Genomic DNA, 72,089 nt, shown 5'->3' with positions numbered 1-72,089 from the left:
TCCAGACATCTGAAACAAAGGCTGCAATCGCCTTCACAAGCATGGTCGAGACATCTGAAACAAAGGCTGCAATCGCCTTCCCATTTGTGACCCACCACACTTTGTAGATACAATCACCAAGGAATACAAGCAAAAAGATTGCCAAAAACCCAAGGAACATTCGGTCCAGGTAATGATTAGCTTTCTCCATTCTGGTCCACTGGTTCCAAGGCAGTTTACGCCGTGCTTCTCTGAACTTGCCAAATCTTTCACAAGCCTCGTCCATATCAACGTCGTCTGGAAACTCCACATCTTGGTGGCTTTCGTCTTCGCTGGCCATAGCTTGGTTGCTTTCGTTTTCGTTGGCCATTACAAAAAAGTTTGTGTCTGCAAAACAAATTTGTGTTCAGTCAAGTTTCCATAAGCTTCCTGCAATTAATAGTTTATATTAAAATGCTTGCATATGAGTCAGTGAGAAGTGTGTCATTATTAGGCCTAATCTTTACCACGTGTTGCTGCTGTGTCCGTTCTGTGATACAATGGGCTTAAAGATATTGTCCCTCGGGTGTCCTCTTCTTTCTTCAAAATTCCTTTAAACAATTGTATCCATTTACAAATGTAACTCTCATAGTTAGTCCTCTCATCTACACAATGCTTAAGACAGGTCCACTGGTCGAGACACCACCTTGTAAAGGCAGCAAGTCGGTTGCCAGGTTAATTACAACGCAAACACCTCACTAAGAAGATGGTTGGGGATTAGGGCACACTCAGCAGTTTCAAATCCCTCAGTGAGGATGAAGGTGGTGGCAGATGGACAGTAAACATGAATTTATCTGAGTGTGCAGGGGGAGGGAAAGAAAGAGAAAAAAGAGCGACAGACAGACAGACAGACAGACAGACAGACAGACAGACAGACAGACAGACAGACAGACAGACAGACAGACAGACAGACAGACAGACAGACAGACAGACAGACAGACAGACAGACAGACAGACAGACAGACAGACAGACAGACAGACAGACAGACACACACACACACACACACACACACACACACACACACACACACACACACACACACACACACACACACACACACACACACACGCACGCGCGGTGGGGGCAGGGTGTTCTAATGAAGCTTTCAGGTCAGTTCGTCAGTACACCACAAGAGTGCATAACACACACAAATCAAATATATCTGGACCTAAAAAGGTATGTTACACTGCCAAATTGTTAAAATGCATGCTAGAATTGCATCCATAAATGGCATATTAAGTACAGAAATGCAAAATTCCACAATTGTAGAATTAGTAGAGACTATTGTGGACTGACATGAGACAGGGGTAAAACTGAGGAGAAAGCAAAATGAACGTATATAGCCTTTAAGCTTTAGCAGAAGCTGAGCTAGGTAGATAGATATAAAGCACTTCAACATACGTTGAAGCTCAGCGTGTAATTCACATACAGGCTTGGCAGCCTTTTCAACCCCCTGTCACATCCATCGATATACAGCCCAAACCAGTTCAGCTTGATGAAGAGGTGCCCTACAACCTCTGATAAAGCTTACCCACTGTGATGTAGGAGATGCCAGATGTTTCTTTTATTTGGATGTAGTGATTTGATTTGCTTCCAAGATATGAGTTTTTAAATTCCCAGTAGGCTCCAGTAAACCCTCCCTTTCTCAATCAAAATCTGCTTTATTTTAAAAGTGTGATTTCTCTTAACCACTTAAACCACTTAAATAGCAGGTCGACAAGCTCACAACGTGCGTTGCCGATCATCACGTCGTGAGCTTGTCCATCGGCTATTTTCAGCGAAAGCTTTCCCCACAATACGGATGCTGGGGTTAAAGTGGTTAAACTAATGTAATAGTAATTATGACGAAAGGACATACTAAATTGCACATATAAATAATAAATTGACAAAACACAGAGACCAAAAAGAGTTGAATAGTCATATTACGTAAGAATGTAATGCAAGTTTATTCTTCTGCACTTACCAAGCAAGCTTTGTTCGTGAAATGTTTGTTATACCAATTATGTTCTTGTGCAAGCCACAAATAATTCAATATGAATTGGAACATAGCATAATGTTGCCTTAGTGGTATTCTGTTTCTGAACTGCAAGTCTTTTTCTTTTCTTTTTTTTAAAGATGGACAGGAAACTTGGACTGTTTGAGTCCATTAGTGGATCCATGGTATTAGATTGTCCAATAAGTCTCATCAGTCCACCATCAGACCAACTGGCAGCCATGTGTACATGGACTCCCATTGACAGCTGTTTTCTCTGTCAGGCCCAGTGTGCTGATGGGATAGGTACTCGGCTCAGCAGGTTTACATAACATGCAACGGCGTGCGATCTGAATTAACGTAACCCGGAACCGTTTTATCCTAAAGGCGTAGACCAGCGGGTTGAGAGCAGAGTTCACATGGGACATGAAGATGCCCACGTACACGGCGATCTTTGGCACGTGACATTCCGGGCAGAAGAACATGACGCAGTTCATGATGTGCAGTGGCAGCCAACACAGAGCAAAGAGGAAGACTACCAAGGCTAGTGACTTGGCCAGCTTCAGCTCCTTCTGATAGTAACGGTCTGCGTCACATGTAGCCTCTGCCCGCATGTTGAGTTGCCTCCGGATGACCCTGAAGATCTCCACATACAGGATGATCATTATTGTCAAAGGCAGCACTACCCAGCCAAAGAAATTGAAGTAGACCATGTAGTCCATGCTCATGACAGAGGTGAATTTACAGACAATGTCGCTGGACTTGCTGCTGTTTCCCATCCTGTCGTCGTGGTTGTGCCATCCAAGCAGAGGAACCAGCCCTGTCAGAAAGGCGAGCATCCAGCAAAGGCAAACAGCCACCCATGCCCTGGTTTGGGTCACTATGATGCTATACCTGAATAGTGGAAGAAGAAAAGAGGATCAATGAAACATGATGATATAAGCCTAAAGTGAAGTGAAAACACTGAAAGCAAAGTAGCTAAATCATACACAAGCACAAAGTCAGCTGCAAGTGGAGAGCAACTGAATGACACTCTGTTGCAGCAGTTTAAACATGTGTTTTTTATCAGGCTGTCAGGCGGTAGTCATCAACCATCGTCATTGCAGTAGTGTAGAACACGGTATACTCACTTTAATCTAATTTTACCAAAGAATGTCAAGCTGGCCTATGCCGTAAACTCGTAAAGGAACATCACCCTGTGAAAAAAGTCTCAGAAACAATGATCATAACAGCCTATCATAACAGGAGATAATGTACAAAAAATGACAAATTGTCAACTAGTTTCATATACTGTAAGTACTGTATGGGCCAGAAGTGACTGCAAAGTCACTTGACTACTGCTGTGGCTAATGTTTGCTTCATAAATCCCTGCGCCCTGTATTTCAAGAAAGTATATCATCATCATCATCATCATCATCATCATCATCATCATCATCATCATCATCATCATCATCATTATCATTGTCATAGTTGTTGTCGTCATCATACTCGTGGTTAGTACAGCAGTGCAACAGTGCAGTGTTAACAGCCTTTCTTCTTCATTTATTCGCCTCAAATGGGATGTATTTTTCTGGCTGTTCAGCACTAAACTAGAAAAATTTGCTCCTCGGAGCACAGGTCTCCGCCAGGCCAGGTAGTAGAAGTCAATCTTAGGCAATCAGGATGAAATATGAAAAATCGGACAGGTCCGTCTTAATTTAATGACATGACTAAATAATGTGTACCGATTTGCGTGATGTTTGGACAAAATTTTAGGAGTAATAGCAAAAAATGTCTTTTAGCAAGAATCAGCCTCCTGGTGACTCTATAACAGAAAAGGGTGGCATTTGTTCCTCTGCCTTGTGGGAATGTGCGTGCAAAGTTTCACGGCAGTCGGACGCTGTGTTCATGTTTTGAGGTATTCTTTTCAAAACGGGCCACTCCTGCAAAATTTGGAAGCCAATCTTAGTCAATCAGGTTGGAATATGAAAAATGTGACAGATCCGTCTTGATCTATACAGATAATGTGTACCGGTTTGCATGATGTTTGAGAATCTGCCTCCTGGTGGCGCTATAACAGGCCAATGTGAATATTTTGGGGCAGAGGTTCTGCTCTGGCCTCCAGGGAGTGAGTATGTACAGTTTCACACTGATCGGGCCAACAGTGCCGTTGTGTGCGTGTGTGTCTGGGTCTATTTTCTTTAGATGTATGAGAATGTAGAGAAACAGGAAGCTGAGTGTAGAGAGGGGAAAGAATGAAACTAGAAATGTTATAACCACACACACTAACCATTCACCCACTGGTCCATCTCATATCATATACATGCAGAATGTCATTTGTACATAATTTCCACAACATTAAATTAATGGAAAAGAAGTGGGTACATACATGGCATGTACAGTATATGTATACCCTCCACTGCACCACTGGTAATTTTCCTGAAAAGATCAGTGCCTAATTGGTGAGATATCCAGTTTTGTTGTTGTTACGGTAGGATGTGCTTTCTCTGAAGGGTTGCACATCATTGACTCATCAATGTCCCAATGTTCAGGAGAATGAATCAGTAGTTTTGTTTCACTGAAGAGTGAATCACTTCCTACTCAACTGATTTGAGACTCTAATTTCAGTTTTAGTATTAGGTGGAGCAAATTTATTTGAATAGCACAATTGATTAATTGATTTGATTGATTGATTGATTAATTGATTGATGGACAAAATGCAAATGCATAAACATATTTGTATATATTTATCAAAAGGATAAAACACTTTCCAATGTGGTTGGAAAGTGGTTTGGATGGTGGATATGTGCATGTAACACACTGTTTCTGTCAGTTGGCTTGCGGTAAATTGTGGTATTGAGGTGCCCATCATCACCTACTGATATGCGTAAATCTAAGAAGTCAATCTGTCTTTTGCTGAACTCTATGGAGAATGTCAGGGTGGGATGTGTGTTGTTGATGTAGTGCCTGAATTCAACCAATTCACCTTCTGAACCAACAAATACCATCAGTATGTCATCAATGTATCTCTTCCAAAAAATCACCTTGTCTAAGAGAGGGGAGGCAGTCTTGTCCCGAATAAACTGGGACTCCCAGTAGTCCATAAATAGGTTTGCATAGTTGGGTGCAAAGGTCGAACCCATAGCCGTGCTCTGAGTCTGGATGTAGAACTTATTATCAAACATAAAATAATTCGACTTCATCCATCTGTGGTGCCTCTGGCTGTGTTGTGCTCTATCTGGTGTCCATATGAGCACAACTGGCCATGGGAAGGGAAACCAGGCAGGGAGCAAAGTACTTAAGTAAAGTATTCAAAAGTACAAACTATGCATCTTCTTTTTAATACCAATGCATTGCTGTATTGATAAGGAGAACATTTCTGAAAAATTCCGATATTTTCATACATTTTCAAAAATAGAGAAAATAGCAGATCTACTCGCTTTAAGAAAAAAAAAAATAGCCTATCAATCATAGTGAACATAACAGATCTACAGGCTCACAACACATCACGTGGCGTGTAAGCTTGCAGATTGCTATTTCCACTGTTTGAAATATCAGGGCTTGGTGGTGGTTAAATCATAATATATTTGTGTAAGTTTGGGTCCCAAGAGTCCCTATCTAGAAATGTAGCAGAGAGAAAGTCATGTGCTTGCAAAAAAACAAATACTCCAACGCGAAGTACAGTACTCAAGTGAGTACTCCAGTCTGTGCACCACCGGCAGAGAGGGCAATGTTTGTCGCTGCACCAGTGCACCAGGTACTACTACAGGGTGGGGCGGTGCCTGTCAATAGGGGTATTGAACGGTGAGGAATAGGATGTTTCTCCACACACACAATGTCATGCCAGGAGCTCCTGTTCACTCCGGTGAGCCAGTAGTGGCAGTTACAAGACACACAAAAATGTGGGGGAATTCAGGAATTGGCATAATGACTAAAGGGGGACAATAATTGGCAGCTCAAAATTTTAAAAATAAGTTAAAAAAAGAACAAAAAGTGGTGTTCATCCATTCCAATTGAACATGTTAATCACAGACATACAGTAGGCCTTACTTTAGGTTGGAGTAGAACATGTTCCGTATGTTTCACATCACTACTAAATATAAAAGAAGGATTTTGGAGGACTGCCACAATCCCCTAACAAACTATAGTCTCAAAGTCTGGGAGACATTTTAATCTTCTTAAAAGCTTTCGATGTCCAATCCATCGATTTACATTAAACCTGGCAGAGATATATAGCGAGATGTCAGATATACAATTCAGGAACAGTTGGTTTTGCTCTACTCAGAGCCCTTGCATTGTGATAAAAGAAGGCATTTTAAAACACCACAGTGAAAAGATGTTAGCCATAAATATTTAATTGTTATCATTGTTACACTGGCAGTAAGTGTATTGGTCATGATTTGTTTCCAGAACAGGGATTTTGTGATTTCTGATTCTGAGTAAACCAAATCACACCTGTTAAGAGAAATGGGAATATAAAGGCCTGACCAACTCACCTTGTTGGAATCTTCACCCGCAGGTATCGGTCGATGGCAATGGCCAGCAGGGACAGGATAGAGCTCTGGGTGATGATGAGGAGCAGGCAGGAGAGGAAGAGGCACGTGTAGAACTGAGTGTGCAATCCCAGGCTAATGACAATAGCCAGAGGGATAACCAGAACTCCCACGGCGATGTCGGCCACCGCCAAAGACACGATGAAGCAGAAAGTGGTGTCCCGAAGAGCCCGGTTCACACCCACCACCAGCACCACCAGCACGTTCCCCAACACAGAGGCCAGGGCGATGGCGGTCTCTATGGAGATGTACATCATGTCCACATGCTGCCACGGCACGATACCAGGAGACAAAGACATTCTCATGTTTCACTGATGTCCCTTTCTCTTTTACTCTGGCAGTGAATATCTTTTTAAAAGCTTGTTTTTCTACCTTCTTCCATGATGAATGTTCTTGCCTGAATTGTGCAGAGAGCTGTGGGTTTCCTTCCTTGATGCATTTAAATAGTGAGTGACCCGTGCTGCTGATGAAGAGAGGAGCTGCTGGAGAGAAGAATGAGCAGCATGTTTTAGTGCTGGACTGAGTTCATACAGTACCTCATGGATCTCTCCTCCTCCTTCCACCCCCCCCCCCCCTCTCTCTCTCTCTCTCTCTCTCTCTTTTTACTCTCTCTCTTTCCGTCTATTTATCTCTGTCATTAAATCAAGGGGCGGGACTGTGGTTTCTGCAGCACCCAAAAGTACTCAGTAAGCAAAGTGTGTGTGTGTGTGTGTGTGTGTGTGTGTGTGTGTGTGTGTGTGTGTGTGTGTGTGTGTGTGTGTGTGTGTGTGTGTGTGTGTGTGTGTGTGTGTGTGTGCGCTCTTGTGCTTTCTTATTAGTCTTGCAGACTCTGGTAATAAACACAGAATAAGTAGTATTGCAGGATTTGCAATTAAAAAAAAGCATTGCATTGGGAATGTGATACACTTCTATAGAATTCAGCTAATAAGCTGTCAATTGAAAATGGGAATGCACAAGTGTGTGTGAAGGTTTATTGGCCAGCAAGTCACTTAAGACTTATTGCGTTTGGAAACCGACCCAAGAAGACTACAAAGAAACCAAATCAGCATTTGGCCTCCTGCAGCTTTGCATTTCACAAGATATAACTGTCAATTACACTCTACAAATCAAGGTTTGGCGCATGCACGTACAGTAGGGATTATGAAAAGTACCTGAGCACAATCTCAGGATATTCAAGAGTTAGGGGTTCAATGCATTATCTGTGGAGAGGAGCGACCAACGCTTTCCCCACCGTGGCAGGTTCAATTTAGCTGCTGCCGAGGTGTGGTGAGACAGAGCGGCAGCCAACCAGAAGTGCACTACGGTCTGAAGTAGGTGTGGACTAGGCGTACATACTCCACACCACTTGCGATGGACAGAAACAGACTACTGTATGGAAGTACCGAATATTGATAACAAGGTTTTAAACTAGCAGTTGTAGATATGAAATGAATAGAGAGTCCATTTCCTGCCTAAAATGTATATGTAATTTACAAAAAAGCTGCCAGAGATGAGCATCGAGTGGCTGCACTTTTCCTGCCTGCCTGTGCCTGGGAGCTCTCCTGACAGGCACAGCCGTTGGCTTCGAGCCACCCAGAGCAGCAGAGCCATGCTGGCCCACAACTCACTTATCTACGGGAGTGTATGTCATTCATACCTCAGACACGCCCATTTAGCGGAATGAATCCTACAATGCAGAAATTCGGTGTGAATTCAGCGTCAAGGCTCACCTACACTGTCCTTATTGATTTATCTTCTAATTATGCAGCATCAATACCTAAAGTAGGAAACATGGTGCCTAATTTTGTTTGTTCAATTTTGTGGGAGATTTATATTGTCCCATGTCGATATGGCGTCCATCTTGGACCGTTGGTACCTAAGATTATGTATTGTTTACTTACTTTGCTGTTGATTTGAAGTAGATCACAAGAGATGATGAAGACAGTGTGGCGAAACGTTGGTAATTAAAATAAGCTAAATGTAGCTACATTATTCTTTATTTGAAAGTAGAACACAAGCACAAAAAGGTAGATTTTTGTTGAACATGTCTGGAAAATCTTTAAATGTTGGGGGAAACTGTCCCAGCATGCATGTGTGTGTGTGCTTGCGCGTCTACTTGTTGTATTTGTCATGTTTTTATGTCAGGACCACAATGGAAATGCGTGTGTGTGTGTGTGTGTGTGTGTGTGTGTGTGTGTGTGTGTGTGTGTGTGTGTGTGTGTGTTTGTTTTGATACGTCCCTCGTTTTTTTCGGGTCAGTGCGATACGATTCAAATTGTTAATAACCAAATATACAGTAGATACAATTTGATGCTTCCAATTTGGACAAGTGGCCTATCTTTCAGTGTACAGTAGTTTATTATGCCACGTATTACAGCTAATTTATTTTATCATTATTTCTCTGCATCTCCCACCAATGTAGGCCTATGTCTTATAAGGTGGTCTGTTGCGGAGTTCCAGTAAAATATATTTTACTATCAATTTAATAAATTAGCCTTATATGTGTTCTGGCCTGCCATCTAATAATAAATTGGCCAAAGGCCAAGCTTAGTTGCGGACGCCTGGTTTAAGGGTTCCTTCCTCCTGCCCCGGGAGCTGGCGTAGTCAGGGATATTCAGCACCAGGTAGTACATTTTTGGCATAGTCGGCAGGATTCTCAAAGAGGCATCACTTTTTGTAAATATTTTGGGTTTATTTTATTTTGTTGAAATAGAAACCGTGGCTGGAGCTGGACTCCCTTTTGTTTTCTATTGTATTCTACTTTTTTGTCTAACTGTAGCAAAGTCATAAACCGTGCCGCTGAGCTGACTGTGTGGATCAGGATATGGAGGAACTTTTGGCTCTGCACGAGGAGGTTTAAATACAGGTACTAATACTCTTGTTACCACTACTAATGCTGGGGTTATCTAGCCTGGTTCCAGACCATAGACCCCGCCCACTCTCTGAGTGGACTGCCCCTCTTGGGATGGTGTTGAAATGTGAACCTAGGATTTATTCTGTACAAAAAGTACCGTCCAATGAGAGTCGGAGGTGGGGGTGGGTCTAACGACAAGCCAATCAGCGAATATCTGCTAAAGCAAGCTGTGCGATGACGTCAGGTGTAGGCGGATCCTTGGATCTCTTGTGATTGGTTTAAGGAAATTTCGAATCCCCTCCCCCTTGTAATCACCAATACTGGAGCCAATTTCAGACTGAAGCTCCACGCAGCTTCAGGCTGATAATCAGGCTAGGGGTTACCCCCAGTAGCAATTTGGCTTCACCAAACTTGCTTGCGCCACAAGTCTACATTCAAAGGGAGAGGAAGTGCCCCCACTTCTAGGTTCTTGAGCTATTAGTCTTGCGTAGCCAGACAACTATTCTACAATCTCCGAATGCTATATAGAGTCTGGAACTACACATCCGAGAGAGGAAGCTGGCACTTCCGTTCACGAAAAATTCTGCTTAGCATCAAGCTATATATGCTAAAATATTTTATTTATATTAGGATAAATTTGCACGACTGTAAAGACGAAACGGAAGTGTGGAGGAGGCTTCACATCCGCTTTATATTTTAAACATGATCAGAGCTTCCGAGTCCCAGACTGTATGACCAGAAACATTTGAAAATTGTGGGAGGCATCAGTCTGGCCATGCGAGACTATTGAGCTATCAATTCATGATTGGATAGAGAATGTAGTCATGTCTGAGAGATAACAATATGACTGCCAAAGAGAAGGCCCTCTTACTTTATGACCATTTGGAGGGGGAAGCAAAAACCGAGATTAGATTTCATTCAATGGCAGAGCAGGAGCAGTCAGATACCATCTTAACCATCTTGAAAGAGCTGCATGGTTCCTCCTCTTCCTATGTTAGCCTGCAATAACATCATTGCAGCAGGAGTGAAAGATTATTGACAGGCAACATCCCACACTGCCACAGGAAGCCGGATGAGGGTGAGACACCTTCGGCGCAAACTCAGGCTGAGCTTCAACACTGTGGGGCTGATGTTGATGTACGTGGCCTGTCACACAATGGGGGTTAGGAAGGGATAAGAACTCTCATAACCATAATCCATAAACTTCGATCATGTGGGTGGTTGGCTTTGAAGGCAGCTAATAAACATTCCTTGAGTAACATAAATGTAAATGATTTCAAGGTTCGAGTTGATGACACAGTAATCTCTATCAAAGAAGAGATTGGGCTGTATTCTTGACAAAAACAAATAGACAGGTGAAAGCATGGCAACAAAGGTGATCAAAAAAGTACATCAAAGAACAAGACTTTTGGGCAGAATTTCCTCTTTTGTCAACAAAAGTGCTCTCAGGACTCTAGCCGGAGCCCTCATTCAATGCCACTTTGACTATGTTTCCACCTCCTGGTACTCCAACATCTCAATGTCACCAAGCTTCAAACCTCCCAAAACAAACTGATTTGACTTCTTCTCGGCCTGGGGCCCACAACCTACTTTTTCCCCACACATTTTGCTAGCCTAGGATGGCTCAGGGTAGAGGGCAGGATTAAACAAGGAAAAATGGGATTGGCTTTCAAAATAGTCAATGCGACTTTGCCCTCAATGCCCTCAATATCAATACCCACATATCTGACTAAATACCTCCAAACAATTAGCGACAGCCACAATAGTAGAGGGAGCGTAAACAACGATCTGGTAACACCCACCTATAGAACAAACACAGGTAAATGTTCTCCTTCTACAGCACGAGGTCACTCAGTATATTTTGTCAAAGTTACCTGCCCAAAAGTTCCCCATGCCCATGGAGCCTGGTTGCTCAGATCTTAATTTATTATTATATAAGTTATTATAAGAGGTAATCATATAGTCACATCTTTGCTAAACAGGAGGGAGGTTTAGGGTTTACAGAGACGATTAAAAAATTAGATACCCCTTTTTGATGAGGCGCCCATCCATCAAACATAGCTATAACCATCTCTTTGTAAAGGGTTTTGCACAGTTACTGTAGCTGCACCCCACCAACTTGTGGTTGTTATTAAAATCGCCAAAGAAAGCAGAGCAAGGCGAGCTGCAGTACTGCCCAATATGCGAACTGAGGAGGGCGAGCAAAGCTTCAATGACTTGAAAAGGATGTCCACAAGTGCACTTTAGCTTTCACTGACTTCACCAAGCCCTTTGTCTTAGCGGTCGATGCTAAGCGTTAGGGCCTATCCTTTCATAAGAACAAAAAGGGTTAAAGTCAGTGGCCTATGCCAGTTGTTCAGTACGTAGTTCTGAGACCAACATGGAGAATTACAGCTCTATGAAATTCCTTGATAAATTCCGAGAATTTGTTGAAGGCTGTAAGTGCATTTATATCGACAATAACACTTACTTTCAAACCCTCAAGTTAGATGCCACTGAACAACTGTGGGTAGCCCATTGGCAGCCTTTGATTTCACTTACCGGCACTACCGACCAGGAAGGAATACTGGTAATGTTGACTCTCCCACCAGTACAGTGATCATCTAGTACAACAGGAAGAGCGTCCAGCGGTCCAGAAGTACTACGGACACTCAGCATGACCTTGGTGTCACAGAAGCAAACTGGAGTCACACAAAGGCTAAACTAGTGGTAACCTAGAGATCTGACCGGATTCTAATAGTTGTTCTTTCTTTCTGGAGGATGAGAAGGCCACCAGAAAAAGAACAGCGGTTACAACTCTGCGTCTACTCCAGCAGTGGGATTGCATTATGGTCTGGAACGTGCCTGCTTTCCAGGCGGATCGCCGTACCACAAGGGTGTTTTCCAGCGAAGATCCAATTCCAAAGAAAATAGTCAATTCCCACACGCAAGCAATTTCTTAAGACGAAAAAGATCTTCTGATCGAAACGAGTGTGATAAGTGTATGCGGGAATTGCCTTTTTTATTTTAAATTTATGAAAGGAAGAAATGAATCAATATAGATAGTTTCTAATTATTGACTTATAGTTTAATCAGTTCGGAAATTGCTGGTCCACCGGAAGGGGAGAGACTTAGGCTATATTGGAATCAGAATCTAATTTCATAGAATATGAGAGATTTTAAAATACACATTTCCATAGATCTTTTCACATTTGACAACATAAACATTCTAAATGGGTCCAAGTTATTTATTTTCCTGTTGCAGTGATTGTGAATATCAGTAGCTGACAGATAATACACTTGGACACAAGCTGTTCCCAAACAATGCAATTCCACTGACAAGGTCTAGTCTCTGCCTTTCAAAATTAAAGATGGCTGCCACCATGACTTTAATCATCTATGCATCTTCTAATTAACACTGTAGGGTTTTTTGGCTTTGGAAGTGTAGCTTTAGCTCCAGAATCACGGCTCTAGGGCAGGCTACAGAAGCGGAGATTAAATCCAACGTGCATTAGTGGGTCAGTGACAAGGCACTAACTCACTTTTATTGTACCTTGTGTCGTAAAGCATGCTGTGCATGCCTTTACCATCATAATATGGTGGTCCACATACACAGTCTATTGTGGGAAAACTAGTCAGTGTTATATAGCTGTTATAGCAACAGCAAAAAAAAAAGAAAACGTCAACACTTCCAGATGGTGCAAGGCAGACTTGTGCAGACAAGACAGAACATACAATTAAAAAGAAATACAGTAGCTACAATAAAGTCAATGTTTCACATCTCTAGACACAATTCTTTCTCATTATCTTTGCATTCATCTAATAGAGCTAATTACTTTGTTAAATGAATTAATAAAAACATATTTATATAGTGCTAATATACAATATAACTATTGATTATATGAGTCATAAGTTAACAAAAATGGCATCAAGGAATTTTGAGGTCAGCTGACCTCAACTTCAAGCTGAGGTCAGCTTGAAGTTTTATGACAAAATCAACATTTGTGAGTGTGGTTGAGGTTTATGCTTCAGTAAATTGTTATTCTTTAAGGTATGTGTGACTGGTGGATTAATCCTCATAAAGACGCCCCGTGACAGCCACATTCAACCACTTATGCCCTATTTTATACTTTGTCGTATGCTGGTGTCGCCCACGGTGACATGAAAGTTAAGTAGGAACAATTGTATTCATAATTCAACTGCATTCAACTTAATGGGGGAAATGAAGAGGGGTGCTCTGCTCACAATCTTCAAAGTTTATAGCACACATATGCACATAAACCCCAATAAACACTACACATAAAGGCATAATAAAATAATTAAAACCGAAAGCCATACAATACCAAGTTCATATTTGTTAAATACATTTAATGAAAGAAAATTGAAGTAGGCTACACTTACTTCCATATGTTTCTGCACCCATCATCATATATTGCTACTCTGCCATGCTGTTGCTGCTTGTGCTTAGTGTAAGTGCATGTGCTTCTAAATAAATACTTGAAAAACACCAACCGACTACACCTGTTTCGTGCAAGGAAGGAAGGATATACTAAAACCACAGGTTTGTTTAACCACAGGAAGAGCAACATTAAATAGATTGTGCATTTATAAATGGTAATGGTACATTTATGTAGCAGCTGTATCCAAAGTGCATTACATTCACCCATTCACACACCGAAGGAGGAGGAAACCATGCAAGGCACCAACCTGCTCATCAGGGAAAGTTTGGGGTTCAGTGTCTTGCTCAAGACACTGAACCAGGGGGAGTCAGGGATCGAACCGGGAACATTCCGTTTCCTAAGGGACCGCTCTACCTCCTGAGCCACTGCCAAATGAAACAGGCAAGACCAAAATAAACTGGAAATGGAAAGGTTAATTAAACCCCTTGTACAGTGGAGATCTAAAACCAAAATGCCACAACAATAAAATAAAACACCATAAGCAGGCACCCAAAACTAAAACTATAATACTAAAAGCAACAATAGAATAAAATATATGGCAGGGGCCAGCTAGTCCAGGCATCGGTCTGGGGAAGTCATCACGAGCCAGATCTCCCATACACACGACCACCAATGCCCATTTGCACGACACTCCAAACTGAGTGCTACGGTGTCCGGCTACTCACCAGCCAGGCAAAGTGTTACTGCTCTACTGCTACAGTTGGTTCATGTGTAGCACTTGGTCAGCATCTCCTTCTCGGGTGGTCCTCCATGACCGCTTCTGGTGTCGCGTTCCCCCACTCCTGTCTCTCTTACCTTGGCGTCTTTCTGTTGGCATCTCTGTCTCTTGTATGACATTGCCGTCTCTCTCCTTTGCAGCCTCCCATAGACTGGGCCCCCAACAGGCGAACAAAGCACTCCCCGCCTATTACCATGCAACATTCTCAAGCCAGTGTCACACGGAATGTCCTTCACGCATGGCCTTTTTCCCCGGCTGTGGTGTCCCCGTCCCCGTCCTCGTCCCCGTCCACCCAGCCTCTGAACTCTTTTAGATGTTCTCTCTCTTGCCAGACCTTGGTCCTCACTCTCCTTGTCTCTGCGCCTCCTTCCCTCTGTTGCTGCCTGCTTCACTCTCCTTTTAACCTTTGCAACACACCCTGGTGCACACCATTTTTGAGAGAAATGCGAGCTCAGAGATGATGAGTGTGATATAATGAGAGTGAATAAAATCCCTACTTGCAGTTTATCGTGCACAGACTTTTGGCCGTCTGTGTGGTTCATAACTTTGCCTGTCAATATTCTACCAGTTTAATCACTAGATACCTTTTCATTTGCTGGAATCGCTACTTATGGTTTATTTTTGGAAAAGGAAATGCTATTATGTGAGTTTCCTTATAAATACCCAACAGATTTTGTCATTGACATTTGGGAGAGTATTCAGAAAGAGATCGGTACTAGCACTAGGAAAGAGTTGTTAATAAAATAAAATATAAATAAAACAAAACAATAAATAAAAATGCTGTTAACTCGAATAGCACAAATAAGAAATATAGAAATAATATTTAAATATTCTTGCTTATTGGATTTCCTAAATGTGCATCTTTTTCATAAAGTGTTAAAGCAACATTTGTTCATTTTCTCATTCACAGCTTGAAAAAAACAGAAATGTTTTATGATGATTCTAACTAATGCAAATACTTAACTGTGATAAACAAAACAAAATTCACGTGCAGTCCAACACATCTCAAAATAATACACATTTCCATATCAACGCCTGCACACAAATGAGCAATGTGAGCTCAGAATGAACGAAAAGGCAAAGCAGTGAGACTTAACTTACTCATAAGTTGCACAAGAGTGACAAGACGATAAGAGGCACTGCACTGCACTGCACTACTCTGCTTATTCACTTCTCAGGATGGCCATCATGCCAGTGATCAACAACACTGTTGGTGGTCCTAACAGTGTGATAGGTGACACAGTGGATGTGGGAACAGTGCTCTACATAGCACTGGAAGTGTTGATAGCCATTGGCTGCTGTCTGGGTAACATGTTGGTGATCTGGGCAGTGGGTTCCAGTGAACACCTACGACAGCCCACCTTCTTCTTTATAGCCTCTTTGGCTGTGGCTGACTTCATGGTGGGCTGTGTGACCATACCGATCGCTGTGGTGGTGAATGGACGGCCACAGACCTCGTTCTTCTCATGTCTTTTCATCAACTGTGTGGTGATCCTGCTGACAGTGGCATCAGTTTTGTCTCTACTGGCAATCGCTGTGGATCGCTACCTCCGTGTTTTCATGCCTCTCAGGTGAGCTGTCTCTGATCTGCACAGCATAACCAGTTTTACCCATGAAAACAGTAGATGTTGTACACTTTTTTTTCTTTTTTTTTACTTATAGCACTGCAAGTTTATTTGGTTTACTAACACACACACACACACACACACACACACACACACACACACACACACACACACACACACACACACACACTTAAATGTTTTATTTGAATCCACAAATTAATATTAATTTACAGGGAAACAAATGTAACAGGGCTAGACAGTTCATGGCCACCTAAGGGTACCTATACTGTAGCATCTTCTCCTCCACACAGACAAACTGCCTAACAGCTGCTTAATTGTTTTCATGACCGTGTGGACAGCATATTATCATACCAACAATTCTCTTCTGTAGGTACAGAAATACTGTAACACAAAGACGGTCTTGGCTGGTGGTGGCTGTGTGCTGGCTTGTGGCCATACTGCTGAGTTTCACCCCGATGTTTGGGTGGTACAATCATCTCTCCAAGCCTTTATCTGTAAACTCATCTACTATTGTCTGCGAGTTCACAGCCGTTATTCCATACTCATATCTGGTTTACTTCAACTTCTTCCTCTGCACACTGACACCCTTACTGGTTATGACCATAATGTACTGCTACATCTTCTGTACCATCCGGAGGCATCTCCGAGAAGGACCAGGAAGCGGTTCCCCGTCTCATGCCTACCTACAGAAAGAGAGACGCCTAGCAGGATCTCTGTCTCTAGTCTTGGCCATTTTCGCCCTTGGTTGGCTCCCTCTACACATCATGAACTGTATGACCTACTTTTCTAAGACAACAAACATACCCAACGCAGCATTCTACATCGGCATCCTGCTGTCCCATGCTAACTCAGCTGTCAACCCAGTGGTGTATCCATTGAAAATCAAAAAGATCCAGTTGGCCTACCAGAAGATATGGAAACTATATTTTGTATGTGGAGAAGACCAGCAAGGAAGTCAGAGCAGTCAGACTACAGACAACAGCCCGGTCAACAAGGTCTGAAGCCAACAACATTCTTGACAAACCTACTTGCAATATAAGCTTAATGGTCTCCTTTGTTCTGAAGGGCCAATTGGATTGAAGATTTTCACAATGAAATTCATTCTCTGTGCTTTACAAACACTTGTACAGTACAAGACAGTATACATTCATAGAGCAACCTTGAAGGTAATATTTGACGGTGAAATTAATGGAAGATTTGGCATTATGTGTAATGATTTCATATTACAAAATCACCACAATGTCAATTTTAAGAAAAGCTGGACTCATGAACAGTATTCATTCAGGAAATGGTTTTGCTGACAGGAAAAGGAGCTTCCACTTAGCTTTAAAATCTTCGACGGTAAACAAGTTTCATTTCCATTTCATGTATCTGTGACCTAGTTCCAGCTCTGCAAGTTTTATGACCCGACTATCTTGGCAATTATTTTGATTTGTGTAGGAATAAACCACAAATATTATCAAATAAAGCATTATAATAGTGGTTTATAACTGCGTTATGAATTATAATTTCAGAATTCATCCATCTGTTAAGTGGCTGTGAAAATCTTTAAAGGATTATTTTGTATTGTTTGACCATTTCAACAAAATATTCTTTATTTCTTGTCATTCCATTTAGCATCTTTTGTCATTCCATAAGACATTAATATACTGTACATCTGAGAAGTGGGTTAGTAATGTTTCACATTTAATACAGTATCTCCCTCAAACTATTTTATGGGTAGTTCACTTACAAATTACCTGCACTCCTACTGACTAGTTCAGTTGTAAGCCAACGTCTGTGATTGTGTCACAGCTATAGTTTAAAATATGCTTAAGTCCGGCATGCGTTTTGCATTGACGCTTTAGTTTGATCATTTTTGGCAATCCAGTATAGCTACCACAATTCGTTTTGTGGGTGGTTTACTCTACCTGAACTCCAGTAATTTATTTTTAATAGAATAAAAAGATTTTATCAAAACATTAATTTTCATCTGCTTGTGTTTTGTGTCTTTAATACAATGCCTTAGGATTTTATGACTTGTAAATATTGTTGCTCAGCTTAAACAAACGCAGTTCGTTGATCACAATAAGTTACAAAATCAACTTCAAAGTCATTAAAAATGCAGATAAATTAAGAGTGATTGGCAAAATTCTATTAAAGAACCAAATAACTGAATGTGACAATTAAATACTGGCTCAATAAAGTGCTTTTACAGGCAAAAGGATGACAGACAGAAAAGCAATGACAATTAGCAAATAAATTTGACAAAATGTATAGGCTGAGAGAGGCACCCAACTTTGAAATAACTGAGATCCCCTTAAAAGCTATGGCACTAGCACAGCCAATCATAGCTGAAAGGAACATGAATTCAACTGCTGACAAACCACACCATTAACACACACAAAAAAAACATGTTCATCTCGTTAACTTTAAACCTGACATATTGTGAAACAGGTATTTGCATGAGCAGTGCCACAATGTCATATGAGAAATTTTCCAATGTAGAATTTATTTTGTGCACTTCCAGACCACAGATGACTTATTTTCCCACTCTTCTCAATGGGACACAAAGGCCACCTGTTCCACGATACAAATGCATCATAAATCATCCCAGCCATCTCCAAAAGAAAGTACAATATACCCAAATGTGAGACAACAAGACATTCCATTACCTAGATCAGTAATGCTCAACTGGTTTCAAAATGGGATCTCAGTTTTGCACAGACCATGAAGGCAGAATCAAATACAGTCTATTAAATAATAAAATATAATCCTCTATTAAAGTTATTTGTCCGTGGCCCTGTGAGAACAGCTCAAGACCGACTTTTGGGTCCTGATCCAACTTGCTGAGAAACAGTGAACTATATCCTGTCAGACTTGAAATAGTTAAGGAAATATTCAACCAGAAGTGTTTAGTATTACAGAATTGATTTTGGTAATAGGAATTAAGTTACCAGAAAGAGCAGATTTTAAAGACATGGGCTTTTAAGACTTGGGCTTTTAGAGACACAAGTGGGGAAACCTTTCGTTCTTAAGTTTTCACATTTTGTGTCCAGTCCCATAACGGTCAAACAACTCTAATTAGTCACAATACACCTGAACAAAAAATTACACATCTTTTAGCCAACTGGCAGCAGTGTGGATAAGAGAGAGAGGTCTTCCATCCAAGTAAAGAATGTCCAAGTCCTTGCTCTCTCCCCCCCCTTTTCCCTTTTAACTTTACTGTCCACATTGTAAGAGGACTCCTCTTCAAATGGCTGAACCGTCACAGATTATGTTTTGGCCCCTCCCAGGGAAGAGCTCCATCTGCCAGTAGCGGGAATCAGCATACACTAGTCAGGTCAAAGAAGAAAAGGTCAAAACGGTTAGCTTGCAATAGTGTGGGTAAGTGAGGTTAAGTCCACTTACCTAACTGCCATTGTATTTTACTAGAGCCCCAACGATATATATAAAGTATACAGTATGTCACTTCTATTGCACAAGGTGCAGTGACAACGTGTATGTGTATACAGTATGTGAAGTATTACCCATGTCTCCAGGTCCTAGCCAGAGATTGAAGGAGCTGCAGTGTTTCTGACACCGGTGGACAGGGAGCACACGGACTGTGGGCAGCCCCTCTCCAACCACCAACCAGCCCAGCACACCAACCCCCTGGAACACACACAACATGACAGCCTACTTCAGACCAAAGATTCACCATGAGACAAAACAAGTTTAGAATGTTGCACAGAAAAATTGTGGCAGTCCGATTCTGAATCACGCCATCGGAGGTCTGCTGGTGCCGGCTGGCTTATTGAGTCTCATGAGATGTGCCAAATACCAAGCAACACGTTTCAGAATGTATCATAGGTCATGGTCAGTATTATGATTTCTGTGTTTATCTTCGCAAGGATGCCAAATCAGAGCAATGAGGTCGCACATTAGCAACACATTTATACAAAACACAATGATCACTTATCAGGAAATACTGTTTCACCCACAAGTTTTCATTCCCATAATCGGGAAGGACAGACCCCTCGGCTGCAGAAATTCTATAGCCTGGAGTTGCTAGTAGTATTGGTAGATGGTTGTCTACAATATAATATGGAAATTGTGCTGTCATGTACTGGAGTCTGTGCATCAAGGAAGTAGCCTGGATGTGGACTGTCCAGTTTTAGAATGTTGCAAACCACCGTTGCAAGTGGTCAGAAGTTTCACTTTCAACACTGCAGCAGACACAGACACATAAGCTTACTTTGTACTTCCGCATCACACATATTAAAATCTTAAAACGCTCTCAGACACAAAAACGTGCATGCAGAGTGAACCCCAAAGTAAGCAAACACATACTAAACTCACCGTGCTCTGTGTGTTTGTGCTGTGGGTGACCAAGCAGCGCTGTAGTGTAGTACCAGCACTGTCCAGCAGGGGACATAGCTCTGCTTTAGGGAACAGCCACCGCAGTACCTTTTCTCTGGTAGCAAAGCTAAATCTCCTAGTTAAAGAAAGACACAGAATGTAAAAGGATTTCATTCCTGACTGTGTGAGTCGCATAAAACAATAGCCACTTTTTGCAAGCCTGCTAAGGAATTCATTACTGGAAGACAACATGAATCTCATTCTCTCTTAAAACGTAAAAACAATATGTGTCAATAGAGAACAAAATACAGGGTGAGCTGCCTACTCTCCTTTAAAAACATAATCACAGCATGCTTGGAGACTCACAGAAATGAGTCTGAAAATGAATAAGTGAAGGACATTTACCAGAGCAGGGTGAAGTTGGCAGGCCCTTGGGGGAAGCCTTGTTCATAGGCCAGTAAGCTGTCCTCCTCCTCCAGTAGAATGGACATGGAGCCTGAATGGGCTGAGTAGAGTTCCTCCAGCTGCTGTCTCTGCAGGCAAAAAGACTTCCCTCCCTGGGCAGACCGACAGGATGGCGTACAGGAGCAGAGAGGGATGAAAGAATGCATAAAGGAGAAAGAAAGAACATTGTTTTTTTGGCTACTTAATTAGGGTGCCCAGACGCCTTGGTTGGTTTCAAGCATAAATATCTCTAAAACACACAAATACACAGTTTTTCAAAATTCACTACCAAATTGTCCCAGTTTTCAGCATAATTAAAATAATAATAGCCATTTTCAGTGATAGCATAGACGTTTATCATGTACATGATCAACTAACCAATCAGAATACGTGACATGTGTGTCAATCAGTTGTTGCCTGTATGCAACGATTATGGTGCGTATACATGTACGCAACTACGCATGATGGGTGAGCATGAACATGCGCATTCATGTAAGGGTCTCGGTTTGGGGGGTTGAAAATATGGTCACCCTATACTTACTATAAGGCTGGACACTGGACTAAACTTTCATGGGACTCCCTCTTTCTTTGGTGTTTCGCCTTGATTGCGTCTAAACCCTGACATTTAACTTCACTAAAACTATGCCTAAAGCCAACCCTAACCTCACAAACACTATAACTAACCCTTACCTTAACCTCACAGAAATTATGCCTAAACCTAACCTCAAAACCCTGTCTATGTCTGTCGCCCATGGGCGAAACACCAAAGAAAGAGACTCTCCCAAAGTTTCATGTTAACTTCCCTTTCTGGCATGGATGTCTTTTCGTTCCTCAATTTGCATCATTGGTTGAATCAAGTTCCCCACATGCTAAATTACAATGTTTTCCCTCAAAGGGATACCTTGAACAGTGATTTTTGAACACAACACTTATGTCAAAACGACTTTGACAGTGGTATTAATGAGATGAGGAAACCCTTCTATTTTATTTTCATACATTTTATTACCCTATCGTGGCTCAAGAAGGAGACGTTTAAAATCAGAAACAAAATAGAGAAGCAATGAATAGTTCATATTAAGGCATTTAGGATTTTCATTTTTCAAAATTAATGCTGTTGAAGCAGTCCTTTTCTTGTACAACCTTGCTAGTCATTGGAAGATAGAACACAGACTTCTAGATATTGTACTATTGATAGGATTATGTCAGAAACAGCAGAATGTGTTACTTTGTTAGTAAAGTAAAAAAAACAAAAACAGGGCGGTGTCACTGTGTCAATGTAAATCCGTGTCAATGTGCCATTTTAAAGTACATCAAAAAACAAATGTACTTGGTTAACATAACTGCATCATGGCTATGCATTGTGTTGTCATTACCTTCAGCAGTACAGGCTGGGGGCCCCTACGTAGGGCCACAGTCTCTCTTAGGGTCTCAGGGACCTCCAGCACAGAAGAGACCTGAGCACAGCCTGAACAGTTCACTAGGTTATGTCGGAGAGCACCTGCACTCCACCACTCATGGAAGCCTGCAGGAGAGAAATGTGATATAATCAGTAAGCGTTAATAAGGAGTCACATTCAAGAACGATAAGTTAGGATGAGATCCTCTCAGATAATTGGGACAGAATGAGACATTTCCATTATGACTCCTGTGTTGATCCTGGTGTTACTAGCACCCTCAAACTGAGAATTAATTACTCCACCTACTCAAGGTGCATGGAATCAAGGTGCACTATTATGGGAATAGGATCCTAGGATTCCAGACATGCTTGCAGTACTAAGTAAGGTAAAATCCTTATCAAATCAAATCATCAGAATCTATAATGTGGCTAATCACTCATTTGGACAATATTGACAAATGATATATTGCGTTGTCCATTCTGAGAACAAAAAACAACCTAGACTTGTAGTGGTGAAGGTTGGTTAGGGAAAGAATGCAGTCAGTCTAACGTCCTCGCAAGGGTAGAAGTACAAGGGCGTGTGAGCACAGTACAAATCCATGTTAGTTTAAATTTCCATTTTTACACTCTTTAAGTTAATTTATTACTGTGAGTGAGTGTGTGTGCGTGCGTGTGTGTGTAACATTTAAACCTTGTAAGTTGTACTTCTTTGCAATAGGCAGAGACAGCAGGCGTATGTGACTGAGAGGCGAGGACCAGTTGTGTCCTCCCAGGTTGACCAGACCCAGATGGGGAGGGTTCTGTGGATAGGTGAAGGCCAGCACCACCACGAGAAGAAAGCCCACAGCTACAACAAACTGTGGAGTAAAGAGTAAGGGGCACTGAATTACAGTGGTAGAGAATGTACTCCACACCATTACTTCAAAGTACACTCCTAGTGAACTATTAATTAACTTGACTACAATTGAAAGTTGCTCTGTCAAATTTGTACTTGAGTTAAAGGAGTTACAGGAGTAGCCAACTTTCTTTTAAAAACACTTAAGTACATGCTTTTAAAAATACTTAAGTGTTCAAAGGTACGAGTTACAAAGTACATTTCTTTTTAATATCAATGTATTGCTGTATTACATTTTTGAGATTTTATAAAAACATTTAAAAGATTTTCAGAAAATATCAATAGTGAAAATAGCAGATCTACAACCTCACAACACGTGACATTGTGACACGTTGTGAGGTTGTAGATCTGCTATTTAAACTACATTTGAAATAACGCTTAAGTGGTTAAAGGTAGGGTAAGTGATTTGCTTTGGTTAAAATAAGTGTTAAATAGCTCGATATTCTGATAGTACTCATTGCTATAGAGTGTTTGTTCAGTATTAGGAGTCTCCTTGTCTCTCCACCTCTTTATTAAACACAAAATGCATTTTCGTTTCAGTTTCAGTTTCATTTCCAATTTTATCCAACCAGGACAGAGAACTCAATCAGGATACAGATTAAACAAGTAAGACGCGCGAACGCGGGAAGCGAACGCCAAAAAAAAAAAAAAAATATGAAATATAAATAAAAAAAAAGTAACCAATAAAATTGTTTTAAAAAAATATTAAAAAAATCTGCGTTAAAAGGAGCATCTTAGAAAAATACAAATTCACCAAAAAAAAGCGTTGAATGTTTTTGAACAATTCAACAAAGTGTTTGAAGTGTCTGTTTCACCCACTTCCGGGGGGCGGAGCCAAAATCGTAGTGGTAGTGGAGTGAAAGTCACAAGTATCCAAAAATACAAATACTCAAGTAAAGTACAGATACGTACTTAAGTACAGTACTCAATTAAATGTACTTTGTTACTGTCTGTGTCCACCACTGGTAAAGAGTAAGGAGCACTAAATCACTATAAGCACGCACATAGACATGTTGATAGATTTGTAGTTGTGTTCAAGTTGTTGGTTTTTTTATGTGACAAATGTGATCAAATTAACGTATACAATTTTATTATTTATCAATCCAATTAGTTCAAAAACATAAAATGCTGACAGTTCTGGTTGGCTAGCCGCCACTGTGCCTAGTAGAAACGAAAGATTTACTAGACGCAGCCTAATAATACAAGAATACGGTTTGTTCCTATAGTGCAGTGGTTCTCAAACTTTTTCATGTCAAGGACCCCCAAATTGATACTTAATAGCCCATGGTCCCCCATTTGAAAAGATATGCCAAGGCCCCCCATAAGAGAAGATTTTTAAGGCACTATAGCAGACAGTGATTTTCAACCATTTTAATACATTTACCTTTACATTTACCCAGTTGAACATGCCATTGATAGAAATGCCATTTCTATCTCTGGGACCCCAATTTATATTGTAAAATCAATGTTGATGTAACTCTCAGAGTGTACACATTTGTACACTCTCAGAGTTACAGATCCATACGGGTCCATTTGGTTCCTAACTATCTATCATTTAGCTGGGGACCCCCTGGAACTCCCTCAAGGACCCCTGGGGGTCCCCGGAACCCACTTTGAGAACCAATGCTATAGTGATCATTTTAAGCCGTTGCCAAAAACTACAGTGACTGCATGAGCATATCGATGGCGCTCTTCTCATCAGAACACATTCTGGACAATCATTCAACACTCTGAAGTGCACCTTGATGGTGGCTCGCAGGATGGGGAACTGAGGAGGGTCTCTTCTCGGTTCGTTGGTCTCTAGCACCTGCTTGATGAACTTCTCGATCTCCCTCTCTGACATGCCATAGCGATAGCCAGACTGGCGCAGGATGTCGATACTCTCTGACAGCTTGTCGTAGATGCAAGGCTCACTCATGGTTGTCCCCATAGCATTTAAGTGTCAGTCAATATGGGCTTGGTGCTCTTCAACCACCATGGACTTCCATGCACATAGTGTCACCTACACACCTACACACACACACACACACACACACACACACACACACACACACACACACACACACACACACACACACACACACACACACACACACACACACACACACACACACACACACACACACACACGTACGTGGTGGAAAAAGTAGTCAATTTTTTTTTACTTAAGTAAAAGTATCAATACTGCAATGTAGAAACACTCTGTTACAATTAAAAGTCTGGTAATCAAAACGTACTTGAGTAAAAGTACAAAAGTAAGTTGAAATAGGGCCGAAGTGGTTAATAATTTGTAATAATAATCAAAATCTACAAAGTAATCTAACTAGTAACTAAAGCTTTCTAATAATTGTAGTGGAGTAAAAAGTACAGTATTTGACTCTGATGTAGTGGAGTAGAAGTAAAAGTACTGAAATAAGGAAGTACTCCAGTACAAGTAAAGTACAAGTACCTCAAAATTGTACTTAAGTAAATGTACACTTTCCACCACTGACACACACACTACGAGGTAAAAAGTCAGGATTTAAAATGTTTCTCTCCAGACAGGCTAATGTTACATAGATTACAGACTGAACGACCCAAAAGCAGTTGAACATTAGATTACATTAAGTTTATGGCGAAGCAGGTGGCTGGCTAACGTTAGCAAGATGGCGAGTCTCCATAAACTTAATGCTATAGTTCATTTGAAGACGCAATTCCAAGGCCAACAGTCATGTTATAGTGTTACATTGTTTTAAAATTTGATTTTGTTTTTTAAAATCAATCAATTGTCACACTGTAAATAAAAGCAAATAGTGTTTTAATCAGGTGTAATGATGTTAAAACCAAGAAACAACCTGGGACGACTAGAAGTCACTAGCTGGTGTTTACATGTAGCATGTTTACTTCTTCCAACGACACAAATAACAGATCAAATCACCAAATCAATCTACCTTAAGTATGCATCCGCTCCACTGCAGTCTTCAATGTTTCTTGCGCCTCATGTTATCTTTGAAAACAAACACAAAACAGCTCTTAATTCGCCATGTATGTCAGATTGTGCCTGTACTTCCTTATTCGCCAATTTTTCGACCGTCTACAGATGAGCAGATTCGTGAAATTCACTTCCAAATAATAATGGGTTTTTTTAAGTCACACTTTAAACACCATAACATCTTAATTGTTTATGGGATTTATTATTATTATATTTTTTTTAAAGAAAAAATAATACGAAATAAACAATACTATCAGGTAGATCGTGTAATCTGCGAGCACTAACGCTAAGTTAGGTCTCTCAAAGTAGGTTACAACATCTTACAGCAGGGGGCGCAGTTATTCAATAAACATTTGACAGCAGTCTCGAATCCCATATTCTGGGGTGTGCTGTCGCACTGTGATTGGCTAGATAGTTGTCTAGGCAACCGGTGACTTCCAACGTTAGGTAGGTAAACATAGCAGCAAGCAAACCGTGACAGAACAATTTGGAAAAATATATATATTTATTTTCTATCAATTACACGCCCCATGAAGCCTTGAATTCATGGAGATATTTTGGTTTTTGTCGCATTCCATCAAATTATTGGCTTAGAAATGCGACAAAAACAACAAAATCTCCATCAATTCATGGCTTCATAGGGTGTGTAATTGATAGAAAATAAGCCACTTTTGGGTGAGCTACTCCTTTAATACAAGGACGTTAATTTATAACATCAAACATTTCAAGGATGAAACATTTACCAATCTATAAATATATAACGTGGACAGCAACTACAGTAGGATTATTTAGACAAGACAGCCCTCCCCCTGTGATAAGTGGGAGCCAGAGCCAGCTATCCATGCAGTTTATGCATGCTAACTCCTGTTTACTTGCGAATACGGATGGATAATGTATGTGTAAACCGGCTGTGAAATAAACCAATTATACCTGTAAAGCCATAGATAAGCTCAAACCAGCAATGTGGAGAGGGGAGGTGTAGTAACACCCACCAGTGGTGTGAAAGTAACTAAGTACATTTACTCAAGTACTGCACTTAAATAAATATTTGAGGAATTTTTACTTTACTGGATTATTTTAAATTTGCTGTACTTTTACTTCTACTCCACTACACCTCAGAGGCAAATAATGTACTTTTTACACCACTACAATTATTTGAAAACTTTACTGGTTACTTTGTAGATTTGTTTTTATTAGTACAAAACATGCATTAACCTAGCCCTAGAATGTCTGTGATCTTACATACATTTCAAGTATTCCAAATTTGGAATACTTGAAATGTATGTAAGATCACAGACATTCTAGGGCTAGCATTAACCCCACTTTATCCCTATATACTTCAGCTATTTGAAAATAGCCGATCTACAAGCTCACAACTAAGATGAGAGAACATATTACTCCAGTTCTAGCTTCACTACCCGGTTGTTTTTAGGATTGATTTTAAAATTATTTTACTAGTTTATAAAGCTCTAAATGGTCTGGCACCTTCCTATGTCTATGACTGCCAGCCTATATATGTTCCAAACCGCCCCCTCAGGTCTTCTAGTGCTGACCTGCTTTAGGTACCTACAATGACATATAAAAAACACGGTTAAGCAGCATTCTGCTTCTACGGGCCGACATCATGGAATAACCTCCCATTACACCTAAGACAGGCAGCCTCTGTGGGTAGCTTAAAGCACAGCTCAAGACCTACTTCTTCACTCTTGCTTTTAGTTGATTTTGGTTGATTTCTAAATCTCTGTGTTGTTATCCATGTCCTCACTGTATTGCCTGATTCACTGCCTTTTGCTATTATTTTAATGTTGTTTTATGCTTTTTCTTTTCTTTTTTGCTTTATTGTTAAATTAGTTGTAATTGTAATTGTATTCTTGCTCTGTAAAGCACTTTGAGCTGCATTTCATGTCATGAAAGGTGCTATACAAATAAAGTTTATTATTATTATTCACCTTATTCCTGATGAAATTCCTTGACCTCCCCTACTCCCCTACCTGGCCAAGCCCACAGTGGGCCCTACTGGACTTGGGAAGCCCCTTTGGTGGGGACGTTGTCACATTGTAATTAACCAAAAGAAAGGCATGGGTTTCCGAGGCTACATTGTAATAGACCCCGAAAAAAACAGTTTCAGCACCTGCCTCAGTGGCTGGCTTGTCTCGCTAATCATTAAACTGCCAACCCCAACCTCCTGGGATCAAATCCTGCTGCAGCCACTGTTTTTCAACAACCTCTGACATTTTTTTCCGCCACCACGAGAGGCACCGCCGAGCGAGCTAAAGCGAGCAAGTTGCCATGCCGAACATTGCAATGTTCGCTTGAGCCTGCCGAGTTATTACAGATAGGCACAGAATCATATATTATGTTTTGGGGTGAGAGTTTGCCCCAACTGCCACTCAAAGTGACTACTGGCTAATCACAGCGCGTCTTTTCCAGGACTTTCCCAACTCCCATGCACTAGTGTTGTGAGCTTGTAGATCTGCTATTTTCAAACACTTGTGAAACGGGACATTCTGCATAATGAGTGCTTTCTACTTTTGGTACTTTTTGAGTACATTTTGATACCAATACTTGTGTACTTTTTCTTTAGTACATTTTTAATTCCAGACTTGTACTTGTAACAGAGTATTTCTATATTGCAGTATTGATACTTTTACTTAAGTAAAATAATTGAGTACTTTTTCCACCACTGTGTAAAGCCATAGAAGTAAGTATAAGCTAAAACCAGTTATGTGGAGAGGAGGTGTAGTGACATCTAGTGGCTGCATGTTGCCTACACAGCACTCCAGCCAAACAGGGGAGAAGGGCTCCTTCCGAGCTATGGGATGCAGTCCACCACTCTACCTTTGACCGCCGTACGGCTCATGCATTGTTTGTGATCAGCTGTACATGGATGTCAACCCCACCCAATGAAGACCAGTCAACGGACAGCAGCCAACAACCTCGCACTAAAAGGTGTTCAGGTATTTATTTATCAAAGGTTTAAAGAAGATAAACCAGCAGCAGAACCCGCCTGATCAGTGAAAAGCTGAACCTACATCTTCACATTGTCCCCAATATCACCATCATCATCACCATCACGGAGGAGACAGTCAGCTGATCTACGTCCACAACCGGGGTCAGTCAAGATGATCGCCTTGTTTAGCAAGCTGCTGGACTGGTTTAAAGCCCTGTTCTGGAAGGAGGAGATGGAGCTGACGCTGGTCGGGCTGCAGTACTCCGGGAAGACCACCTTTGTCAACGTGATCGCGGTAATTTTCGGTCATTTTCTCTCGGGATCATATTTATTATTATTGCCACACCGACAGACAGGAGCGGTCTTGTGATTCCAGACACAGCGCTCCGCCCCAAAAATAAATGACATTTACACTCAGTAAGCAGTACGATGGTGTCGCTTGCCAATAGTAGTGATCTACAAGCGAACAGTATGTTAGCGACTGAATAGGCTTAAACGACATTGAAGAGCATTCTAGGGTGTTTTAAGGATGTGTGTACCCACTCACACCACATGATCTAGCCCCATTTGGAACCTCCCTAATCCCTACGCTACAGCATCGGGTGCGACACCGGCGAATATTGGCCAACATTGTTGATTCTTACCTTTTTCCGCACATCGTATCCAAAAAGTAAAGGTATTCCCCCCTGCTCTCAGACGTTTGACATTTTAGCGGTAAAGACATTTTAAATGACGGGTTGAAACAAGCGTTTAAATTACCTTTTTAGTCAGCCTGTGGCATGTTTTCCCAATGCAACCTTAACGGGAGCAGTACTGCTTATGCGGACGGGGGTTGACTGGCCACAGGCTGATTAAAAACGCAATTTAAACGCTGGTTTCAACCCGTCGCTTAGATTGTCTTGACCGCTAAAATGTAAAACATCTAAGAGCATGGCGGAATACCTTTACTTTTTAGATACGATGTGCGGAAAAAGGTAAGAATCAACAATATTGGCCACTCTGCCGCCTTACGCAGTGGGACCTAATCTGGAGGGAGAGGTTCCGATTGGAGCTACACATGACTGTGACCAGTGAGTGACTACTTCATAATGACATCACGAATAATGATGACGTCCGTTTTAGACAGATGTCCTGAAGTCAAGTGGTTGCTGTGGAGATTTGATTTTCCATTGTTCTTGTTGGCAGTAGTTAAAAGCATACTTAATAATTAATAAAGACCTACAACTAGAATACATGGATGGCCATGTGGTGGTGGTTTCATGAAAAGTGAAGCTGTGTCCTCATTTGACTTTGCTGGCTCTGATCAGTGATGTGTTTATTAACCACTTCAACCCCATATGGTTGACCGGAGTCCCTATACTACTAGTGTCTTTTCTGTTCCCCACAATAAGGCTGGGGTTTAAGTTTTCATTTTCATTTCAAGGACCCCAGTTTGATATGCATTAGTAAGCCACGAGCCCCCATTTGATACAATTATCTCTAGGACCCCACTGTAAAATCCTCAGTTATTTTAATTCTGAGAGTGTACAAATGGGACCAAATGAGGCCCACTGGCTCGTGGTTCTATTTGTACACTCTCAAAGTTACAGACCTTTTAGGGTCCATTTGGTTTTCTAACTATCAATCATTTAGCAGGGGATGGCCTGGAACCCCCTCAAGGACCCCTGGGGGTCCCTGACCCCACAGTGTAGTACAGTGAGACCACTCTGCATCAAAACAGGCACACACAACAGATTGTCCCACCAAGGTACTGGTACCCTGCTTCAAAATGTGTTTACTAGTTTAGGGGCAGTACGGTGAAGGTGACCAAACGAGAATTCAACATCCATGGACACTGCAATTATGCAAGTTTGTCTTTTCGTCAACTCATGTGACTAAAGATGCCATGTCACGTGATATGTCATGGTGTCATATTTTCTGTGGGATAGCCTACAGTTATGGATGCTATGTTAGTCATGTGACTAGAACGTTCCAGGTGTTAAAAGAAGGCTTTGGCCGCTGGCCAGTAATGAAGCCGCTGATTAAATGAATTATGAGCTATTTGGGCCTGTCATCAACTGTCATCTGGCCTTTTGCTTCAGAAAGAGCAATCTGATTTTAATGTTTGTTTCTTTGTTCTTTTTCCTTTTTAAAGTCAGGTGTAAAATATAATCTGACACACAGTCAGGCGTATTATACACAGGATGTCAGTTGCTAATCTTGGACGCAGTTCAACACTGAGACATGTTGAAGTCAGTATTAAAAAGGGCCTTTTGTAGACAGCCTGTGCTCCCCCCCACTCTTGGCCGTGGATGTGTGTCCTCAAGTGATCTGTGTTGTCATTGTCATGTGAACTCTTGACATCATTGTGTTTTATTTATTATCAATACAGGCTACTATGTATAATTTGTTACTTTTACAGTCATGGGAATTTTGTAGCTTTGTTCTTTCTTTCCCAGTTATGTCGTTATGCCAATGAATTCCTCTCACACACTTTTGTGTTGAACTTGTCACTGCTGTTGTACCCTACCTGCTCACCTGCCAGTAAGGAGCCCCCACCGGGAGGACGTAGCAAGCCCATCACTACTCCTCCTGTCAGGGGTAACCTGAACAGTCGGTACAATAACCTAGTGGAACCCTTTTTTTTTCTTGTTAAATGTTGCTCTATAAAGCCCTTTGAGACTGTAACAGTGATTTATTAATATGGCCAATTGCCAACGTGGTCACTTCCAGACAATGTTTTGGGTTATCTTTAATCTCTGGGTCTTTAAAGCTACACGCCTTAAGTTTTATGTCCTCTCACGACAGAGAGGTAATTGGGGGTTTCTGTGGACAGTTAAGAAACCCGCCTCGCCTACCAGTGACATCATCGATGCGGAATCCAAGCTAATAGAAACTGCAGACTTTATATTCCTGGAAAGTTAGCATGCTATAATAGCAACCATTGTTCTCGCGTTAATACAATTTAAAAAATGAAATCTCGCTGATAGACTGAGTAGATTTTTTTTAACCATATTATCATGAGCATTAGTGAGGGCCAATTATACAAAGATAGGTTGAAAATGGGTGATGGTCGTGGTTAAAAAATTACTTCACCCATTTTCAACTTATCTTCATATAATTGGTCCTCACTAATGCTAATGATAATATGGTACTATCTTTGTCTCGGGGCTAATGACATCATCATTAGGCAGGGGTTTTCTTTTCAAACAAGAAATATATATATATATATATTGTTTTTACTCGAGAACAATGGCTTCTCCATCAATGATGTCACTGGTAGGTGGGTTTCTTTTTTTTTTACAAATCGAACCCTGTATAATTGCAGCTTTAACACCTTGTATATTATTTTGTTGTTGTTATCCAGTCAGGTCAGTTCAGTGAAGACATGATTCCCACGGTGGGTTTCAACATGAGGAAGATCACAAAAGGAAATGTTACCATAAAGGTTAGTTAAAGACGTTAAAGGCACCAGCCTATGTACTGCCACATCCTTAATATATTATTAAGTTTGGAAGTTGCACACTTTTTCCCAACAATATTTCGCTGCTTTTGTTGTTGCAGCTGTGGGATATAGGTGGTCAGCCTCGATTCAGGAGTATGTGGGAGAGATACTGTCGAGGAGTCAGTGCCATTGTGTGAGTGTACACACATACACATACACACACACACACACACACACACACACACACACACACACACACACACACACACACACACACACACACACACACACACACACACACACACACACACACACACACACACACACACACACACCTAATTTATGTTTTGTCTTTAGCAGCTTTTCAACTGTCTGCAACACTTAGTTGAAAATGTGGTCATACAACAACAAAGTATAAATTAGCCACAAGCCAAAGCCCTAAGCCTAAAATAGCACCTTGTGGGTAGGACACATTGCAGCATTTCCCTCATCTTTCTGTTCTTTTAACCCATTTAGACCTGAGGCCGATTCTAAAAACGCCTTCTAAATCCTGACCTAAGTTTTCTGAAAAACATTTTTTTTAAATGATGTTGCTAAATACTGTACATAGCAACAACTACACAAAAAGGGGTTCTCAGATTGAAAGGTATAATAACGAATAGGTGTTCCAGGTCTAAATGGGTTAAGACATTTTGCCTAATAATACCTGCTTTGCAAGACAATTAGATGTGCAAAGTCTGATCATGGACAGTATTCACAACTCACTGCATTTTTTAAATTGTTATGCTGAACACACTCTAATAATAATAATTTAAAACTCACTCTCAAGAAGTCACGTAGCATTGTGTATTGCGTGAGTCCACCTGGATTCTTTCAGAGATTATTGGTAGGCATCTAAAGACTAATGATAATAATAATACTAATAATTGTGTTCCCTTTAGATGTTGTTGGGGTATTTGCCAAAGTACGCAGAATTTGTCCTCCGCATTTACCCATCCTAACTATTAGGAGCAGAGGATGCCATTAATATGGCGCCTGGGGAGCAGTTAGGGGTCAAGTGTCTTGCTCAGGGACACTCAGACACATAGACTGGGTGAGCCGAAGGTCGAACTAGCAACCTTCCAATTCCCAGACAGGAATTACCCTACATTACCCACTAACATGTTTCATGATATTATAACCATGTTAGGAAACATAAAGATGGCATTATGACATCTGTGACATTAAATGATTCCTGGAGGCAGAAGCAAAAACCTGTAACAACTTTATTCAGATTGTCATTTGAGGTTGTCTCTCTCTCTGATTAACTAAGTCTCACTTAATTTCCCAGGTACATGGTAGATGCAGCAGACCCAGAGAAGATTGAGGCCTCCAAGAATGAGCTACACAACCTTCTAGACAAGCCCCAGCTTCAGGGCATTCCAGTAAGTCCTCCTCATTTACGCTTCATTGGTTGTTCCAATAACCTCACCTGAAGTATTACTAAGCATTGGAATTGTAGTTTAGATGTTTTTATGATGCATCTTCTGTTGTATTGGTAGAGGGAGACAGGAAACAGAGACTAGAGAGAAGGGATGACATGCAGCAAAGGTCATGATTCAAGAGTCGGACCCACAATTCACAATTATGTGTTTGCTGTTGATATATTGCATCATAGTAATCATAATACTACAAATTTGCCACTTGAATTATACATTTTCAGGCGGGGGAACCCCCTCTCCTTTAAAAAAATAACCTCTTTCAACCACTCGTCCCTATTTTGGGCATGTCATAGACCATCATCATCATCATCATCATCATCATCAAGAAACAAACATAACATAAAAGACACATAAAAACTCACATTTTCAAAAGTAGCAAAATAGCTCACAACATGTTTTGCAATAACACTGTTAACACGAAACATAAAATAGGGCCCCTGTTCCGGGTAGGTCATAATAAGCAAACGTTCTGTGAAAATAGGCGAGTGTTCATTGAAAATAGTCAATCTACAGGCTCAGAACACAGTAGTAGATTTAGTGTAGAGGGGGGGAAAGGAAGGGGCCAAATATAGACCCCTGGGGGACCAGTTATCCAGTCATCAAAGTATATACTGTAGGGGTTAAGTGGTTAATTTGTCATGGTCACAAGGTGCTGGTGAACAGATGGTTGCTGGTTTGAGTCAGTCAATCCTTACGCTGTGCTGAATGAAGCATGTTATTTCTAAAGCTGAAACAGATCAACATGAGGTTGAATTAGTAAGATATCCTTAGTAAGATATCCTGCTGGAGGCTAGAGCAGTAAATATGAGATTGATCACTGCTCCACCTGCAGAGTGGCGTCTCAAAGCAAGGCAACTTACTTTATATTGGACCTTTCATACTCCATGGAATTCCAAAAGTGCTTCACGGAGCACATTATATTAACTGTTTTCAATTAAAAAGTATACCAGTACAGACCATAACAAAAATGCAAAAGATTAAAGAACACGCACGCTTTGTCATGCAGTCATTCCACAGGCTAAGCCCAGACATGAATAATGAATGTATGTGAGTGAAGACAAGAAGGCTTGCACCTAATGATTTATTGGAGAAAGAGAGACATATGGAGGTGGCGTGTGTGTGTGTGTGTGTGGGGGGGGGGGTTACTAAAGAGATATTCAAGGTTAATGCTTTGCTGGGAGACAGGGTTGTAAAAGTCCGACTGAGAGGGGACAGGCACAGGAGGGTGATGGATTTGTGATGAGATCATCAAATAGAAGTGAAAAAAAATGTTGTGCACGCAAATGCATGTATAGTCAAATTCTCTTTACCTCCAATACAGTTAAACTGACGCTGATGAGTTTTGTAACACGTGGGTCCTCTCCTCACCCCAGGTACTGGTGTTGGGGAACAAGCGAGACATTTCCGGTGCCTTGGATGAGAAGGAACTAATTGAGCGCATGTAAGTACAATGAACATTATTTCAAATGTCCTAGTTATTTATTTTCATTTACAGTGACTTTGAGTAGGGCTTCCTAATCCTGTTCCTTGGGACCATTCATATTGCTGCTTTTTCTATCCTAACAGGTAGGTCATTACATTAAAGGAGAATACCGGACAAATTAAGTGTTGTCTTTGATGTCTCGTTACTCACCTATTGACGTGAAAAGTGGCGTTCTTTTTTTCCATCGATTCCCCTGTCGTCATTTTTTAAACCCCCTCCGTTGTCATAATGGGAGCGCGTGGGTTAGGGAGATTCGTCTATTATAACCGATGCAAAGTTGTTTTTTTCTCTACTGCTAGTCATTGTGGAGTCTCATGATAGTCAAACATGAGAGTAGCTAGCCTGAGAGGCTAGCGCTACTGCCGAACGACTTAACACTGGTTGCTTGTTTCAAGAACCTGGCAACACGAGTTGCCAGGTTCTGGAAAGAAACAAGCATCCAGTGTTAAATCGTTCGGCAGTAGCGCTAGCCTCTCAGGCTAGCTACTCTCATGTTTGACTATCATGAGACTCCACAATGACTAGCAGTAGAGAAAAAAACAACTTTGCATCGGTTATAATAGACGAATCTCCCTAACCCACGCGCTCCCATTATGACAACGGAGGGGGTTTAAAAAATGACGACAGGGGAATCGATGGAAAAAAAGAACGCCACTTTTCACGTCAATAGGTGAGTAACGAGACATCAAAGACAACACTTAATTTGTCCGGTATTCTCCTTTAACTCTATGTCCCGGGTTCAACTAGCCCCTGATTAGACATCTGTATAATACGATTCACTTATTATCTTCTCATCTTATCTTTCTGCCCTTTCCTTCTCTTACTGTATCTCCTCTCCTCTCCTCTCCCCTCCCCTCCCCTCCCCTCCCCTCCCCTCCTCTCCTCTCCTCTCCTCTCCTCTCCTCTCCTCTCCTCTCCTCTCCTCTCCTCTCCTCTCCTCTCCTCTCCTCTCCTCTCCTCTCCTCTCCTCTCCTCCAGGAATTTGTCAGCTATCCAGGACAGAGAGATTTGCTGTTACTCTATCTCCTGTAAGGAGAAAGACAACATTGGTGAGTCCAGCTGTCCACATTAACATGAAGCAATGCCTGCTCAACTTCATTCACAACATTACTTTCAGTTGCTTCCAAAGTTTCTAAAATGATAAAACTCTGTATGGTGTGTTAAGGTTTGCTGACATACGCTACACCTGCAGATTTTATATCTTTAATAGAATGGTGGTAACCACGAATGAACAAATAGTAAACACTTCATGAAGAGGTATAAACTGTGTGTGTGTGTGTGTGTGTGTGTGTGTGTGTGTGTGTTAGACATCACACTACAGTGGCTGATCCAGCATTCTCGGACCAGGAGAACATGAGGACCGATCTCCAGACCCCTGACCACTCCCCAAAGACCATCTGTACCCTTTCTTCTTCCCCTGCGCCCCCTGTTCTCTCTCTTCTCCACCTATCTGTTGCTGCGCTTCCCATAACCCTGATTCCATTCAACCTACAAGCCTTTTTCTGTCAGCCCCAATTTCACCTGATACTAAAGCTGTAATAAGCCATTTCTGGCTGCTAGAGGGCAGTAAGTAAACAACACTATTTCCGTAGGTAGTGAGTCATGTACAGTGAATTGAATTTTCGGGCACTGATTAGGTTACTGAGTCATTGAACTTTGGGATACTGATGAGTCGGTGACGTGTGACAGGATCCCAAGACAGCACCTTATAATGACATCAACAATTGGATAGCTCACCAAGTTAGGTTTAGTGTCAATCCCGAAAAATAAACTACTGTTCATATGTACAGTAGCTATAACAACACCTACATTTGAAAATGTAATTCTGTCTTTCGTTTTCATCTTCCATTTTACTGTGCTCCATAAAATGTGGGTGCACTCGTTGAAGGACTCCCTTCCCGAAGGCCACAATTGCCCATTTTAAATCGAGTGCAAACTCAACTTACGTGGTACATTAACTACCTTCAACCTAGTCATACCTATTTTGGGCATGTCATTTTTTTAAATTGCGTGCTACAAGCTTATAAGCGTTGTGAGCTTGTAGATCTGCTATTTTCTCCACACGACACCATTGTACATCAAAGTATGAAATATGGCTTAAGCGGTTAATGTCTGTCCAGGAGCTCTCAAACGAATGCATCCCATGCAGAAGTGTAGATGTTACTTGGTAGTGAGCAAAGATGCTCAGTGGCTTTTACGGTGCGTTCTGTGAATTTTCTTGGGAGCTGAACTTCCGGTCTACAGGAGTGATTTTGGATTTGAGGCAATCTAGAAGATGTCTTACTCCCTGGGCAGTTTAATACCTAATAGTAGAGACTGGTTTGAGACACAACCAGTCTACTAATGGCTTCCCTGTCCAGTCTTTCAATAGAAAGTTACTACGCATGCCTTCTTTGACAAACTGGCCATGCTGACTAGTGTGATGACTGTTTAAAAAGTTTTTACAGGCATTTCACACTCGCAACAAGCTTCACTTTGACATTTCCTGGTTGTACACCAGGAAAAGCCTACGTGGAACAGAGGGGTACTGTAGCAGTCTTTAATGTTAACAATGAGCTGGTAATAGCAGTAGACTGTGGTGCTGAATGTCAGTGGAATCGCCAGTACTTCTCACTACTTTAATATTACACAGGGTCATTTGATTCAATATTATCAAAACAATATGACTTATTTCAGCTTTAACATGCATCTCATATCCAGATTGTGCCAAGATATTTCTTACAAGTTACATTTCAAATTACATTGCAGATTGCAGATCACATGTACTGTAAAGGCATCCTCGGTCACATCCTCTTGACAGTGTTGGATAAATTGCCTTGTCCCCTTCAGACTATTTACCATTAGCTCATTACTAGCTCACACCTTTTAGTTTATGTACTTTGAGGGGACTGGCTAATTGGACGTGCATGCAAATAAATGTAGCTTTACATTTGTGTAGTGGTTGTAGGCTACTGTATGCGGACGGGAGGTACATCACATTTACACTGACACTGATGTGGCCAAATAAACAACTGTTGGTTTGGGTGGTCAGATGTGTAAAACTGCTTGGATGCATTTACACCTGGACTTGAGGCCTTTTGCTCTATCCAGCTCCAGTCTGATCTTGCAGGATGCATGTTAATGCAAGTTGTACTTGCATTAAAATGTGTCCTCTGATCGCCATAGGTGCAAGTGACCTGGTGGACATTTATGTCTGAATGTATAGCCATATCCCTTCCCTTCAGTTCTGTGAGCCTATACACATAGGGGCTGACAGAAATTGCTTTTTGGGTTGTTTCTGTACCCCCTGCTCTCCCAGCTTTCCTAGTAATACCCCTTTTTAAAGAACTACACATACCTCTTTCCCCTCCTTCAGTCCAGTTCTGTTCTTGTAAAAACAATATGGGAGATACTGTATAATTTGCACTGTTATGAATTATTTTGTTTTCTACCTGTATGTATTTTTTATGCCATGTACTTCAGAACGGATAAAGTTTGACTCTTTGACGGTAAACTTATCGGCTAACTCTCTTCTGACTTACTGTATTCTTACAAGCTATGGTGGAGTGTTTTCGAACTAGCACAGTACATTTATAACTACAACTATTGTACATTTTGTGACTGAACTCACACTAATAAAAGGTGACATTCAGTTGAGCTGTGAAGCAAAGGAAGCACACATTGAGTTTTAATGACCGTGTGATACTTGGCTTGTCTTATTACTTTGTAGAGGTTTTAAGCATTTTTTTTAAGGTTATTTCTGAGGCACTTTTGCTTCATCCTCATGATTAATCATGAACTGTATGATTATGATCATACAGTTGCAGTAGAGGAGAAAGAATGTGTAGAAAGGTGATGGTGTGTGACAGACTTTGAACCAGATTTAAACCTGTGATAATGAAGTATATGTCACTTTTGTTGCTATAGTACAGACATACATATTGTTTGTAACCAGCAGGTCCTGACATCTGTTTTATCAGATGTCAAAGCAGCACAAAAATGACATTTGTCGCTCTGTGAAAATAACTGATTTGATGTGTTTTTCACTTGGAAATCAGTTATTATTACAGTTTACTGCAATACTGTAGTTGTCTTTGTGTTGTTTTGCTCAATTCATGTCAACGAATCATACATTTTAGTAACCACTGAAATAATGCTATAAAGGTGTCTTTTCTTTTAACCTTGGGCAACTCTTTTGTGATACAGCAACTGAATAAAGTCACTGTTAATGACATAGTAGAAAGGTGAGAAATGCACAGAAATATTGTGAGTGTTGGTTTAGTGTAACAATGGTTAGGTCCACTATCAATTACATTACTATTACATTTAACATTCAGGATCTTGCTGTGTTGTGACTGAGTAATCACATTTTTCAGCGATTGGCAAACAAATGAATGAGCAGTGAACAGCGAGCATCTTCATTTACATTTTTGTTTGGCCACACACAGCTATTTTGTTATATGGTTAAAACATAAATTGGTAAGGTTTTCAAAATGTGAGAGACCTAAAATATTTGATCTTCTGTTATCCATGTGGAAACACTTGTGAGCAATTAAACATTTTATTGAAACTCACGATTTGGTCTCATGACCTTTGAGTGTGACAGTCTCAATAACGGGAGAGCCATAGCTGACCACCACTGGGAACTCTAAACTAATTAGGAGAAAGAAGAACTATTATCCACCTACAACAAAATACATAGAAGTGTATTGTAATAGTGCAATATTTAAAGTTTGGTTGTTTGACTGAATAGTACAATGCAAGAGGACCGTCCCATTTTATCGTCAAAGACCATATGAGCAACTCTCAGGAGTACTATTTCCCTATCACATATTAAATCCTGCCTTGTCCTTTGACATACCTAGCCGGGCCTCAGTTCAGCAGAATTGCCCTAAAAGATTTACATAATCATATACATATCCACAATTACACTGTATATTATTCAAAGGTCTTGGTAAGTATGTTGCTACTACAACCAGAAGAGGGCGATATAGATTTTTCATTGAGATGATCTTCAAGGGCCTGGGCCAAGCAAGTGGCTTTTTGTCCTGTTCTTTTCTCACTTTGTGAATTCTGAGCTCCCTCCTCTCTCCTCTTTCTAGTTCTTTAACACTCTCAGACACACAAAAGGGCAGCTCATGAAAGACTGAATGACCCAGACTGAATGAACAAGCCTGCAAGCTTGCGCAGTCTACTGCCTAACCAGGCAGTGGGAGAAAATGACAAAATCCTTTGAGACAGAAGGCTTCGCTGGGCAGTGACACAGAAAAGGTGCTTTTCAAATGGTTCGAACTTCAAACGATTTTCCCACCAAAGATTTTTCTTTCTTTTTACTTAATCTTTAATTACATGTTTGTTTTATCGTCTCTTGAAAGACCCCCATCATATGTTGGTTTTCCTCGCCTTAGCAGTGTCAAGCTTTCAGCCAGTCCCATCAATGAAAGCACTATTTGTTTAGGACTGAAAGAATGAACCCCCTAGTGTTTACTTGTGGGCTTTATTGATGATTCCCATGTCTAGACCAAAATCAACTGCTCTCAGTGAGGAAGTGCCCCTGCAGTCCATCTCTGGTCCGGACACTGACTGCGCAAGGGAGCCAGCTGTCAGAGGTTCCACAACCACCCGCCGACGAGTCCTCTGCTTCGGTTCCACCACCCGCTGTCTTATTGACAGAACTGTGGCTGCCATACTGGACTGCTTCTGTGTTCTGGAGTCACTGGAAGAGGAAGAATCTAGAACCTCTGGCCCCTCTGGGATTAAAGCCCAGTAGTCTCTGCAGGGTTCCAGTCAGAGGCCCACAGAGAATAGGACTTGTAGTCCTTAGTTTGTTAGCATTTCTCACTTGTGAAAGCTAGTCGCTGGGATGTTGTCTTGGGAATGGTTGGCACTACTTGATGGAAGTGTGTGATTTTTAGTCTATATTTCCTGGGCCTGCTGGTACCATTGAAGTCAAAACCTCATCCAATAATTGAAGAGCCTGGACACATGTACAAAACATACAGAACACACAATCAGGCACGCACAGTTATACATGTCTTGTTTTTATCTTGTTTTACATTAGCTGTAGTTGTTTTTTTCTTTGTGAATGCCAATTTGGAAGAACTTTCAATTTCAGCATAGCACTTTCAATTGTGAATGTTGTAGCTGCATCCGTTTGCAGTGAGGTTTGTGCGCTGTGTACTGTATGTAAACAACTCAAGGCCAGGCTCATCACTGTTGTTTAGCAGCTTTGCAATAAAGCAGTTGTCTGTACTCTGTAGAAGTGAGAACATGCTGTGATTAATCTGAACAATGAGTCTATTCTATCTTTCAGTTGGCATCAAGAGCACAGAGATATTTTAAGTATAGTATACTGCAATTTCTTCAGCTTTAAGGCAAAGCAAGGCAAGCACATTTCAAAGGCAATTCAAAGTTGAGGCATAATTTTTTAAGAGAAAGAACAGACGACATAGAATAATGTTTTCTTCAGCCACCACATGTGGAAATTAACATGATGTACAGTTTTTTGGTTTTCAAAACACATGTTCCTGGAACAAATATTTGGGGTCCCAGGCCCCAGGATTTCACAAACCACTCTGAACGGAAGTATTCCCCAAAAGCAGTATATTGTGTTACAAAGATGTTTTAGTGTCCCCCTGAACACTGGACTCTGGACTGTATACATACCCCAAACATATTGGGGTTACAAAGCCTTTTTTACTCTTTCTGTGCACACTTTTCTTCCTATAATACTCCATCAGAATAAATAATGTATAACTTAAAATTCCCCATGTTGTGGTGTTGATTATTAACCCTTGCCACGCAAAAAAAGTGGAGTCCTAGGGTTCCCAGGAAGGCAACAATCCAATGCAAAACAGATGAGGAGGGACACACCACTGTACAATGCAAAAAAGTGTTTTAATGCCTTAATATATGTATACCTTTACAATTTTGTCTAGTAACATGAATACAAAAATGGCTTAAAACATGCAGACTACTTGGGCATGTCCTGTAAAATATAGAGGAGGGGCGGTTCACATCACGAACGCTCGAGTACAGGCAGGTGTGGTAAGAGTATGGTCTGTTACACTCAACCAAGTTCAAATTAACCCAAAGCCAATCAAAAGGGGTGGGGGGATTGCCTATAGAGAATGTGTGTGAGTCAATGCAATGTGAAATACTAATCATTGGTAAATATACACGTACATACATCCAAATGTACATACCAGGTCTGGAGACAGTATCAAAGTTAAGAACTGGGTCTTTCAAAGGTGAGTTTAGTGGAGGTTGGAGGGCCAGAAGACCATATTAGATTGTTATTCAACTGCACTGCTGATCATTTTGTGGCATCCATCATTTTACAGTAGTCAACAGTATTTGTCAATGCTTGCATATTAGCACACCTAAATCTAACACCCATTATTAATTGGATTAGCTGCAACTGCGTTGCTTACATCAGGTCAGCATCTGCTGTGTTTGGACCCTTCTATAGTTTTTAACCTAAACAATCTACAAAATCGATCTAGAGTTTTATTCCCCTTTAATGTCATCCAAACAAGAGTTGTAATGGATGAGTTGCTTTTACTGGTGTATATTTGTGTATCATATCTGCATGAATTATTATGTTTATAATGGCATGTATACAAAATAAGAAATGGCCTAAAATGGACTCTTGTGGCACACACACAATATCAACATATGACAGCATATTGGTTGAACTGTCCAGGGCCAGGAATCAAAACAATGCCTTAGACATAATTTAACATTTTGTGCCACTTTGGAATCCTACTTTATAGATTAGCCCTCTTGAACAATTAATTATAACACATGCCATGTTTAATTCCAAAATTGAAATGATAAAAAACTAGAAAAAGTGCTCCTCGGAGCACAGGTCTCCGCCAGGTCAGGTAGATTATTGTGGCCTCCTGGTGGCGCTATAATAGGCCAATGTGAAAAGGGTGCCATTTCTTATTAGGCCTTGCACGACAATCGGACACTGCATTCATGATTTGAGGCATTTTGTTCCAAAAATGTGGTTTGCTAAATTAGACCTGCTGGTGGCGCTATAACAAGTCAAGTCAAGTCAAGTCACCTTTATTTATATAGCACATTTAAAAACAACAGAAGTTGACCCAAAGTGCTTTACAATCACAATAGTATAACCTAATAAAAATACAGCATAGTTAAAGAAACATAAAGCAATACCTAAACAAAAAACACCAAAGATAGGAGAACATAAAAGAAATACAAAAAAGGTGGAAAAATACATTCAATGGCCATAAGTTAAGAATGCCCTCAGACTGAGCTGAAGGCAATGGAGAAGAGGTGGGTTTTTAGGGTGGATTTAAAACTTTCAATGGTGGCCAATGTGAAAAGGGTGGCATTTCTTCCTGGGCCAAGTGGGAATCTCTGTGGAAAATGTCACGGAAATCGGATGCTGCGTTCATGATTTGAGGCATTTTGTTCAAAATGAACCAATCCTGCAAACTTTGGAAGCCAATCTTAACCAATCAGGATGGAATATGGTAAATCGGACAGATCCGTGATGATCACATGACTATAGAGATACTGTCTACCGATTTGCGTGTTTTTTGGACAAAATCTGTAGGAGTCATATCCAAAAATGTGTTTTGCAAAAGTCGGCCTCATGGTGGCGCTATGACAGCCTGATCTGAAAAATGTGGGGCAGAGGTTCTGCTGTGGCATCCAGGGAGTGTGTGTGTGCAGTTTCACAGCGACCGGGCCAACGGTGGCGGAGATTAGCTGGTCGCAGACAGGACGGACACACACACACGGACGGACGGACGGACGGACGGACGGGGGGAAAAACATACTCTCTCGCCATGCCTTTCGGCCTGGCGGAGACAATGAACAAAGCAAGGTATGATCATTGCAATATTGTACAACTTTAGTCAGTGCACTTATACAGCAAAAAAAATAGGCCAGGCTAGAGGAAAATAATCCTAAATAGGTTGGATCAACAATGCCTCTCTGGCTAGAATACATTTCCCATTGTTGCTAAGTTTTAACATGTTAACCCACTTAAAGGAGTACTTCACACTTTAAAAACTCCCAATTAAGGATTTCTACTTCTTGTGATGAGAAAAACAAGTAGTCTAGTCAAGACTCAAAACCAAGAGCATTAATTAATCCTCATTTTGTTCCCTTTTTTCTTACACCACCATTACGTGTGAATTCATGCGCAACAAGTGTAGTGCATGAAAGCATGAGGGTGGGAGGGCGGCGAATGGCTGGCGGCGTCTTGAGTTTCAGGCCCACACAGAACAACCGAAGCCCACCCTCCCCTCTCTCAGACTCTCCATCGTCGGGGAAACCAAGAGGAACTGTGAGCTTTTGGGAGAGAGCAGTGGGGTTGTTTTGGTCAGTGTGTGATGTGCACTCCTCCTCCGCTGCTTCTACCCTCCCCTTCTTTCTTCTCTCTCTTCAGTCACTGCTAAGGACATTGATTGTGGGGGTAACTTGGCAACTGTCTTGGGGGAGGGGGGCTTGGCGACTGAATGCAGTGACGGGGCTCCGGCTTGGGTAGAAGAGAGGGGGGACATGGGAACAAAGCTGGCCTTATTGGCGCTGCTGTCCCCCTCTGCTTCTTTCTTTGCGCAGCACCAGGCACAACTAAGTGGGAGGACAAATATTTCAGCTCAGAGAGCAGGGACACTGCTTAGAGCGCTTCCATGATGCTCTGTAGAATCCACACCATTCCTGTGTGTGTGCGTGCATGTGCATGAGTGTGTGAGAATGTGTGTGTGGGTGTCCATGGGCAGCTGTGGTGGTCCCCATTGAGTTGTAATGACTTGCTTGTGCATTCAGAGATGCATGTTTTCCATCAACCATGATTTATCTAACAAACCAAGAAGCAAGACTGATATTTTGACTGTTTATTAGCTAAAACTGGATACAAAGCATCACTGGTCCTTATTAAACTTGTATATTTATGCTATGCACCTACATAGACTACATGTTACATCATAACATATTCTCAACATATTCAATGGGAAATTTTCTTTCGTATGTGCCTTGTACACATACAAACATTTCAACAACAAACAAAAACAAAACATGACAAATTTTCTCTGGGAATGTGGTTAATTCACATGATTGATTCACGTGTTAGTTTTTGTCACATGTAAAGAGCAAGCATGTGTCTTTATTTATATGAAACATTTCGTGATTTCAGCGTCAGTGTTTCACATGACATCTGACCTTATATGTGACCACCTTAATTTTCACATTTAAGAAAATTAAATCGACATGAAAATCTTGTGACTATAAGGCTTTTACTTGATGAGAGATTTCACATTTGTCACATGTAAAACAATAGATTTCACATGTGACTTTTTGTAAGGAAAACCATAAAATGCTATAAAACCAACAAGGTCGTATACTGTAGCTGCAAACTGCTTTATGATATTTCAGCGAGTTCAGATAAATATCTGACACCATGGACTGTATTTAATAAAACATTGAATATTTGATATAAAAATTATAAAGAATGCACAGCAAGTGTGTTAATTTAATTCTGAGAGTAAATGGACCCTTACTGGTCCATTTTGTTTCATTTCTACACTCTCAGAGTTAAATGAACACTGACTGTTGCAGTATGGGAATGCAAAATGAGCAGGGATAGCATAGGGGTAGCATAGGGGTGAAAAGTGAGGGACAATTCTAAGTGCCCTGCACTTAGTAGGGGCCCTCACATCATGGTTCATCATGTTGTTTAGTATGTAATATAGAGGATCCAGTTTGATATGTTTCCACATGGATACAAATAACTGATTTCTATGTGAGTACCAAGGACTGATTTCTATTTGTGTACCAAGAACTGGGCAATGAAACAATGTGCTATATCAGATGACAGGAAATACATGGCACATTTTGTAAATCATGACGGAGAAGGAGTTGAGGAATCCTGAAAATACTCGAGAGCAGAAGCGAAGAATTCTTTGACTGTTCACCATGGCAGCTTATACATTGTGTGTTCATGGCGGCTGGGGAAACTCAAAGGCCAATTGTTGTTCTGAGTGACTCTTTCGCCGTGACCTTCAGCCGCTGAATACCAAGTCAAGGAACCTTAACACCAAGTATAAACAACTCAATGGTGGGTGTTATGACAAGGATTGACAGTTACCATTGAATGGCATTCTTTTCATTCCAGATAATTCCAAGACAGAGTTCAAGAGGTTAGCGACAGGACCTAGCTCCCAGGCAGAGTCATCATGCTTTTCATTGGTTAATTCCCACTAAAGAATATAAAAAGACTACACCGGAAGTTAGAAAACACACCAGGACTTCAGAGAATAACTCACAGCTAAAATAACATTATTTTTTGTCTTACTCAAACAGTTACAAAGACTAGTGAAACCGTTTGCACTGAGTTCATTCAGCTTGCTTTTGCCAGCATGTAGCAACAGCAAGAAACCAGACAGGTCATAAACACCAGTCTGTCAGTCTGTGGCCACCAGTCTCTGCAACTTAATGAATCTATTGTGGCCTCCTAGAAAAAAGATTTCAGGATCTGATGAGTTTCTGCTGTTATGATGACTCCACGCCTCCAGTTCATTTAGACTGGAACAATGAAGGCATTGGGAGTTTTGCTGCTGGCTCCTGGCTGTAGCAGAGAGACCTCAACAGGGAGTTCCAATTGCCACTACAGAGGAAGTGTCTTTCGCCTTGTCGTAGAAGATCGCTGGCGTCGTCCCTGAGATGATTTTGAGTTTCTCTTCCTTGCAGGAAGAGGGAGAGAGCGAGGGTGGGGAGAGGGATACGGGAGAGGAGAGAGCGGAAGGAGAGGCGGATGTAGCGGTTGCTGTGGTGGAGGCTGAGGAAGATGAAGACGATGCGCCATCCGGGAGACACTCCTCGCAGCAGCAGCAACAGCAGTCCATGAACGCCTGGCCGAGTGAGCGACACAGACACAGCAGCAACACTGGTGTAGATGAGCTGCGCACGAACAATAAAAACTGACCAATCAGAGCCAGGAGAGCCTCAGTGGATGTGGAGACGGGGATGGAGATGTAAGCCAGGGCGATGTTCCAGGCATTCTCCGGCAGGTTACAAACAGCGTAAATGACAGCCAGCGCCATCACTGTGGAACTGAGCCGCTGCTCCCGCCTCGCTTGCTGCTTCTTTTTAGGGGAGGAGGAAGAGGAGGAAGTGGAGGAGGAAGAGGAGGAAGTTCGTCCTCCTGCTACCTTGACGCTACTTGCTTTCTGCAGAGTCTCTTGGGCGATGACGTGTCGTGTCACTAAGTTGCAGGCTAACGTGAAGAGTAGCGGCAGACAGAAGTAGCAGCCAAAGCACCACCACATGCGTGCCTCGTGGTATGTCAGCACCAGAGAATACACTGTCTCTGGCAGATCCAAAGAGGGCTGGCGCACACACATATCCACTAACAGGCCACCTGTTTGGGCTCCAAAGCTAGCAACCGGTGAACTCCCTGGTTGTGTGGACTGGTAGCTGATGGGAGTAAGAGGAGAACTGCCATCTTGAGTGATCATTGAGGTGCTCACAACTTCCTGAGTGAGTTGCCAGAGTAATAACTCAGGGGCAGCCAGGACCATGGAGCCGATCCAGATGACAGAGAGCTTGGCCAGGATGGACTGGCATGGCTCAACTCTGGGTGTTTGGAGCAACCCTGGGGTGGTTGCAGTATGGAAACGATCTATACTCAGGGCACACAGGCTGAAGGTGGCAACACCCAAGGAGGTCACCTGGTAAAGGAACAAGGGGTGGGGGTTAATAGTATCAATACAATAATAACCACATTTTTCAATACGTTATACTGCTTCTGCTAGCATAATCCTAATCCTAATCCTGCCTAAGGATTTGAAGTAGGATGGAAATATGAAAAAGTGGTAGTGATGATAGGAGAGAAGGAATAATGAAGAGGACAGGACGAGGACAGTCAGAGCAGGAAAATTAGGATAGGGATAGGACTGTAATGAAGTAAAGAAGGAGGGTACAAAAGCAGAGAGACAGAATAATTGTACATGAATTCATCCAAATATTTTCAACAGTACACAAGGCAAACAATTGCTGCCAAGGAATAACTATAAATATACCTCATGGTTACAAATAAGCGACTTCAGGCTCCTGTAGCACTAAGTCTTGACAAAAAGAGCATAGTCTATCTTTATAGTGCCATCTGACCCTCTCCCTCCTCCTTCAGTGCGTGCTTAATGACCTCAATTAGTTGAACCCACGCTTCTAAACAATTAACCGTCCTTCATTAGCATACAAATAGGTTAACTAACCAAACACAGACAGGGCTGGCAGCCAGGCCTGTTTTAAAGGCCTGGCCTATATAGGTTGTGCCTTGGTGCAGACAGTTTAATTATAAACAATCCACACTCACCTAGTGAGTAAGTTGAAACATGGGCAAATAGGGAGCATGTATAAATGTAGAACATTTTTATTTATTTGTAAACTTTTACTTGATGTCATGATACATCAACCTGTTACCCCCCCCTCCTCTCTGCTTTATATGTATATGTATATATATTTATATGTAGGTTATATGTATGTGTGTGTGTGTTAGCCTATATTTATTTACATTTTGTATTATTTGTTCTAATTCCACTGGACCATCCCAGTGTTTTGTATTTGTTGATGACATGTATTTTTGTGTAAATTTTTTATGCTAAGTTGATGAATTGAATACATAGGACCACAATGGAAACAAGTCCTTTTGACTTTTTTGTGTTATCGTTTTGGCCTCAATGTCTGACTGTACCTTATTAGACAGAAATGTAAACAGCATGTGGGATGTTTACATTTCTGACTAATAAAGTATTCAGTCAATCAATCAATCAATCAATCAATCAATCAATCAATCAATCAATCAATCAATCAATCAATCAATCTCACCTCCATGTAGGGTACGATACGACAGGACAGGTCCCCCAGTAGGCGTTTGGAGGTGAGCTCATTGAAGATGACCACAGGCAGACAGAAGAACAGCACCAGGAAATCCCAGAACGCCAGGCTGGCCAGGATGCTGTTCCACGCGCTCTTCAGGTAGTAATTATGCCACACGATGCACATCAGTGCCAGGTTCCCCACGATGCCGACCGCGAAGAGGATGAGGGCGAGCAGCATCACTGCGTAAGCCCCGTACGAGCTGTCGGTCACAGGGTACAGTGGGTTCTGTACGAACACCGTGCCTTTGTCCGAGTAGTTCCCATGGAAGAAGACTCCGGAGACTGAACCTGAGCAGTGTTTCCAGATTTAGAGAGAGAAATAAGCAACCAAGTCTATGAAAACAAGCCCAAAAGAAGCGAGCCCATGGCCCTTTAAACATATACATTGGCTATTTGAAAATAGCCGCTCTACAAGCTCACAACGCGTCGCATCGTAGATCTGCTATTTTCAAAAGAATCTTGAAGAAAATTTGAAAAAATGTGGAATATTAAATGAATTCTGATATAATCAGTAGCAACATGTTTTTTGTTGTTGTAATTTGTCTATTACGAAATGTAAAATGAAAAAAGCTACAACAGTAAACAGTAGACTTATAGACCATCTTGAGAGGACAGGTTTGCATGTGGATGAGCAAAACGGCTTTAGAAAGGGAAGAGCATGTATTGATCACATATATGTAGTCTCTACTATTACACATGCAAGAATTAAGCAGAATAAATCTACCTTTGCTTGTTTTATCGATTTTAATTGTTTGATTGGATTACTAGATATTTTCTACAGTATAGGTTGTTAAAATCTGGTGTCAATGGAAAATGTTATGATGCAATCAAGTCTCTTTACCAAGCACCTGTTGCCTGTGTTCAGATTAATGAATATAGAACTGGATGGTTCCCTCAACAATTTGGGGTGAAGCAAGGAGACATTTTGTCTCCAACATTGTTCTCGATTTATGTGAATGAGTTAATAAAACAATTCAAGCTTCTGGCTTGGGAATTACAGTTGACGATCAAAGTGTAGGCATATTGTTATATTATGTGGATGAAATAGTCTAGACTAGCTGAACATGAGAGCGATCTGCAGTTAATGCTGAATATTGCTGCAGAATGCTGCTGGAAATGGAGATTGGAGGCAAAGCAGGACAAAACCCAAATATCACACTTCAGACAAAAATCACTACATAGAAGTTCAGCTGTGTTTAATTTTGGGTCAATAAGATTGTCATATACCGACCAGTAGTATCTTAGATTGACATTGGATGAGCACATGACATTTAATGATGCTGTTAGTGTCCTAGCTCAGTCAGCGGGCAGGGCACTGGGCTCTGTCATGAACAAAGTTAAACAATGTGGTCATTTAGGATTCAATACCTACACACTACTCTACGAATTAGGTGTATGTCCGGTGTCTAACTATGCTTCTGGTGTTTGGGGTTTCCGGGGAATATACAAGTTGTAACACTGTGCATCATAGAGCTATTAGATCATTTTTGGGAGTCCAGACATTGACTCCAGAGTTGGCAATTAATGGGGATATGGGATGGGAACCTCCAAGCATCACACACAAATTTGAAATGGTTCGGCTATGGAATAGGCTTGTGAAGATGTCTGACCAGAGACTCACAAAAAAGGATTTCTAACTGGAATTTTACATTTTGGTCACCCCTGGACAAATGAATTGAGATCTTTATTTTATTCTATTTTTTCTTATTTTTTTTAAATAAGTTACTATGTGACGTTCATGAAATTAGAAGTATAATGTTTTTCCAGGTATAAGATAAATGGTGTAGTGATATGGTATAAACCTAAGTTGCAAACTTATTGTCTCATAAAGGACAGGTACACTGTAGAACCTTATGTGAAGTATAATTTAAGCAAAAGACTTTAATCTCTCTGTGCATTATGGTCAGGAACATTACCATTACCTCTGGGGACTGGCAGGTTTAATGCCACTCCAGAGGAAGAGAGGGGAAATTGAAAATGAGGTTCACTTTTTGTTTTATTGCCCTAAATATGATGATATAAGAGAGGTATTTGTTAGTAAAATGTCTTTTTTTAGGTGGTTTCATTGAGTTAGATGATTATGAAAAACTTGAGATATGTTTTGTTAAAGGAGCTTTTTCTGTGGCAGATTTGATTTCTCAAGCTTGGGAGAGAAGACAGAACACAATTCTGAGATGTAGGCTAATTGAATGTATTAATATGTGAATATACTGTAAACATGCTGTAAGCGTAAAATGGTGTCATTTTATTTTGGGCACTTTGTATGCAGGACACGAAAATAAAATGATCTATCCATCTATAATAAGCAGACATGGCAACACTGAACCTGAGATGCCCCGGTGCCTGTGTGCGCTCTTCGGCGTGGTGAAGTAACCGTCCGGGTCGTAAGGTGGAGGTCTGGGATGTCGGTGACTGTTCGGAGTATGTTGGTCCCGTTTCTTTGAGCTCCCATCATTCGCTCCGCGTGGGATCCTTCTTCTTAGGTCACCCGAGACTGAGAGGTGCCCAACTTGCTCCTCCGGAGCTCCAGGGGAATCAGTCCCCCAGGTCCCCGGGCCCAGTGCGCCTGCAGCCCGCACAGACTCTGTCTGCGAGGCGCTCCTCTGGTCCCTCGAGGCTGCACCATGGACACCAGGCTGCTGCACATGACGGGGTTCCGTCGCTCTCAGGAAAAGAAACAGCAAAGCCAAAACTGGAACCATAATTGTAGCCTCTATACTGTTAAGATGTAATATCGCCTATTATTTTAAAGAAATAAGTGTAGTAGAATAATGGAAGAAGTGTGTAGGAGTAGGAGGGATTCATCTGTAGCCTGGCTGCTGGTGGGACACTGGACACTATAAACTCAACAGAGCATCTTCTACTCTATGGGTTCTGGTGTAGAACTTTTGAATCTGCCTCAAACTGGAATGAATGTGCATTAGCTATTCAGTGATTCTTTCCTGCTGGGGGAAAGATCCGATATATATTGAGGAGAATAGCGCCACTTGGTGGTTGTTTTGAGAAAAACATGTACCAAGATGGCATCGTATTTGATTTGCTTTAGTTTTAGTCCTAGTCTTATGTCGTCCGTTCTCAAACTGTTGCACAAGCTCGCTTGTATATCTGCTATTTTTGAATAGCCAACGTATAAAATATGGATAAAGGGGTCCTTGAGGGGGCACCAGGGGGTCCCGGACTCCACTTTGAGAACCATTGGACAGACAGAAACAGAATGCACGGACGCCTGTAAACAACACAGTGGTCACTGGTTCTGCTGGACTAGGAGACGTCCAAGAGGAGCAGCTAGAGAATGGCAGGTGCAGAGAAAACATCAATTAAGCTAAAGCGCCTAGCTTGTTGCTACTTGACATTGTTACAATGATAAATAAATTGTGCTCTTTCTTGTCTTCTCTGTAAAGGTGGAGAAGAGCAGGACAACCCCAGCTCATTCTCAGAGAAATGGCCAGGTATGGTAATACACTTTCTTGGAACAAGATCAGCTAATCAATTTAATTTATCAGGTTAAGGTAGGCCTACTGCATATCTGATTGCTGATTCTTTCTATTCAAGCACTTGCAAATCAGGTTTACCCATGGAGACTCATTATTGACTTGAATTATTGACACAATTAGACTACTACCTCTGACTACCATACTAGTTGAATGCTGCAAGATTGCTTGAGGCAATTATCATTCATTTCTTTTTCTTTTCCTTTCTTTTTTTTGCATAATTTTCTCAATTAGATTGGGCTAAAATATGGATTTGGATTAGCTCTTTCCAAAGATTTTATTTTATATATTGTACAAGTTGTAAGCATGGCATTTTTGACTACCCATATCTTGTTAGGTTGTTTGGTGAGGCATATGGATGCATTTTATATATAAACAGAATCAGGTTTATTTGTCACATCACAGGTTTACAGGTGTAAAAGTGGGTCAAATTATTTTTCTCATGCACACTCCATCACTTTGTGGTATTCATGTGAGAAGAGAGAGGATAAAGGTAGAGTGAAAGCAGATGGGAAAGAGATAAATACTAAATAATAGGTTCGGGCTGCTACTTGGCCCTAACACCTACATCATACCACCAATCCGACTGATATGCCCATATATGGAGATCTCTGTATCTGTTCTCCTTGTCCATTTTATGCCCATATATGGAGATCCCTGATGTCATATGCCCATATATGGGCATGCCCCCTTTTGTGCCCAAATATGGAGCTGAGTGATTTGTTTGCACCTGATGCCATATGACACATTGAGATTAGACAACACACTCCATATTTGGGTGTAGCTGCATTGGGAACTCCTTATATGGTTATAGCTGAGTATGGTGACATGGGCATGATGTCAGAGGTCCGCCAGCCCGCCAGCCGGTCCTCCCTTAAGACCATTTTAATATAGGTAGCAGTATATGCACGTGTACATGTTCTCTGGAGTCATTTGCAACCTCTGCAGAATAGAGTGATTTTTAGCCCCGCTAGCAGCATCGCTCTTATGGCCACGCTGGTCGGCCTGTCCATCTGTTCTGTTCACCACTTTGTTCCTATATCTAGAAAACTACAGTTTGGGGTTTCTGTGCACTTTCATGTTCCTCACACGATGCGCAGTATCTGATGTCGGTGACCCAATGGCCTTTTCTAAAAATCAAATGGGCAGATTGCCATGACACAATGCACTCAGTAAAGATGCATTCTGATTTTGGTGACCCATGGCCATTCCATTAGCACAATCCTAAGAAAAGAATCCACTTAAACACAAACTAAACTATTTGAATGACCCCATGGCCTGTTCTCCCTAATCAGCCTAACCACCCTCAGGCCAAAATATCAACTTTTCACATCAAGATATCTATTATCTAATAGGAAGATAACCAGAATGAACATTTCAACCAGTAGACCTTGGCAGTCACCTGTTCTAAGACCGACTTTCAGGAGAGTTTTGCTTATGTGCTCTACTACAGATTTGTACGTTGTTGGTTTAATACGGTCAGAAATGTTATGGGAGCTTATGGATACCTCCGCACTATGGGAGATCGAGCTTTCTGTGCAGCTGCCCCCCGGCTGTGGAACTCACTCCCAGACCATCTCAGAGCTCCTCAATCTGTGAACACTTTTAAGAGAGCACTAAAAACCTACCATTTTAACAAAGCATTTGGTTAGCTTTTTAAGCCGGTTTTATTAACCCTGCCTCTCCTTTTTAAACGTGTTTTTAAACTTGTTTTTAACCTGTTTTATACTTTTTGATTCTTGCAAATGGTTTTCTTTATCTTGTTTTATTATGTACTGTAGCACTTTGAGGTTTGTTTCAAATGTAAAGTGCAATACAAATATTTTTTTTTATTATTATTATTATATTTTAGTAGTTTGTTGGTGAATGTTACGATATAAAACGCATTTTATCCCAAATTTGGTAACAACTTTTACCTTAATTTGTTGTAACAGTAAAATAATGTAATAATTTCTCTCTCTGTCAGAGATTATGAACATACACAATTTAGCTGTTTTGGCTGTAATTACTGATGATTTTACAGTCTTGCATGGGCGTCTGTCTGGTAAAATCACAGTGGAACTATTGGTCTATTTAATTTTGGCTGTAAGGAGCAGCACAGAAATGCTGAATCTGACCATACCTGAAATTATCTGCCATTTTTCTGGAGCTCACAATTAACTTTTACACCACAAGAGGGAGTACTTCATTTGCAACAACAAGCTGTAAACCTTTATGCTCCCTGGATTATGACCTTGGTGACCCCATGGCCTTTCCTCCCAAGCAAATCATCTAATACAGTGACTCTCAAAGTGGGGTCTGTGGACCCCCACGGCCACGGTAACTGTACCCTTCATCCCCCGTGTCAGCAGGCCTGGTCCTCGTGGTCACTAGGAACAGATGGTCTGTGCACTATAGTGCCTGAGCCACTAGGCATATAGTTAACTACTTAATGTATCCTTTAGCTGAAAATATTTACTGCTGCCTTTAGGTAAGCAGTACTGGGTGCTGCAGCTTCACACAAATCATGTTCGGCAATATTGTCCATATAGCACTCGTGAATGTAGTACAGCAGAATTGGGGTAGTAGGAATAGGAATATGATTGTTGTATTATGTGTAGTTGTTGTGTTTTGTAGTTCTGTTGGGACATGGAGTTGTATGTCAGGTTATTGTCGTGTGGCATGGATGATGTGTTGTCTTCCGTAGGTCTGACAGCCTATGGCTCCCAAGGAATTTCACCTTGTGAGACAATGAAGTCATACATTTAACATTTTACACATTTTAGTATTTTAAAGGAGTAGTTCACCCAAAAATGTACTTATTTTCTATCAATTGCACACCCCATGAAGCCTTGAATTCATGGATTAGTTTTAGTTTTAGTCGCATTCCTGAGCCAATAATTTGATGACCAGTGTATTTCCGCTAGGAGACACAAAGAGTCTACTTTGTGTCTCCTACCGGATACATTAGCATCTTTCCGCCTGTAATCAAATTATTGGCTTAGGAATGCGACAAAAACAAAAACAAATGCATGAATTCAAGGCTTCATGGGGTGTGCAATTCATAGAAAATAAGTAATTTTTTTGGGTGAACCACTCCTTTAAACTTGATATGGCATCCTTCATCAGAGGTTGATGAAGATCTGAAGGTTGGGTGGTACATTGCCTAAATGGTTGAGCCATTGGGGCACACCTTTATCACCCTTCACTGATCTTGATAGACAATTTAATGGTTTAAATGGCATTATAAGACTGGCTCACACAGACTGGCAATGTAAGCAATACCACATGCCAGGCTTGATGACAGAAAAAAATGTGGTAAAGGGGAATCCACTTACTTGCCATTCCGGTTATGAAGAACTAATAAATAAACAAACCTACCCAATAAACCAACAGACACCTGGATGGCATCTACACAAGAATGCCACTAATGGCACTTGATGTCACATGGGCCGACCACATCAGAAACGGACCTCTACAGAGGCCCTGCGCGGGTCACGCACAAGGAGAGAATGATTAGGCTGGCTGGGCACTGTGTCAGGCACCCGCGAACTAATGGTGAGCAAACTGACACTGTGGGAGCCAACCCAAAGAACGGCTAGGGGGGGAAAGCTATGCACCACTACGTACACATTGCGGCGCAACAGCAGCGCAAGCAACACTGCAGAGCTCAAGACCCTATAATGCTGGATGTGAGGGAGTGTGATCCAGGAGTTCTGAGTTGGTGTAGGCTAGTCAGCATTCTTGCATTGCACCGCAAATAAACAAACAAGCATGCACACACACACACACACACACACACACACACACACACACACACACACACACACACACACACACACACACACACACACACACACACACACACACACACACACAAAAGCACAGTTATTCATACACGACAGGTGAGAGCATACAGACAAGCTTGTGTACGCATATGTCCAGCCTATATAGGTCCAGTCACTCATTTTATTGGGGTGGCACCTGGCAGATTATGGTAAAAGCTACTTAGAAGATTATGGTAGCCTATATAATAATGACATTTAGGGATGTTAATGATTAATCGATTAATTTACTTAACATTTTAACTGATTTAAAATGTATTCACCCACAATGGACATAGAATTGTAATCTATTAATTACTTGCAAATATATATATATATATATATGTAACAATAAGGAGTGTTGGATCTCTTGTACTGTATATCTTGAACGCTTGCATCTCTTGTCTTGTATGTGTTTTGTGCAAGGGCCTTGCATAGTCCTATAAGTTAGGATGTCTGCCACTTAAACAACTAGGCAAATCTTAATGATTGGGCATGACGGGACACAAGCTCAGGCGTCATCACCCTGTAGCTGGCCACCTTTGATGAGTGTGTATACTCGGCCTAGGCACACTACTTAGGATGTGTCCAAAAATGTACATCCTTCCCATGCAGTCTAAGAGACACACCTCCCATATGCCACTCTTAACATAAAGGAAAAACTCATGTGAGTGCATACCATTCTATTGGCACAATCCAATGTATTATGATTCTGCTTACAATTTTCTCCAGGGCTCACATATATTAATTTACACCACAAGAGGGCGTACTTGACCTTTGCAACTTTAACACTGCGACCATATTAGTCCACATGGGCCAGACGAGAAGTCAGGGACACGTAAGGTGGCAAAATCTCTTTTTAGTTTCAAGAGTTGTGGTTTCCGTTAAAACCAGTTAAATCAGTTAAACTAAGCAGTGCTGTGTAATAGTTTTTTTGCCGATATGGGAATGTTCAAAATGACATTTACATGACAATCTTAAAGTCTTTCCCCCTCACATTTCTAATTAAATTAACAATAAGAAAAGTATGTAGGCTAGGCTTAAAGCTGCACCATTTCCTCTTCTAGCCTGGATTTCAACCGGGTTTCAGTGCTGATATTTTTGGGCGGTGTAGCCGCCCCTATAAGTGGGGTTGGGACACCTCATTAGTATTAGTTTCCTGCACTGTGATTGGCCCATTAGTAGACCCCTAGCTGTACTGTGATTGGCGGACTCTATTGGCTGACTCTATTCAGCACTGTGATTGGCTAGCGAGACACATGATGACATTACTAACCTATAAATAGGATTATGCACTTCCAAAAAATATTTGGAAGTGAGCTTCCATCACTATGATGACCACTGTGATGACCACACCGCCCACTTCACACTGGGTGTGATTTTTTTTTTTACCATTGAGCTAATGGAGCCTGCCTGCCTGCTTGCTCAGGGGATAAATAAAATGTTGACCCTCAGGTAAAAAATTGTGTCAGATCCCCTCTGTCTAGGTGAGACATGACCTTTGACACGATCTAATTGTCTCAATAGAAGAGCAGGGAGACAAAATACAACCGTCCCAAAAGTGATATTGTATTAACATACAGATTGGACAAAATTGGGGGTAGAGTGGCCGGTAGAGCGGCCGGATGGGAACCGTTCGATCCCGGGCTCCCCAGAGTTAGTGTCGAAGTGTCCTTGAGCAAGACGCTGAACCCCTAATTGCTCCCGATGAGCAGGTTGGTGCCTTGCATGGTTCCCTCCGCCATCGGTGTATTTATGTGTGTGTGAATGAGTGAATGTAATGCACAATCTTATGTAAAGCGCTTTGGATAAAGCACTATATAAATGCACCATTTACTATTTACCATTATTAAGTCTGTACTGTACCCATTATCCCAGTATACTAGTCACTGTTAGTCTTGAAGCTCCTCTTTCGGCCTCCCTGAAGTGTCTTGGGGAACAGCTTTAGCTGTGGTTGCACTTCTAGCCCAATCAGGAAAACGTACAGTCTAGCATTGTTAACTAACTGTTCAATAGCGTCTAGCCCTTGGGTATGACCTCTACAACACAGGGTCAATGTTGTTTGTTATGTAAATACAGGGCAAAGTTACATATACCTTTACCTTGGACAGCTTTCTAAAAGAGCATGGAAAGAGAGAGAACTAGAAAAAGTGCTTCTTGGAGCACAGGTCTCCGCCAGGTTAGGTAGGTTATTGTGACACGTTTTCGTTAGAGTTATAATGTATCAGAGTGCAATACACCTCCCAGCCGATAGGGTCAAGTTGAAAGCATATGGAGAAAATACGGGGGAAATGGCCACCAATGCTTTTTATTTAACAATTCAGAATATTCTGGTACTTCTGAGGGAACGTACATAATTGTAAAATCCGTAGCCATTGGGTAAGCACTTTATATTGGGAATATGAACGTTTTACGGACCAAAAAGGGAGAAAGTTTAAGGTTTAAAGTTCATCCATGACGGTCACGATATGACAGTCATGTTTCAGGGCTATAAACTCATACATGATTGGTTTTGCTGTTCTCAAATACAGTAGATTACCCACAATAAATAAAATACTGGAGCACAGCTCGGGTACTTTGACATTGCAGGGGTGATGTTTCAACCAGTGTTTTAATCAAACTACTAAGATAATAACGCCAGTCCATCAACATAATTAAAGGTATTGGCTGTAACATTATGCATTATGATCAGATCAGTCAATCAAATTGGATATTAAAGAAAGGAGGCCCACGTGTATTTTGGCAGATCTGGTAGAGAAGCTGGTCAATGGAAAGGAAAACGAAAAAGGCAGTAAGCTAATCAAATTAGAAAAGATTGTAACTTCCTCTTGCAATGAACAGCCAACTAATTTACAAATGGACGTGCGGGTCATGTAAAAAAAACCTAATACAATTACTAGATCATGACATACCATAGAATGACAAAAGAACAAGCTGACAAAGTGTAAAAATCAATCAAATCAATCTTTATTTTTATTTAATCCTTGCTGTAATCCTTGCTGTTTCGTTCTCCTTCTTCTTCCTCATCTGGGAATGGGGGAGGTGTCTGGGAGTTGGGGGAAATTTAACTGGTCAGTGAAACAGTAAATCCAGGACCGAGATTGGCCGCTGCTCAAGCAGTGAATGACGGGGGCGGGTCCGGGAGTTGGGGGAAAGATTTAACTGGTCAGTGAAACAGTAAATCCAGGACCGTGATTGGCCGCTGCTCAAACAGTGAATGCAGGACCGTGATTGGTTGCCCGAGCAGTGAATGGAGGACCGCGATTCGCCGCCCAAGCAGAGAATTAAGGACCACAAGCAGTGAATGCAGGACAGTGATTGGCTGCCCAGAAGAGACAAAGAAGTTACTGCAGGCGCCACCGTGCCCCGATATAAATGGTCTTTAATGCTCATTATAAGCTGGCACAATTTCCGTCTACTTGCTCATCGTCTCATTGGTGGGTTATGGACAGTTCAGAAACATGCCAACCAGTGACATCATCTATTCTACGCTAATGAAAACTACAGCCTTTCTCTTCCTGGAAAGTTAACATGCTGAAATCAAGCCATGGTTCTTGCATTAATTTTTTTTTTAAGTGTGGAGTGTGAATCTTGTTTGAAATGACTAAACTGATGATCCTACTGATGATGTCACTGATGCACAGGTTTCTGAACTGTCCACAGCCCTGCTCTGAGACACAGAGCGAGTAGACGAGAAATAGTGCCATCTTATAATGAGCATAAGTGACGACCAATTACATGAAGATACGTTGAAAATGGGTGAAGTGGTCCTTTTAAACTACCACTGACAATGATATTGCCATCTTTGCAAAGTTCATTTTCTGCCTCTTTACAATTTGAATCATCCACTCTATTACAAGACTCCATCATCATCCCAGCTAGTCCACAGTCTGTGTCATCTCCATGCTCTTGTAGAGCTGTCCAGGTTCTAGTAACCACCCATTTTAAAAGGAGGAATGTAAGCTCATTATCTTGGTGTGCTGCTCTCCCAGCAGTTGTCATCACCGGTACTTTTCTGTGATCTCCCTGATGACCAGCACTCTTGCCTCCTCTGGTGACCCATTCAGTTTTATGAACACCTTGTAGTTTTTGGTCCACATTGCTTAGATCTTTTACTGCCTTTTCTTTTCTTTTTTTCGGAGCATGCCCCGGCTGAAAAATCTCAGTTCACATACAGGTTGGATCACTTCAGCTTTCTCCCCTGCCGCAGCAGTGCATTTAATTTATTTTTATTTTTTAGTTCACACAATTAGTTCTGGCAGGTTTCTTGCCGTATTTTCAGCGGAGAGGATGACACCAATCAATATCCTTGCTGTCTTATGGACATGCCCTTGTTGCTGTCAAAGAAAGCAATCACATGGCTGTAGAAGCAGACCTTCCCCAGATGACCTGAGAGGTCTGGATGGTTCATGATATCACACAAGATCAGAAATGTATATTTTGTCCCTAAACCATTCATAGCTTTATAGACCAACAGTAGTATTTTGGAATTGATTCTTTGACATACAGGGAGCCAGTGTAAGGATCTAAGAACTGCAGTGATATGCTCCACTTTCTTGGTATTAGTAAGGACTCTAGCAGCAGCGTTCTGAATCAACTGCAATCAAATGCATGGACAAGTGTTGTTGATACATTTTTGGGGTGATAGTAGGCTGACTTTGTGATTGTGTTAATGTGGCTGTTTACATTCAGGTCTGATTCTCATTACTGATTGAAGCTGGGCACTGTTGATTGTTGATTCTATGAGCCTCACGAATACAAGAACGTCGGTACAACAACCTAGTCTGACCCGGTCAAATCCGGCGACTTCGGAGCGGTCGCCACCAGGTATTCCTAAACGTAACCTCAGTAAAACCATGCCTAAACCTAACCTTATTCCTAACCTTAACATCAGTAAAACTATGCCTAAACCTGACCTTATTCCTAAACTTAACCTCAGTAAAGCTATGCTTAAACCTAACCTTATTCCTAAACTTAAAGGTTTCATGACGTTCAGTTTTACCACACATTAAAAGTCTTTGTCATGGTCCTTCAAACGTGTATAGAAAGTTTTAACAAAAAATTCCACTCCATTGATCCATGGCAGGTGTTTTTCTCTCACATTTCTAAAGCCTTTTCAACTGCAATGAAAAAATAAATCTTTGCCTGCTGGTGTCGCTGGTGAGGGATTTTGCATGTCAATCATCGCCTCTGCTCCGCCCCCCCCCCCAAAGGAAAGGATAGGGGAGGGGAGGGGCGAGGAGGAGAGTGGGTGGGATTAATCGGCTGTGACCTCACTGCCGAAGGGCCAAGCTCAGATTACTTTTCTGCCTAATTATTCAGAAAACCCCAGACCACAGAAAATCCACTGAATGTTCAAAGTTCCGATTTTTTGGGTGTAATTGAGGTCATAAACCCCCCAAAAAAACATAAAAAACTAGAAAATGTGCTCCTCGGAGCACAAGTCTCCGCCAACAGACCTGTGCTATTTTAATAGCACAGGTCGTCTTGGTAGAACGGGTCGTCTTGGTAGAATGCGCGTGGTTTTTGGTGTTCTGCAGGGGCGACTGAATATGTAGTGTCTGCATCTAAAAAATGTTCTTCTTGAAGCAATGTGTCATATGGGAGTCGTCGTAATTGACTGGTTTGTTCAAATGCTTGTCTGTCTTCTTCATCTTCATTGTCTTGAACAGTTTCAGCAGTTGATTGGTGTGTTTGATCTATGTCAGTTTTCTCTAGTGCTACATAATGTATTTGATCAAGGTGGCCAATTGTTACAGTATTAAGACTTCAGCCTTGTTGTGGGATCAATTCAACTCTATAGTCCTCTTCTGTGTTACTGTTGTAGATGAGTATGCTTTCTTAGCTTTGGCCTTCTGCGCCTTTGCTTGACCAATGTTAGGTGTTCTCAGAGGGACACACACACGCACGGACGGGTGATTTGTACTGGAAGGTACTGTTCCAATCAAGACTGATTGATCCTGTCTTACCTCACTTCAAAAACATAAATGGCTTTTTGAAGTGACACACCTATTTATAGGATTTTATTTCGTCATGCGTCCCTCTAGCCAATCAAAGGCATTGGTGTCAACATATTGACACGTGTCACGTGGAGCTTGACCAATGTTAGCTTGGCTAGGAGGGAGGTGAACACACGGCGGGACGAAGCGAAAATATACTCTCCACCTCCGGCGGAGACAATAAAAAAAGTGAAAATGAATGTCATATAACCTTTAACCTCAGTAAAACTATGCTTAAACCTAACCTTATTCCAAAGCTTAACCTCAGTAAAACAAATACAAGAATGGGGCCGAGCGTTACGCGAATAGAAAAAGAGGGTCGGACTAGGTTGTTGTACCGACCGTTCCGGTTACCAGCCACAGAACCACTTTTAGTACTATTTAGCACCTTTTTTTTCTTTGAGATATGATCTACTGAACAACAAATATCAAGATGAAGTTGATGATCAAACTGACCACTTCTGCATTTTAGTCACACTTCTCTCTTTTTTTTATCTTTTTGTCATCTGTTTAGTTTCCTCCCAGAGAGTGGAAAAGAAAAAAAAAACGAGTAGTATTCAAATATGAGATATTTTTATACGTCTGTACAATACTGTATGGTTTGTAAAACAGACCATACATGTCTGCTGCTATGGATCAGTGTTTCCCAAACAATGGGTCGGGGACCCATTTTTTGGCTCACCCCCCCCCCAAGGTCGGGGACCACTGGCCTAGTGGCCACTGGCCTGGTAGATGAGTCTCAGGGGGGCTCTTTAGCAGCCACAGTAGTCACAGTACATCCAACCCACTGATGTTATTGCACATCAGTGCTAAACTTGTCTTTAATGGCATCCTGTGTGGCGAGTAGTGTGTAAAAAGGTCAAGTAAAACAGTAATCTGAGTCATTATCAGGCAAAAAGGGGTAAGTAAGTGCCACTGCCAGGTCATCCAAATGTAATCACAACAAGACTATACCAGTCCAACATCAAACGTCAAAGTAGGGTAATTCCATAAAATAGGCGAAATCCAGAGAATCAAACAAGCACAGCTCACAGTTTGGTGCACGGAAAGCCAGTCTATCTCAAATACTGTACATATAATACAGTTAACCCAATTAAAGCCGGGAAAGTATCTGTGTCATACGTTTTCCAGAAAACTCTTAGGATTTAGAACATTGATTTAGAACAGTGGTTCTCAAATATAGCAGATATACAATTGGAAAATATTTGCGCAATTTTTTAACATTTCTTCTCTTCTGGGGGTCCCTGGCATAACATTTTTTTAGATGGGTGGTCCACGGCCATATATATACACACACACACACACACACACACACACACACACACACACACACACACACACACACACATACACACATACACACACACACACACACACACACACACACACACACACACACACACACACACAACTAACGTTAGACAGTACTAGACAATGTACTGTACTTGGCCCATCCCTCCGTCTCCAACAGAGTAGGAATGTAATCTGGACTGGCCAGCCCAGCGCTCAATCACATGGGTTGGCCGCTTGCATTTTCAGAGCATGTTTATGTTAACCCATTCAATATCATAGGATATGAAGCATCAACTGACGGCGAGAAAACGTTAACATTACATTACTTTATCGTCAATTTTAAAATAAATGGGACCATCATTTACCAAAACGCATATCATGATGATTGAAAGAAGACTTTAAACTAGCGACTGGAAGCATAAAGTATTTATGACAATGTTTATTAAGGTAAGAAAATCAAGTCTAAAGTTCGTCAAAAACCCATCCGCTTGCATTGAGAGAAATTATTTCTGACACCAGCAGGGGTAAAATAGCGAAACTACAGGTCGTTCATTTGAACTGTCAATTGAACTCACTTCATATACAGTATGGACTCAATTTCAAAGCAGGAAGCTGCACCCTTAGTCACACCTAACCAAAGCACAGGAGAAAACGAGGTCAACAAAAATCACACACACACACACTTGTGCAGTACCGGTTGACAAGTGCATACTTTGATATCAGTAGTACATACCAGCTGACGCACCAACAGGTGGGTCTTCCCCACAACGGGATGTGGCATTGATGACGCTACACTAACGATCCGGTGACGTAAGGGTCATACGTCACCGTGGCGGCGAAGGCTACTTAAAGCAGGTGTGCACCGATGCTGACGGAGTATATGCACCTTGTGTCACGTGACGTGTCACTGAGCTTGCATCAGAGGAGCGATGGCTAGCACCTATGAGAGGTTCAACCTGTACACTACACCAGAGAGGTTTTATATCGAGGCCTGTGACTATGGCTCCAACAATGTCCTTATCATTGACAGGGTGTCCACAGACATGACCCTCACAGTGAGGAGGGACCTTCCCCGCTTTGCCGCGGTGCGGCCAATATGTGGGATCATGGGGACTATTCGCCTGTTAGCAGGCATGTACCTCATTGTCATCACAAAGAAGAAGAAGGTGGGTGATCTCCTGAGCCGTGCCGTGTGGAAAGCCCTGGACTTCGATGTCATTTCTTATACGAAGACGGTACGACACCTGACAGACAACCAGACGCAAGTCAATAAGTTGTTTCTGACCATGATCAACAACGTCCTTCATACAGACAGCTTCTACTTTGCCACGGACTATGACCTGACCCACACTCTGCAGCGCCAGGTGAACGCCAGGCCAGAGTTCCAGAACATGAGCCTATTGGAGAGGGCAGACCAGCGGTTTGTGTGGAACGGTCATCTCCTGAGAGAGTTTCTTGCACGGCCGGAGCTGCACAGGTTTGCCTATCCAGTTATGCACGGCTTCGTCATCACGAAGTTGTGCTGCATCAATGGGAAGGTCTTCGAATGGAACGTTGTCTCTAGGAGGAGCCGGGGTTCGCTACTTCAGAGCCGGGGTTCGCTACTATGTCCGAGGCATCGATTCAGAGGTCCATGCTGCTAACTTTGTGGAACAGATTGTGCACTACAACGGAAGCAAGGCTTCATTTGTACAGACTCGAGGTTCTATCCCCTTATATTGGTCCCAAAGGCCCAACCTCAAGCACAAGCCAAAACCAGAGATTAGCAACACGGTAAATCATTTGGATGGACTCCAGAAGCATTTTGACTCCCAGATTAGTCTCTATGGAAAACAAGTGATTTTAAATTTGATAGACCAAAACGGCTTAGAGAAGCCGCTGGAGCTGGCCTTTGACAAGATGGTGACCAGTCTGGCCAATGGCATGATCATGATCAAGTACATAGCATTTGACTTCCACAAGGAGTGCAGTCGCATGAGGTGGCACCGCCTGCAGAGCCTGGTGGGTATGGTGGCACCGATGCAGGATGAATTTGGGTACCTCCTGGTTGATGCCAATGGAAATGTGCTGCTTCGGCAGGAAGGAACCTTCCGTAGTAGCTGCATGGACTGTCTGGACAGAACCAACGTCATCCAGAGTCTGCTGGCCCGCCACTCGCTGCAGTCACAGCTGCAGAGGATGGGAGTCCTCCATGTGGGACAGCAGATTGAAGACCAGGCAGACTTTGAAAAGATCTTCAGGAATGCATGGGCGGACAATGCAAATGCGTGTGCCAAGCAGTACGCGGGTACGGGAGCCTTGAAGACGGACTTTACAAGAACAGGGAGGAGGACACAGTGGGGGCTGCTGATGGACGGCTGGACCTCGGTGATGAGATACTGCAAGAACAACTTCTCAGACGGATTCAGACAGGACTCCATGGATCTGTTCCTCGGCAACTACACCGTGGACGAGGCAGATCTGACCACACCACTGAGTGATCCCAAAGGCCGGAAGTTTCTCACGTTGCCTATCCTGGTGGTAGCCTTCTCCATGTTTAACGTCAGCCTGCTTACGGCTGGCGACACGTGGACCGAGACCCTGCCCCACGCGTTGTTCTGGGGCACGGCCAGCGTGCTGACTGCCGGGAACATCCTGAGCGACGGAGTCGTAGACGTGCCCAGGTTGGTGCAGAACGAGAAGGAGGACTGAAATGTGTGCGTATGGAAAGCAGCTGGGTCCTAAGGACCGATGTTGCCAGATTTTGCGAGAGAAATGAGCAACCAGGTCTTATGAAAACAAACCCAAAAGAAATGACTAGGCTACGGCTATTTGAAAATAGCTGATCTACAAGCTCACAACGTGTCGCGATGCGACATGTTGTGAGCTTGTAGAAACAAGACCAGGAGACCTGGTTCTGCCAGACCCAGAATAAGTACTTTATAAGATCAGAGCACTACGTCACGGCTAAGCCGGACTTCACATGACGTGTCAGCATGTGTCCCTTTCCAGAGGTCCCTTCTATGCCCATGTATGGACGAAAGGGGGACAGACTTTTATGGCTGAGGCCTGAGGGAAAAGGGGACATGCCCATGTATGGACGAAAGAGGGGCAAAGCCTCATGTAGGCCGACCCTCTGGGTCTGGCAAAATAATTTGGGGCAGAGGTTCTGAATTGGCATCTAGGGAGTGTGCACAGTTTCACTGCGATCAAGCCAACGGAGCCAGAGATTAGCTGGTCACGGACGGACGGACAGGGCGCAAAACATACTCTCTCGCCATGCCTTACGGCCTGGTGGAGACAATAAATGTCTGAAAATACATGTTAACATGAATCCAACATATTAGCAAAGATATGTTTAAACAAACTACAGTTAATTTACACAACACTAATGGTTGTGAACACAAATCTGTGAAGCTTAGACAACTTGCACCATCACTTGCAGACTGGGAACCCATCGTCAAAAAAAAGGAAAAAACAGCGCTGCAGCTCTTAAAGGTAGGGTAAGTGATTTTCTTTGGTTAAAATAAGTGTTAAATAGCTCTATATTCTGATAGTACTCATTGCTATAGAGTGTTTGTTCAGTAACAGGAGTCTCCTTGTCTCTCCACCTCTTTATTAAACAGAAAATGCATTTTTGTTTCAGTTTCAGTTTCATTTCCAATTTTATCCAACCAGGATAGAGAACTCAATCAGGATACAGATTAAACAAGTTAAATTGGAAGTGATGACACTAAGAAATGAGCAGACAAAATTGGAACTGGAACATACATACTATACAAATTAAGCTTAAAAATTGGTACTTTCTCCTGATTGGCTGAGATTTTGACACCTACCGAAAAATGTATTTTCTGTTTATTAAAGAGCTGGAGAGACAGGGAGACATCGGTTACTGAAAAAACACTCTATAGCAATGATTACTATCAGAATATAGTATTTTAACCTTTTAACAAAATACTTTTTGTTTTAACCAAAAAATATCACTTACCCTACCTTTAATCTGTTCTTGAGAGATTACTTGCAGACAGATAAAAACCTACAAGCTAGTCTCCAATCTCTCAACAGTCAACACACATTGATGAGACGATCAGCTCAATATGAGCTAGATTTGAAAGACTCCTATCAAGTAGCATAGAAGCTTTCTCAAAATAAATAATTGTCTCCGCCAGGTCGAAGGCATGGCGAGAGAGTATGTTTTACCCTCCGTCCGTCCGTGTGTGTGTCCTGTCCGTCCGTTACCACCAAATCTTTGGCACCGTTGGCCCGGTCGCTGCGAAACTGTGCACACACACTCCTTGGATGCCAATTCAGAACCTCTGCCACAATTTTTTCACATCGGCCTGTTATAGCGCCACCTGGAGGCCGATTTGTGCAATATCCATTTTTTGGGCGGTGAAACCGCCCCTATATGTGTGGTTTGGATATTTGCACCCCCCAATCCTGCGCTGTGATTGGCCACCAGTGTACCCCCCTAACCCTGCACCGTGATTGGCCAATCACAGTCTATTCAGGACTGTGATTGGCTAGTGAAACATGACACATGTGCATTGCCCTATAAATAGGACTATGCACTTAAAAAAAAACACATTTATGTTTTTTTTTTAAGTTAGGGGTGTACAATGGTTGGTCCACAATATTACAATATTACTTTTCTTTAAGTGAACTTCCATCACTGTGATGACCACTGTGACCACACCGCCCACTTCACACTGGGTGTGATTTTTTACATTACTCGTACAGATTTTATCCAAACATCGTGCAAATCGGTACACAGTATCTCTATAGTCATGTGATCAACACGGATCTGTCCGATTTCCCATATTCCATCCTCATTGCCTGAGGTTGGCTTCCAAAATTTGCAGGATTGGTCCGTTTTGAACAAAATGCCTCAAATCATGAACGCAGCTTGCGATTTCCGTGAAATTTCACAAACACATTCTCACTAGGCCAAGGAAGAAATGCCACCCTTTTTCACATTGGCCTGTTATGGCGCCACCAGCAGGTATAATTTAGCAAAACACATATTTGGAACAAAATGCCTCAAATCATGAATGCAGTGTCCGATTACCGTGAACGACCTAAGAATAAATGCACCCTTTTCACATTGGCCTATTATAGCTCCACCAGGAGGCCACAATAAAGTACCTGACCTGGCGGAGACCTGTGCTCCGAGGAGCACTTTTTCTAGTTGTTTTTGAATTAGAGCTGTTGACAAAGTCCTGAAAAGTGTCCTTTTATTTCACATATTTAAGTTTACAATCTATTAAATGAGCTAGATTTGAAAGACTCCTATCAAGTAGCATAGAAGCTTTCTCAAAATAAATAATTGTCTCCGCCAGGCCGAAGGCATGGCGAGAGAGTATGTTTTACCCTCCGTCCGTCCGTGTGTGTGTCCTGTCCGTCCGTTACCACCAAATCTTTGGCACCGTTGGCCCGGTCGCTGCGAAACTGTGCACACACACTCCTTGGATGCCAATTCAGAACCTCTGCCACAATTTTTTCACATCGGCCTGTTATAGCGCCACCTGGAGGCCGATTTGTGCAATATCCATTTTTTTGGGCGGTGAAACCGCCCCTATATGTGAGGTTTGGATATTTGCACCCCCCAATCCTGCGCTGTGATTGGCCACCAGTGTACCCCCCTAACCCTGCACCGTGATTGGCCAATCACAGTCTATTCAGGACTGTGATTGGCTAGTGAAACATGACACATGTGCATTGCCCTATAAATAGGACTATGCACTTTAAAAAAAACACATTTATGGTTTTTTTTAAGTTAGGGGTGTACAATGGTTGGTCCACAATATTACTTTTCTTTAAGTGAACTTCCATCACTGTGATGACCACTGTGACCACTGTGACCACACCGCCCACTTCACACTGGGTGTGACTTTTTACATTACTCGTACAGATTTTATCCAAACATCGTGCAAATCGGTACACAGTATCTCTATAGTCATGTGATCAACACGGATCTGTCCGATTTCCCATATTCCATCCTCATTGCCTGAGGTTGGCTTCCAAAATTTGCAGGATTGGTCCGTTTTGAACAAAATGCCTCAAATCATGAACGCAGCTTGCGATTTCCGTGAAATTTCACAAACACATTCCCACTAGGCCAAGGAAGAAATGCCACCCTTTTTCACATTGGCCTGTTATGGCGCCACCAGCAGGTATAATTTAGTAAAACACATATTTGGAACAAAATGCCTCAAATCATGAATGCAGTGTCCGATTACCGTGAACGACCTAAGAATAAATGCACCCTTTTCACATTGGCCTATTATAGCTCCACCAGGAGGCCACAATAAAGTACCTGACCTGGCGGAGACCTGTGCTCCGAGGAGCACTTTTTCTAGTTGTTTTTGAATTAGAGCTGTTGACAAAGTCCTGAAAAGTGTCCTTTTATTTCACATATTTAAGTTTACAATCTATTAATTAATCATCAAGGGAGGATAAATTAACGGCCAACAGTTGGTAAGTGTGCGTGTTAAACTCTGTAAGTTTTTCTGATATTTTTTTAAGTAATGTGAGCACCTTCTAATCTAGAAGCTAAGCTGACCACAGTGCCTGGGTAGAGGCACTGTGGTCGTTTCGCTTTGTCTGTTCGAACAACACAAAACCACTCGGCTCTACAAAACACGAACCTTTCACACAAGTTTCCTCCACGTCACACACATCTTTCCGACCACAAATGCAGATGCCTAGACGTTACTGGCATGCACTTCGAGACCTGAGTCACAATGGTATGATGAAGATGTTTAATGTAGCACATTAATATATGAAACATAAGACATCATCATCATCATCATCATCATCATCAAACACCACCTAGACTCCACATGGCCTCAGATACCCTGTGTGGCATAAAGCCCACAATGCAAAACAAATCTACCCAGACGTTACATGTGCACTGTGCAATTTAAATTGATGTCAGATTAACGGTAAGCGGTACAACCAGCCCCTGAGACTTAATCCAATCCAATCCACTTTATTTATATAGCACGTTTTACAACTTGTTCAGGGTTACCAAAGTGCTGTACAGAAAAGAAAAGAAAAATACACTGGGAAAGTTAAAAAACACAGAAACAAAGCAAAACACAGAAGCAAAACATACAACAAAAGAAGCAAAATAAACAACAGAAAGAGACACATCACTGAAAATATGACGCAGCCGCGTCAGCAGACAGTGAAAACAAAACATAGACCACAGAAACACTCAAACAGGGTCAAACGCCAAGGCATAAAGGTGGGACTTAAGGCGAGATTTAAAAGTATCGATGGTGGGGGCCAGTTTAATATGGGAGGGGAGCGCATTCCATACTGCTATAAGAAGGCTCGGTCACCTCTGGTTTTCAAACTTGAATTTGGGACCTCAAGTTTCAACTGGCCCGCAGACCGCATACACCTCTAGGAGTTCAGATAAATACTGAGGTGCCAGGCCATTCAGTGATTTAAAAACAAACAATAAAATCTTAAAATCAATTCTGAAGAGAACTGGGAGCCAGTGAAGTGAAGCCAGAATCTACTTAAAACAAATAAAAAAAATCATTACTATTATATATTTCATTTTAAATTCACATGTATTTTATAAATGGTGGCCAAATACATATAATCAGTTTTTTATTACATTAAAGGCGTACTATTTGTACAATTGCTACAAATTGCTACAAACCCTGTGGATAGCCAGTCATTCTGGGCGTAAAGAAATAAGGGTAAACTAGAAAAAGTTACAGGTCTCCGCCAGGTCAGGTAGGTTGTTGTGGCCTCCTGGTGGCGCTACATTCCGAACATTGTAGGCCCACACTAACCTACATGACCTGGCGGAGACCTGTGCTCCGCGGAGCACTTTTTCTAGTTCATAATGATTTGCACCAGCAGGGGAAATGTGTGCTGAACCTAAGAGATATTTTTACTCCACTTAAAGGTAGGGTAAGTGATATTTTTTGGTTAAAACAAAAAGTATTTTGTTAAAAGGTTAAAATACTATATTCTGATAGTAATCATTGCTATAGAGTGTTTTTTCAGTAACAGATGTCTCCCTGTCTCTCCAGCTCTTTAATAAACAGAAAATACATTTTTCGGTAGGTGTCAAAATCTCAGCCAATCAGGAGAAAGTACCCATTTTTAAGCTTAATTTGTATAGTGTTCCAGTTCCAATTTTGTC

At 41.7% G+C, this 72,089-nt stretch overlaps 5 protein-coding genes and 1 pseudogene across 8 annotated transcripts; 3 read left to right on the top strand and 3 right to left on the bottom strand.

Moving 5' to 3' along the window:
- Positions 1–2,215: 2,215 nt before the first annotated feature.
- LOC308081885 (adenosine receptor A1) lies at positions 2,216–6,822 on the bottom strand (the record flags this gene model as incomplete). The annotated part of the gene is made up of 2 exons (XM_080423503.1): positions 2,216–2,885; positions 6,467–6,822. 2 exons carry the CDS (start codon positions 6,820–6,822, stop codon positions 2,216–2,218), a joined length of 1,026 nt encoding a protein of 341 aa, XP_080279629.1.
- Positions 6,823–15,692: 8,870 nt separating this feature from the next.
- On the top strand, positions 15,693–18,129 carry LOC308081884 (adenosine receptor A1-like; the record flags this gene model as incomplete). Its single annotated transcript, XM_080423502.1, has 2 exons — positions 15,693–16,084; positions 16,470–18,129. The coding sequence occupies 2 exons, from the start codon at positions 15,693–15,695 to the stop codon at positions 17,098–17,100; spliced, it is 1,023 nt and encodes a 340-aa protein (XP_080279628.1). The 3' UTR covers positions 17,101–18,129.
- A 140-nt stretch (positions 18,130–18,269) lies between these two features.
- Positions 18,270–26,378, bottom strand: cUnh6orf89 (chromosome Un C6orf89 homolog). 2 transcript variants are annotated; one of them, XM_080423138.1, is made up of 8 exons: positions 26,084–26,378; positions 24,895–25,163; positions 22,950–23,115; positions 22,237–22,385; positions 20,825–20,976; positions 20,420–20,555; positions 19,609–19,732; positions 18,270–19,413 (listed from the first exon to the last, which is right to left on the bottom strand). In XM_080423138.1, exons 2-8 carry the CDS (start codon positions 25,081–25,083, stop codon positions 19,331–19,333), a joined length of 999 nt encoding a protein of 332 aa, XP_080279264.1. In that variant the 5' UTR covers positions 25,084–25,163; positions 26,084–26,378; the 3' UTR covers positions 18,270–19,330. The 2 variants fall into 2 exon arrangements, with proteins under 2 accessions (XP_080279264.1, XP_080279263.1); XM_080423137.1 differs by having other exon boundaries at positions 24,895–25,155; positions 26,084–26,376.
- Positions 26,379–28,889: 2,511 nt separating this feature from the next.
- Positions 28,890–37,899, top strand: LOC308082752 (ADP-ribosylation factor-like protein 8A; the record flags this gene model as incomplete). Of its 2 annotated transcripts, XM_080424747.1 has the most annotated exons (7): positions 28,905–29,369; positions 32,421–32,501; positions 32,618–32,691; positions 33,829–33,922; positions 35,353–35,420; positions 36,441–36,511; positions 36,770–37,899. In XM_080424747.1, the coding sequence occupies exons 1-7, from the start codon at positions 29,247–29,249 to the stop codon at positions 36,817–36,819; spliced, it is 561 nt and encodes a 186-aa protein (XP_080280873.1). In that variant the 5' UTR covers positions 28,905–29,246. The 2 variants fall into 2 exon arrangements, with proteins under 2 accessions (XP_080280874.1, XP_080280873.1); XM_080424748.1 differs by lacking the exons at positions 35,353–35,420; positions 36,770–37,899 and having other exon boundaries at positions 28,890–29,369; positions 36,441–36,494.
- A 7,620-nt stretch (positions 37,900–45,519) lies between these two features.
- gpr37l1a (G protein-coupled receptor 37 like 1a) lies at positions 45,520–52,059 on the bottom strand (the record flags this gene model as incomplete). Its single annotated transcript, XM_080423914.1, has 3 exons — positions 45,520–48,148; positions 49,305–49,645; positions 51,684–52,059. 3 exons carry the CDS (start codon positions 52,057–52,059, stop codon positions 47,063–47,065), a joined length of 1,803 nt encoding a protein of 600 aa, XP_080280040.1. The 3' UTR covers positions 45,520–47,062.
- A 12,813-nt stretch (positions 52,060–64,872) lies between these two features.
- Positions 64,873–66,634, top strand: LOC308082230 (phosphatidylinositol-3-phosphatase SAC1-B-like; annotated as a pseudogene). Its single transcript has one exon. The product of its transcript is annotated as a phosphatidylinositol-3-phosphatase SAC1-B-like (transcript).
- The last annotated feature ends 5,455 nt before the right edge of the window (positions 66,635–72,089 follow it).

The sequence above is a fragment of the Gymnoscopelus braueri genome (genome assembly GCF_963280865.1).
Source record: "Gymnoscopelus braueri genome assembly, chromosome: 3".
Taxonomy (NCBI): domain Eukaryota; kingdom Metazoa; phylum Chordata; class Actinopteri; order Myctophiformes; family Myctophidae; genus Gymnoscopelus; species Gymnoscopelus braueri.
Note: the sequence above shows the minus strand (reverse complement) of the source record. Positions and strands in the feature narration are given on the sequence as shown.

What these genes read in the sequence shown, in the direction of transcription:
- cUnh6orf89 (XM_080423138.1), bottom strand. Translation starts at nt 25,083, where the DNA reads ATGGGGACAACCATGAGTGAGCCTTGCATCTACGACAAGCTGTCAGAG. An exon ending in AAAGAAGTACAACTTACAAG is followed by an intron (nt 22,386 to 22,949) that starts GTTTAAATGTTA and finishes TCTCTCCTGCAG; the next exon opens with GCTTCCATGAGTGGTGGAGT. An exon ending in GCTAGGACCTGGAGACATGG is followed by an intron (nt 19,414 to 19,608) that starts GTAATACTTCAC and finishes TGACCTGACTAG; the next exon opens with TGTATGCTGATTCCCGCTAC.